Below are 71700 nucleotides of genomic sequence, written 5' to 3' on the forward strand. Positions count from 1 at the left end.
ATATATGTTACTATTTACATAACAAATTATTATCTACAAATACTAATTGTGTATGATGGATCCCACGTCCATCATATTACTTTGTAGATGTATATAAGAGTTTGTTTGAGTACAACACAAAAGAATTTGTTAATGTAAATTTGGATCAATGATATGCTATAGGAATCACCAATATGCAATTTTGGATCAATTATATATAATTAGGATCTATAATATGTAATAAGATATTGTATGCAACTAAGTATCCGCAATATATAAGTTTGGATCAATGATATGCAATTAGGATCTATAATATATAATAATATTTCATATGGAGTTAGGCACCTACCAGATGCAATTAGGATTCATGATATGCAAGTGAGGATCTGTTATATGCAATGAGCATCTATCAGGATAATGTGGTCTTTTTCCTACTACACTTGCTACCATTTGAGGAGCCCATATCTTTACATTTATTTTAGTCATATTCTCCAATTAATTTGTCAAAAAAAAAACTTTTAACCAAAATTTCTAAATTTAAACCCCTAGATACGAGTAGTTATCAAAACTCTAGAAGCAAAAAAATAGTTAATATTTTAACAAGAATAGTTAATATTTTTAAAAGAGGAGTCATTAGAGCTCGGATAACTAGCCGCTAGAGGGGCCGTTGGCATTAGAGCTTCGGTGGCCATCCTCTAATCAGGTGCTTAGATTAGCATCTAAGGAGGGAAAAAAAAAGAAAAAGAAAATCATAAGATATAGTTTTGTCTTTTATCCCAATTATTGAAACGTCAGTTTGATAATCTATCACCAATGTCATTTCACATATTAGTATCACATTTTTTATATTTTAAAATTTAAGTGGCATTTTATTGGAATTTCTCATTAAATATTTCCAATTTACACTATCTAAGTCTAATTTAAACTGGTCAGATCTTACCATAATGATAAATACAAGATTAAAAATTTATGAAGTGCTCGTCATGTGAGAAATTCCGAGACCTTTTTTTCAAAAAAAAACTTGGTCAACAGGGGGACCCGTTCATTTCGAATTTTGTGAGGTACAGGATGACTCTAATTTGATTTTTAAATCGCTAATCGCTAAAGAAGATTTAAAAAAATGATCTTAAACTGCACATATAGTCAACACCGAACGTTTGCTGAGGACCCGCTCAAGAGTTTCAAGTTTCAAGCATGAGCGTGACGCCACAGTAGCCAGTCAGCACCAAACAGATAGCAAAACAAAGTCTTGTTCTCTTTTCTTTTCCAAAAGAACCCATCTTCCTCAATCTAAAGGCATTATTTTCGGATCACAGCCCTGTTTTTGAATAACCCATCTGGAGGCTCGCCTTTGCATCTGATCCGAGAATCTCAATCCTAAGTACCCATTAAATTCTCTGTAAGTTCAAGCTTGCCTTTTTGTCTTTTTTGATAGCTTTATCTTGAATGTCTCTACTCAAACCTACAAAGTAGATAAGAAGTAAATGCACGACGAATTAGGGTTTAGTTTCATTGTCTCAACTCCGCTCTCGTTATTTTCTTTGACTTCAATCAGCTCATTGGGTGTAATGTAGTGATCTACTGGTCTATGATTTTGGTGCGGTACGTTTTGCTCAATACATTGTTCAGTTTAAGTATTTCTCACAATGTATGATTGCAAAATCGTTTAGCCTGCTTTACGGATTTGTGACATGTTCAATCTTTGCGACTGCAGAGTAAATAGCCTGAAACGATGACGAGAATTACACGTGACTTTGGTGATACAATGCAAAAGGGGGCTTTGCCTACAGTTTCAGCTGATGTGGTGTTTGCCACTTGTCGGTTTCCTAGTTACAGAATTGGAGCTAACAATCAGATCATTGAGACGAAGGATGACCCGAAAATGATATCCATGAAGGAGGTCGTTGCGCGTGAGACTGCCCAGCTTTTGGAGCAGCAGAAGCGTCTATCTGTTCGCGATCTCGCCAATAAATTTGAGAAGGGTTTGGCTGCTGCAGCTAAGTTGTCTGAAGAGGTTATTTTCCTTTCTAGCGGTTGAAATAATTTTGATGTTTCTATAATTCTTCCATATGAGGCTAACATACTGAACATTTGGTAGGTCTCTTCCCATGTGAGACATTTTGCCTCATTTTATTTTTTTATGTTTTTACTTCTTGAATAATAACTAATTATAATCTCCAAAAATAGCCTTTATTGTGGCTGATATACTTGAAAATTCAGGCTAGACTTAGAGAAGCAGCATCGTTGGAAAAACATGTTCTTTTGAAGAAGCTTAGAGATGCCCTTGAATCCTTAAAAGGACATGTGGCAGGTAGAAACAGGGATGATATAGTGGAAGCCATCGCCATGGTTAGATATGGATACCTCACCCCCGCCCCCCTCTTTTGTGAGTGCGTGTGTGTTTCATCCATTCTCTAAGCATGCCTGCTTTTAACTTCTTATGTGCCTTTATTAGGTTGAAGCTCTGGCAGTTCAGTTGACTCAAAGGGAAGGGGAATTAATTCAAGAGAAGTCAGAGGTGAAGAAACTGGCAAGTTTTCTTAAGCAGGTGATGTGTAGAAAGTGATGGAAGACTCCAATCTTTCGTCAGCATTTTGTATTTGTCATTATGGAAATGAATAGAAAGTGACCTGAACTATTGGTATACAGAGGCTTTTGTTGATTATATTTCTCATTGCCTGTGAATCATATTAGTGCGGTGAACAGAATGGACGTCCTCACCGCTTTTTAGGTCATATATCTGTCTCAATATAAATTTAATACCATGAAATGTAACACTCCTTAGACTTGCTGAAGCCTATTAATTTACGTTCCTTGGAATATAAGTTGTTGGAACTTTACATTTTACTATATATTTAGATTAGACTAATAGAAATATGTTTTTTTTTTTTTAAAAAAAAATAATTACGATTACTTTTCAGTTTGTATCTCCTATACTTGCTTTCATTAACTACTCCTTCTCCATTGCTAAGAGTCTAAATTCATTTACAGGCTTCTGAAGAGGCCAAGAAACTTGTAGATGAGGAAAGGGCTTTTGCTCGTGCTGAAATAGAGAATGCCAGGGCAGCAGTTCAGAGGGTGGAAGAGGCTCTGCAAGAACATGAGAGAATATCTCAAGTCACAGGGAAGCAGGTTAGTCCATGTTCTTGTTATTTATGGTGCTTGAATTTTTAGAGTAAGGAGATTTCAATGTTTACCATATAACACTCTCTTCTTGGAGAGCAGTTGGCTGTTAACTAACTGGTCATAGGTTCGAATTCTACTTGTGGAGATTTGATTCATTCCGAATTCTTTTCTTTTTTATGCCCCATCTCTTATTCTAGTGTTGCTTCTTTCTCTGCTTTCTTAGATGTAGCTTTTTATATGTTGTTGCTTTCTCTTTATTGCTTCGATGGAAGCACTGTGTAGGTCGAACATACTATGTTAATATCTACTCTCATGATAGGCAAATAGGAATGCCAGGCTTCTCTTTTCCATTTGCTGGATGCCACATCTTAATTGATGCTATGTTGAATTAGATGAGATTTGTTTAGTTTCTTTGGAGGTGCATTGGATCCATTAATCAAGAAGTGAAATATTGGGAGCTACTCTAGGGTTGCTTATGACTAAAATCTAGGAGCTATTGTTTTTAGGTTGGAAGATAATTCATGATTCCAATTAATTGTGGGGTTTACCTTTGGAATTCTTGTTTAATGTTATTGTAGCAGGGTTTTTATTCTGGACAGGCATTTTCAAGCTATTTCAAATGCAATGAGCTTGATTTGTCATGTAAACACTTTAAGGGAAATTTTCTCCTTTTCCTCTGTGATAAAGGTACCAAAAAAAAAAAAAAACCCAAGAGTTAAAAAAAAATATATCAATAGGATAAATCTCTTTTATCCCTCTTTGTAATGGTCTATAATTTCCTTTTTTCTTTATTTTTATGAGGAAAAAGATCCAGTATTCATCAAAGTAATGGTGTCCTGTAGAAGACTTAATTAGATCCAGAAAATGTGGATCACTTATGTTATTTTCATTCCATTATAATTTATTTCTGTTGGAACTTTAGGACCTGGAACAATTGATGAAGGAGGTTCAAGAGGCTCGAAGAATCAAAATGCTGCATCAGCCAAGCAAGGTATTAAACAGTTGTTCCTTCAATCCATTTATCATGAAGATTATTGTTATTATTTGAATATTTGAATCATAATCTCTTCTTTTTAGGTTTTACTCCTTGTTTTTTTTTTTTTTAATATTTTAAATTCTCTTAGTGGCATATGTACTCCCTTGGTTGTCTCTTTGTTCATGAAGAAGACTGTACATAATCTATGGCTCCTACATTGAGTTGGAGTACAATTCTTCCAGATAATTTTACTTTATTTTAGTAGAGAAGATAGATTTAAGAAATCCTAATGTATCATCACAGTTGAAATGGACCGTCATTGTTCCAGAATTAGGACTTCTGTCATGTACATAATCAATATTGTTCCTTTATTTTATACACAATTAATATGGTTCCTCTTTGTATGAAGTCGGATTCTCTCCTCACCCTTATTTTCTTGCCCTTCATATATAGTATTATTAACTTGATTTTTATCATGTTGTATTAAATAAATGAATGCACTGACTATTAACTTTTAGGTTATGGATATGGAGCATGAGCTTCTAGCATTGAGGGCTCAACTTTCAGAGAAGTCTAGACATTATGTGCGACTCCAAAAAGAGGTACCCTTGCAATCTTATGTCCATGTTGAAGAGATTCTTATATGAATTTTTTATGGGATTTATGTAATTGTTGAGGGCTGGAGGCTTAGTTTCTGAAGCAGTATGTTGTATTTAATCATAATCTTTCCTCTCTGGGCATAGTTATGTTTCAATCATGTGTAATGGTGGGATAATATTTATTTTGTTTTATTGGGTTGTTGATAAACTATGATTTAATACATTGTGGGATTTATAGTTTTGTAGAAAATTTCGATTCATTTTCTGTGTGTGATAATACATTTTGTGCGTTTTGACTATTGCATTAGGTGTTATATTGCCTGCATTGTTTATTTTGCCATAATCACCTTGATCTGGCTGTTTCCTTTTTCATTTAATTGTTTTAGTTATGTGTGATTTTTTTAAAATCATACTGGGAAACAAATAGTATGATGTTAACTTGCAAGTTTTCCATTCTTTCTTGAAGACTATTTGTGATCGCCGGAAGACCTCTACACAATGTGTTATGCGGTGTGGTGTATTCAACGATGAAAATTATTATTTTGGCTTCATTACTCTCATGTTGTAGTTTTTCTTCCTTCCTTTATTTTTTGCCCCACTGACTTATCCTCCATTGTACTGTCCAGCTAGGAAGGATAAAGAGGGGTGGAGAAAATGTTGCCCATTTGTATGAACTAGAAGGGACTGAAGTATTAGGTTCATATTTAGAAATTCAACCCTACTCCGAGAATGCCCCTGGTCTTTCAAAATGTTCAATTCAGTGGTACCGCATATTGTCCGAATGTGCTAAAAGGGAACTTATTTCAGGTATATCTGCCATAATTTCATATATTCTACTTTAGAAAATTGGATATTTTTTCCTGTTAATTTTTTCTTTATGTTAAGCATGTAAGGCAATTGGCTTTTGCTTGAAGCGTCCCTCTACTTCTGGTATGGCGTGGTTGGTAACCATTGGTCATATCCCAAATGAGAATTTGAGCATGCTGTTAAGAAGACTTCACCAGGAATAGAAAACACTCGGACGCAAAACTAGAATAAAATTCTTTACACCTTTCTCCATCCTCTACTTCATGCCTATACTAGCCCGAACATAATGAATGTTGGTCACCTCCCAACTTTCCTCCTGTACCATAACAGACTCTGACATCTAACAAAGACAACGATGCGCACACACTTGAAAGGCTCATGTGCTACTCTATAACTTCCCTATGCCAATAAAGTCCTGATATGAATGGCCATACAACTCTCTTATTTATGAACAACCTCTGTGCTGCACTGCACTAATGCCCTGAGACCTGAGTGACTCCCTTTGCTAGATGTGTAATTTTGCAGCATGAGTTATTATACAATCTGTCACAATTTGTTTATTCCTTTTGTAATTTTTCACTTATATGTTAGGTGATACAACTTTTTCTTTTACAGGAGCTACCAAATCAGTCTATGCCCCTGAACCTTTTGACGTTGGACATGTATTACAAGTTGATATTGTTTCAGGAAGCCAGAACATCACATTGTCAACCACTGGTCCAATTGATCCAGGTTTGTTTCCAATCTTTTACGTTTCATGCTTAATGAATTTAATCATCATCAACAGGTGTGATTTCAAATATTGATATCTTTTGTTCTATACAAAACTGATAACATAGAAATAGATCGTAGGTGTGTTTCCATTTCAGTGGAGTTTGATATAGTATTCTTATGCAGCTGCTGGTTTGGGGACCTATGTTGAGGCACTTGTGCGTAAACATGATACTGAATTCAATGTATGTCATCATTACACTTAGTTTCTTGTCTCTTCTGTAATAATCTATATGTATGCAAGCATGAAGCATAATTTATAAGCTCATTATTAACTACTTTTTTCTTCATTTGGTAGTCTTACTGTGTTAGTGTTCTAAAACCACTGTTGGATCCTAAATTGATGGCATTTTTTCAAAGCCCCTGACTTTAGAGAAGCTGTTGTTTAACAGCTCTATAGGTTATAAATGTATGATTACACATCAATTTTAATAAATATAATATTGTTATAAATCACAGTTTCTACCACTTAAGACGTAGAAGGTAACATAAAATTCTTAGGTAAGCATAAACCTGTCAATATTCCCCTTCAATAAAACAAGTCTTTAGTTGCAAATGTTGCTAAACAGGTAAAATCAGCAATAAAAACGCCAATAAATCTGTCACTAACTGATTTAAAGACACAGCTACAAGCAAAATTAAAACCTGATAAAGTGGACTAGAGATCACATAGAGAAATGAAAACGGAGATTGTTGCAAGCTTTTGATGGAAGAGAAGCGAATGAAAGCAGCAGTGCAGAACAAGAGACTAGCACAGGCAAACGAAGGCAGTGCAAGTCTAATGACAAGTTGAAGTGCAGAAAGAAAATGTTATTGGGAGATGAACGGATCTTTTTCCTTTTTGGTGGTGGTTGAGACTCAACCTATATGCACAGTTTTGGGAAGCCAGAACACAGTTCTGTCTCTAAAAGCTATGTTTTGAGAAGATTTTATAAAAATGTTGCGGCCTTCAAGGATTGTGCAGGATTAAACAATCCCACATCCTTTCGGGCGAGAATGTGATCACAATAATTTCCAATGTTGTATGGAGCGTTCATTGGATGTTGATAAGCTGTAAGCTTGTACTTTGTCAACTCCTAAGTCAAATAGACTTCGACATGACAGGAACTATTGGGATTATGAACATTATCCTTGGAGGACCCTCCTTGATAATAAGTTTTAATTGAATAGTTTTGATACAGTACTGAAATAGAGCCTCCCATACCATGGCGTGGATGTAAGAACCATTCTTGTTGCCCAAGTCTGATAATTATAATTTAGAATGACTGTGTTTTAGTTGTAGTAAAGTGTTGCTTCTAAATATACTTTCTCGTCATTTTAGTATGAAAATAAAATGAATAAGATTCCATGATTGTAAGTATAATTGTCTTGCTACTTTGCAGGTGGTTGTAACTCATATGAATGATTCACATCCTTCAAGTGAATCTATCCACGTCCTTCATGTTGGGAAAATGAGGATGAAGCTTTGTAGAGGAAAGGCAACTATTGCCAAAGAATACTATTCAAGTTCCATGCAGGTATTTCAAGTTGTAAATGCTGTCTCTAATATTGACGAGTCTATTTCTGTGCGACAACTAAAATGTAGGGGAGCAAGAATTTTATGTGCCATCATTTTTTTTTTTTGGGAAAATTTACAAAATAACACATGGATACAGGACTTGAATAGTTGGTGCAGTAAACATTGTTTTAACCTTGTTGAACAAATCTCTCTTTCCGGTGGTATGAGATCTCTTTGTCCTTAGTTAAAGCCTGTGAGGGAAGCTGACTTGATATTTCCCTTTTGGTTTAGCTATGTGGAGTTAGAGGAGGCGGGAATGCTGCAGCCCAGGCGGTATTTTGGCAAGCAAAAGAAGGGCTTTCTTTCATATTAGCATTTGAAACAGAGCGTGACAGGAATGCGGCTCTTATGCTTGCCAGGAGGTTTGCATTTGACTGCAATGTATGTCCTTCTGAACTCCAAAGCAAGTTTTTATGTTCAAACTGAGATTTGTCAAAATTTAAACATTTATCACTGGAATTTTTTAATCAAATATAAGTTGTTTGTGAACTATTCTTGTCTGACTTGTTGAAACATCAAATTTAGCCCAGTTTGTGCATGGTGTATATAAGCTGAACTCGAAAGTTTAATTAGTACACTCACAGAAAACTGTGTGGCTACCAATTTGTCCTGAAGAATGCTTGAGCTTGGATTTCCACTATATTTATTTAAACTTGTATTCAATATGTTGTACATGTACAAAGTTCTTTTCTTCTCTATTCCTATTTTCTTGGTCTGCATTGCTGAACTATAAATGGATTAATAATGGCAGATTACTCTTGCTGGGCCAAACGATAGATCTAGAGCAGCAGACGATAGATTGCCATCTTGGTCGTGATGAACTTCAGAAAATTTTTTCTCCTCTTCTGTAATTACTCAAGTTTTCCTAGCTTGTATTATAAGTGTGCATCAGCAAAACATGGCTTCTTATGATGGAACATTCATGCCTGGCTTCTTGGAGTTGGACAGAATCTCTGTGTCATTATTCTCCTTCACCAAACACCAAGGCATTTTTTTTGGGTTTGCCTTTGTGAGTGGTAGCTGACAAATTTGTAGGGCTTGCATTGTAAAATTTATGGAATCTATATTCAGTGCTTGAGATGCTAATTTACTGTATTTTGATTGATTCCTCATCAGTTACTGTCGAAACCCTCCAAAGTTGCATTTACCTTTTGTAATTTATCACAGGTTTTCTACACAACTTTGATCATAAATAATCCGCGGCAAACTATGTAAGCCATAGGAAGCCAAAACATGAGTCATAAATGATATAGTGTCTACACAATGTGTAGATTCACATGTAGTCATATTATCATTATGACTATAAATGACAAAAATAAAAAAGGCTGAGGATTGTGGTGATGAGTTGGAGCAGAACAATAAAGGAATAATGAAAGAGAAGGGGAAGGAATAAAGAAGCTGAGGTGTGATGGAGTTGGATCATTGAATGCCACACATTAGCAGGGCGATATTCTTCCGTTTTTAACACTTTCTAGATAATATTGGTCTTAAAACTTTCGGATGTTCACAGTTTCTGAGCAAGAATTTGCAGGGACAAATTGGACACTAACCTTAAAAAAACCAATAACTAATACAAATACAATGCTCAAATTTGACTTAGGCAAACTATACTCATAAAATCTTATCACTATTTATAAATTATCAGTTTCCTACAAAAAAAAAAATGTAATGATTGATGAATTAGCGTTGATATAAGAAGATGAAATTGAAGTCTCGTGGGGCATTCTTGATAATATGTTCAAGGAGCAAAGTCTCATCATCTCCAGGACCAACAACCACCTTCACTTTGTTATCATCTAAATATATAGCTGATCTTGAAAATCCAAGCTTGAAAATATTGTCAATCAATGACTCCCTGAACTGCAATATACAAAATATCAATCAAATCATGTCAGTTCATACATTATTGAGTATTGTTAAAATTACAGACACTTCATCACCAAAAATAAAAAAAAATAAGACACTTATCTTTTATTCTTAAAATTTCTGCATAAGCCACGTTATTATTAATTTAAAAACAGAGAATGAATCTTATAGGCTTCAAGTGTTGCGGAAATAATGCAAATATCTCCCCTAGATATCTCTGGTTATGTGTAGATACAAAACAGATGTCATGGGTAGTTTTATGGAAACTTAAGAATAAAAACTTTAGACAAAAAAATACTCTTTCCAATGCTTAATATTAGTGCTACTTAATTAATTTGAATATATTAAGAAAATGAGGTTAATTAGTTAAATATAACAAATATAACATAACCTTTACAAAATAATCCTATGCAACATCAATCAATCATCAATCATCATCAACTTTATGCTTAAAATTTTGTAATACCCTGGTCCCTTAGAAATGCGTAATATTGGGTTAAGAATATTTTCAAAACCATTAAAGTGGTCAATTATTACAAGAGAGAGAATGACTGAAAATTAAATAAGTAATAGTATCTATTAATTAGAATATTAATATCCTAACATTAATGCCTAAAATAATGCAGTTTAATGAAATTTCAAATGTGACCAAATATATCACCACGTGAAAGAGGAGAAGTTTCTAGTTAGATTACACAATAGCTTATAAGTTTGGGGAAAAAAATGACAGTATATCAGATAAAATAGATTAAAATATTATATTTAAAATAAAATTCAATTTCTAACAAACTCTTATATTGGGAATCGGAGACAATATATAATTGGGGGCAGTTTTGTTTAGACGGAAAAAAAAAATTTAACCTCTAGCTTATATTAATTTTTAAAACAAAATGTAACGGTAAACTTACCGTTTTAGAAACAAGAGGATCACGGTTTTGATTCTTTATGGTTAATTCGAAGGTCTTCAACGAAGGAACCTTTTTCACAAAAGACATCATTGTTTGATGAGCATTCTCCCAACACCCGGATCTTTTGTTTACTTCAACACGCACCCGCAATTCCTCTAACGTGTGAATTGAATTTAATGAATCTATTATTCCACTACATGAAATCTGCAAGAGAAAAAATGACAATAATATATAATCAGCAAAATATGTGTATAACTATTGTATTAATAATCATGTTGTAGGAAAAAAAAGACGTAGACATCCCATATGCACATATAGCGTGTCATAAAATTATATTCTTAGTTTTTTTTTTATTGAAATATAGTCCAAATTTAAGGTTTTAATAATGAATTCATTTCTTTTTCCAAGCTGACAGTTAATTAATTAATTTTATTTGAAATTCTACATCTATTGAAATAAAAATTATAAATAAACATAAAAATAAAATAAAATTGATTTAATCTAAATCATTCCATTTAATGAGTCTGTATGATATCTAAATTTACGTACCTTGTGAAGAATGGCGTCAGATACATATAGTTTTCTGGTTCGACTGACATCAAGAAGGAGCCTTTTGAAGGAATCAAGAGAGATAGTATTGGCAATATCAGGAATTAGCACAGTCGCAGATTGAAGAGAAGGAAAATTGTTCTTGTCGCCACAACAATTATAATATTCCAAAGGAAGTTTCCTGTTCCAACTCGACAACAAGAAATCTTCAAGATTTGGAGAATCTGAAACCTTAAGAGACAGGCTTGTTTCATCGGTCCCATGACAAACAAGATTCCATGTCACATGTAAGGAAACAAGTTCGGGTGCAGAAACATGAAGGTTCGTGAAGTGAGCATCAATGGTGAAAACCCTAAGAGACGAGCTTGTGATTCTGAGATTAGTTGGAAGCACCAAAACACCAGAAAGATTCAGTTCTTGCAAATTAACGCAGCAAGTCGAAACCCACTTTTCAAAACTATGGTTCAAAGCGATAGGGATATCCTTAAGCGTTAAAACCCTAAGATGCTCCAGAGAGCTATGATAATGGAGCTTCAGTTCGGGTACATTAAGGTGATTATGGTAATTATCCATATTTTCATAGTCCTTGCACTGTAAATCCAGCTCCAGAACATTCAAATACAAAGCATTTTGAAGCCATTCCTGGGGAATTTGAAGATCGTAATCATCGCTTGCAATAGTTAATTTGAAGATCTTCAAAGAAGGAACATTTTTCACGAAAGACATAATCGTATCGGCTTTCTCCCACCACTTATCTCCTTCAATACGTACGTGGAATTTGTGTAACTTACGAAATAGACTTGCATAATGTATTATTCCTCTTCCCTGTGAAATCTGCAAAAACAAATATTATTAAAATTCATCAAATTTATATAATTATTACTCCATATATATAGTTTGCATAGCTATATGAGAAAGTAAATGTACTCATATCACATGCATATAATACACACTACACAAATAACATGATATACATAGTATGATGCATTATATTATTTCTTCACAATGAAATACTTCAAAAAAATTATAGAAAATTTATTTTTTAACATTTTATTGAAATACTTATTTTAAATTTAAACTATTTATCTATTTTATTTTTTTAAATTTGCACATAATTAATCCTTATGTATATTTTTCTTTTATTTAGATAATTTAACACCCCCTCCCCGATGCGCCTGTGTATTGAGTTCTCATGCTCATGGGCCATGGCCAAACGATGAATACAAAATATGTGGACTGTGCAATTTTAATTTTATTAAACTTTTATTTTAATATTATAAAATCTAATAGGGTTAATATAATCTTTGGTCCCTCCAGTTTGCCCTCATTTTGAGTTTGGTCCCTTAAGTTTCAAACCACAAGTTTTAGTCCATCTAGAGGCAAAATGATCCAAGTTTTTATTGGATTAAAGGGACCCATATTTTAAATCAAAAGAAATTTAAGGGATATAGGGATCCATGTTTTAAATGAAAAGAAATTTAAGGGATCAAAGCTTATGATTTAAAACTTAAGGGACCAAAACTAAAATGAAGACATATTTGACGGATCAAAGTTTGTATTAACCCAATCTAAAATAAAGATAATATTCTAACCATTGTCTTTTATTAAAAAAAATTTGTCATTTGTAAATTATAAATTAAAAAATTCATATTTGAGTACATGTGTGCATAAATTTAAGTATGTACCTGGTGAAGAATGGCATCAGATAGATGTAATATTCTCGTCTGGCTAATATCAAGAAGGAGCCTTTCCAAGGAAGACTGAGAAATAAGAGGTGGTTCAGCAGGAAGTAACACAAACGCACATTTAAGAGAAGGAAACTGGATATCTCCAGAAGAACCATATCTCAAAGAATCATATGATGTGTCCAAGTTCTCCAACACAAAACTTTGAAGATTTGGAGTATCTGAAATCTTAATGAACGGATGTGATTCGACTCTGTTAAGATTAATAAGATTCCATGTCACCCGTAAGTCAACAAGTTTTGGTGCAGAAACGACATGAAGTTCCTTAAAGTCACCTTCAATGACAAAAACCCTAAGAGATGAGCTTGTGACTCTGAGTTTAGTTGGAAGAACTAAAACATCAGAAAGGTTCAGTTCTTCTAAATTCACACAGGTTGTCGAAATCCAATCTTCAAAACTGTCGTTTAAAGCGATGGGGATATCTTCAAGTCTTAAAACCCTAAGATGCTCCAAAGGGATAGAATATTGCAGACTCAGTTCAGGCCTTTCATGGTAACAATCAGAGCTTAATGGTTCCCCAGCGAACTCCAAGATCAGCTCTTGAACATTCAAAGACAAGGCTTTGTGAAACCAACCCAGCAGATGAAGGGTCACAAAATCCAATATTGGAAGATTATTCATTTTCTCTGGTAAGCATATCTGAAGCCTTCGAAACTCATGTTTGATGTTCGACTTATTATTCATACGAAACTCGAAGAACTTGTCGAGGTGTTTGATGAATCCGACGTTGTCTGGGACCTCTTCGAAATCTAGAACAGAAGGGTAAGAACACAGTGAATGAAGTCTTTTAGAGGCCATGCTTAAACGAAGAATGGATTGCGCAGAATCTACACGAGAAAGGATTTCATCAATGAAGAGATCGTCATGTAATAAATCAAAAGGACTTTCCGAGGAGGGTTGATCCATGTTTGCTTTTGGAAGGGAATTGAAAAAGGAGTTCAAATTGAACGATGAATGATTAGAGAGTTTATATAAGCCGTTTAATTAAGCTGATAATTTGATTTGTTAATGAAATAATATTATCTAGACTTCTTTTTTAAATGAATTTGAAATTTTATCTGGATGATTGCAAGATAGATTTCCAATCTCAAGTTATTTAAATAATTAAGCGGATAATTTATTTTTTAAAAAATAGTACTATTTATACGTTTTTTTAGGATAGATTAATTAATAAGTAAAGAGAATGTCCTGGAGAAACTAAAGTAATATTTATATACTGTGAAGTGCATATCTTAAAAATTGTAATTATTTAAAAGATTAAATAAAAAAATATAAATTTGAAAATACTAAACTATCTCTAACTAATCAATATATTTGGAAAAGGAAAAGAAGGAAATTTCAATTGGAATTCGAAGAAAGACAAAAATAAAAATTAACTGTTCATGTAGACAATTAGTTTCATTTCATCATGTGTTTACATGGGTATGAGTACTTATCATGATGGGTATTTGTGTAAATAAAAAGTTAGATACATATTGATATTCCTTGCTTTATGAATTCAAACTAAATAATTATCTGCTTCAAAACGATATATTTTCACGTTTCCGATAGGTAGATATCCGTTGATTATTTTCATCTAAATTTTGCGATTTTAAACATATTTTGATTTCGGGGATCAAAACTAAAAGACCTTTTTGAGGGAAAAAAATGATTTGACCAGGTTATATTAATTAATTTTGGACAAAAAAACCAATTTAATTCTAGGTTAGTGAGATGAAATTCACCAAGAAAATCTCGTAAGATAATGTATCAAATATTTATTCTTTTTACTATTTTTTTATTTTAAAGATACTTTGCAAACATTTTTATTCCAAATCATTTGAATTTTTTGGCCAACAGAAATTGTTTAGATAATATCAGTTTATCTCAGATTGCAAATTTCAAATTATTTATTTTATTCAGACCTCCTCTGACTCTACCTAATACAGGAAACCTACATCTAATTATATTATAAATTAAAAAAATAAGTCAAAACTGTAGCAAATGAGACATATTATATCTAGTTTTTACCACTTATAAGAAGCCATAATATATGACTGGCATAGATCTCAATCTTTGTAAACATCTAGGAATTAGTTATAAGTTTTTAAATTACAAGGACCAATGTAAAAATTAATGAGAGTAAATTATAAAAATTGGACCAATTAGGCAGTTTTCCCACCTATGCGTTGGACGGGTAACATGACAAATTTCATTTACCGAAAACTAACATTAAAAAGGAATTAATACAAACAAACCAAGTATACAACTTCACATTGTTAAGAAGAATAAGAGACAATAACAATCTTTACTAATCAACAAAAAAATTGGTAACAAACACTATTAATAAGGTGAGGATATCCAAAAGTTTGTTTTGAATCAATATCATTTTGGAAGTGTGAAAAAAGGAGCAATGTTACCCTTAGCCATCACAAAATGTTAATGTTCAACGTTAATTTTTTAATAGCCAGAACAAATTTGCTTCTTTTTTTACATTTTCTAGGTGATATTTATCCTAACAAAACCTTCGAATATTCACAGTTTCTATGTGAAAATTTTAGGAGTAAAATCGGACCTTAATCCAATAAATAATGATACTTTAATATCTCAAACATAGACAAACCAAATTCATCAATTCATATCAGTATTATATTCACAAAGCCACTGGCTTCTGATTACAAATAAAAAGTTCTGTAATGGTTGATTGATTGTAGTGGCTTCAATTCTGAGAAATTAAGGTTGATATAAGAAGATAAACCTTAATTTCATCGTAACAATCATAGCTTGTTATTTCCCCACGGAACTTCGAGATCAGCTCTCGGACATTCAAAGACAAGGCTTTATGAAACCAACCCAGAAGACGAACGGTCACAAAATCCAATAATGTTGGGAAATTCGTTTTCTCTGATAAGCTTATTTTAGGCCTTCGGAACTCATGCTTGATGTTCGACTTCTACCTACGAGACTCGAAGAACTTGTCGAGGTATTTGATGAAACCGACGAAGTTGTCTGGGACATCTTTAAAACTCCAGAACAGAAGCGTAAGAACACAGTGAGTGAAATCTTTTAGAGGCCATGCCCAAACGAACAATGGATTGAGCAAAACGTACACGAGATTTCATCGATGAAGAAATCGCTGCGTAGGAAATAAGGACTTTCCAAAGAGAGTTGATCCACATGCTGTTCGAAGAGAACCGAAAAAGGAGTTCTAATCGAGAGAATAGGAATTTTTTTTTTTTTTTTGGTGCAGATATATGAATGAGAAGGAAAATTTCAACTGAGAGCCTCCCCTCAGTCTCTCTCTCAAGCTAATCGCCTCCCAAAGAAAAAGAAGAAAATGTGGAGAGGGAAGAGGAATATATATATATATATATATATATATATATATATTTAAAGCAGCGGCTGAGAAAGGAATAGTGAGAGGAAAAGTAGGGTTTATAGCTAGCACAAAGCCCATCCGGGAAGTCTAAGAATAACATTTAGAAAAAAACACACATCTATGTGTGTGAGGAATTGAATTGAGAAGATAATTTTTTGAGAACATTAAGTTGGGAAAAAAATTTAATCTATAAATATGCAAATTAAAAATCAAATTAAAATATGTACCCATGATTAAAAAATCCAAATGGAACTTTGAATTTGGATTATCTGTATGACAATGTTATGTGTGGTGGGGAGGAGGATGTGAAATTTATATGTGTTTATATACATTTCCTTTTTTTGGAATATATATCAATAAGTGTCTGAAAGTCATAAACTTTGAAGAACAGCTAATATCTAAATGGAGCCAGTTAATGGAAGCTATACATTTATTTGTTGGGTTGTGTAAATTATTGAGTGCGACTCTACTTTGTGTGGACCATTACATGCACCCACCACAACGAACATTTTACTCCCACCGCCCCTATTTATTTAAAAAAACATTTGAACAAATTACATAAATAAAAAAAATTAGTTAAAATTAATTAAAAATAATAAATATAAAAAAAATTAAATTTTTTTAAAATATTCTTATTTATGAGATATAAATATTCTCCTATTAAAAACAATCTGAAACACTATAACTAAGCACTAAATATTGATACTTTTTTAACTAGGAATTTGAATCCTTATTCGTTACATTATAAATTTTTTTTTTTTTACTAGATTCAATCCTATTAGTAACTTATAAGAAGTTAGATATTATGAATCTTCGGACTTTGATTTTACGTCCCTCTCCATACGTTTTTTGTTTGGGGCCCAGTGTGCACCCATCCACCTAGTTTTCATCGTTATACATTAGATCGATGCAAGCTACAGGAAGACAGCTGCACATTGTCACGGACTTGGTCGCAATTCCAACGAACCGTGCGGCCTAGCAAACCTCTTGCCTCAAGTTGCTAGTCAGCCTACTCACGAAGGAACACAAAGGAACAAGAGACTCAAAGAAAGAACTTTGTATTGATCTCTTGAAGTGCTTACAACACTCTCACTTTCTTGAGTGTGTCAAATGAATGGGGGGGAGGGGTATTTATAGTTCTCCACCTCCTCAATGGACGGCTAAGATCTACTTGATCCAACGGTTACAATCTCGCATCTAGAATACTCTACAAAATATCTAGATATTTACAAAGGGGTTAGGTGTCTCCACAACTATCTATAGTATTCTGGAACCTTCCAAGCTTCCCCAACAAGCTCCACACATTTCTAGAGAGTTCCAGACTTACCCAAGACTTTGTTGGACACCTTTGGACAGTTCTGGGTAGCGAGCCTTTGTGTATTTTGGGCAAAACATGAGCGGTGCGTTACATTCTCCCCCACTTAATGTGGCGACGTCCTCGGCGCATCCCTCTTGTATGCCTCAATCTTCTCCTTATAGTCCCATAAAGCCAGCTCGTGTTCCCAGCTTGCTTCACTATCGGGAGATCCTTTCCATTTAACAAAGTATTCAATGTAGCTCGGATGACTCCCCCGTCTCGGTATTACTCGGTGCGCGAGGATTTCCTCAACTTCCCGTTCTGGCACCGTAGTAATTGCTGTAGGGGCTCTTCTAGACTCACCTCTACTTGGTTCATCCTTGTCTTCGTTGTATGGCTTCAGTAGGCTTACGTGAAAAACAGGATGCATCTCCAAGTGTGAAGGTAGAGTCAAGCGATAGGCTAGCTTACCGATGCGTTTCTCTATAGGAAACGGTCCTTCATAGCGCCTCACTAGCCCTTTATGAACCTTGGCGAACCTTCGGCTTTGATGAGGAAGGAGCTTCACCATGACTAAGTCACCTTCCTCAAACTCTAAGTGCCTCCTCTTAACGTCGGCCCACTTCTTCATCTTTTTCGCGGCCTTAGCTAAGTACGCCCTCGCCATGTCTGATTTTTCATGCCACCCCTTGGCAAACTTGAAAGCTGAAGGACTCGGGCCTTTGTAGCCAACAGCTAAAGTGTGCGGAGTCATCGGTTGTTGCCCCGTGGCTAACTCGAACGGACTTGACCCAGTTGATTCACTTTTCTGCAAGTTGTATGAAAACTGGGCAATGTCCAAGAGCTTAACCCAGTCCTTCTGGTTGGCACTTACGTAGTGCCTCAAGTATAATTCAAGTAAAGCGTTCACCCTCTCCGTTTGGCCATCGGTCTGCGGGTGAAAGCTTGTGGAAAAGTTAAGTTCGGACCCCATAATTTTGAAGAGCTCCATCCAAAATCTTCCTGTGAAGCGAGTGTCCCGATCGCTCACAATAGTCTTTGGTATGCCCCAATACTTCACCACGAACTTGAAGAATAACTTTGCAGCATCTTCTGCAGTGAATTTGGTTTGGACTGGTATGAACACTCCATACTTGCTAAACCGGTCCACCACCACCATAATGTTGCTGCATCCTTCTGTCTTCGGCAAACAAGTGATGAAGTCCATGGAAATACTTTCCCATGGTCTCTCGGGAATCGGAAGTGGCTCTAGTAAGCCAGAAACGGGGCGCTGTTCCACCTTGTCTTGCTGACACACAAGACAAGTCTTCACGTAGAGCTCTACATCATCTCGCATCTGGGGCCAAAAGTATGCTCGCTCAATGAGTGCCATCGTGCGTCGAACTCCAGGATGTCCAGCCCACCTTGAGTCATGGCACTCCTTAATGATCTCCTTCCTTAAGCCTTGCCATTTTGGCACGTACACTCGGTTTCCTTTGGTTATGAGCACCCCATCCTCAAGCCAAAACCGGCGTGTCTTCCCTTGACTTGCCAATTCCATCAAACTTTTGGCTTGTGGGTCTTGCTTTAGTCCCTCCTTGACTCGATCAACCAAAGGGAAACTCGGGCTAGTGATGGAGGCAAGTTCGGCCTTTCTACTCAATGCGTCGGCCACGACGTTCCCTTTTCCTGGCTTGTACTCCATCACAAAGTCGAACTCTGCTAAGAAGGCTTGCCACCTTACCTGCTTCGGTGTAAGCTTCTTCTGCTTAAGGAAGTAACTCGTGGCGACATTATCGGTTTTCACAATGAACTTGGTACCCAGCAAATAATGTCTCCACGTTCTCAGGCAATGCACCACGGCCGTCATCTCCTTCTCTTGGACTGTGTAACGCCGTTCTGCATCATTGAGCTTACGACTCTCGTAAGCCACCGGATGACCTTCTTGCATTAGGACTCCTCCTAAGGCAAAGTCCGAAGCATCCGTTTGTACCTCGTATGGTTTGGTGTGGTCAGGCAAGGCCAACACCGGTTCCTTGATCACGGCTGCTTTCAGCTCCTCAAAAGCGGCTTGACACTTATCATCCCAATCCCATACTCGGTTTTTCTTTAAAAGATCAGTGAGGGGAGCGGCTATCGCAGAGTAACCTTTGATGAATTTTCGATAATAGTTGGCCAATCCAAGGAAAGAACGAAGTTCAGGTACCTTCTTTGGCGGTTCCCATTCCTGTATAGCACGCACCTTGGACTCATCCATCCGTAGTTTGCCCCCTCCGACAATGTGCCCTAAGAAAGTTACTTCCTGTTGAGCAAAGGCACATTTCTCCTTCTTGACATACAACTCGTTCTCCCTGAGGACTTGGAAGACTTGCCTAAGATGCTTCACGTGCTCCTCCAACGTCTTGCTATAAATGACAATGTCATCCAAGTATACCACCACGAACTTGTCCAAGAACGGTTGTAGGACTCGATTCATGAGGGTGCAAAATGTTGCTGGTGCATTTGTGAGTCCGAAAGGCATCACAAGAAATTCATACGAACCATACCTCGTGACACATGTTGTCTTTGGTTCGTCTCCCTCGGCTATCCGTACTTGATAATATCCCGACCTTAGATCCAACTTGGTAAACCAACGAGCTTGGCCAAGTTGATCAAAGAGATCGGCAATAAGTGGGATTGGGTACTTGTTCTTCACCGTGATCTTGTTAAGCGCCCGGTAGTCGATGCATAACCGAAGTGACCCATCATGCTTCTTCTGGAACAATACCGGGGCTCCATAAGGTGCTTTTGATGGACGGATATATCCCATGTCCACCAACTCCTTCAATTGCCTCCTAAGTTCCTCAAGCTCCGGAGGCGCCATACGGTAAGGCACTGCCGCAGGTGGTGTGGCACCAGGCACCAACTCTATCTTGTGGTCCACCTCTCTCTTTGGTGGCAACCTCTTGGGCAACTCGGGCGGCATCATGTCCTTGAATTCTTCTAGGACATGCTCAATACACCTCGGGAGGTTTTTAGTTGGCGAGGCTACTGCTTCTTCTTCCAAAGCAACTAGATATGTGGGCTGCTTCTTCTTTATGCCTTTGGAGAGTTGCATGGCCGAAATCTGCTTCTCTCGGAGTTGGGTTTCCCGTTCTAGAGGTACTAGTCGGGTGTTACCTTCTTCCAAGATGCACATCGTGTTGGCAAAGGGGATTGGCACGGCCTTAACCTTGTCCATGAATTCCATACCCAAGACAATTGGATAGTCATCCATGGTGACAATGGAGAAGTCTACGAGGCCGTTCCAATCGCCCAAGCTTACCTTGACATCACGAGCAACTCCAAAGGTAGCCCTCGGTCCTGAATTGACTGCCTTAAGCCAACCACGTTCTCCTTGGTAGTGAATGCCCAACTTTTTAGCCTCTTCCACTCTAAGGAAGTTGTTGGAAGCTCCCGTGTCCACAAGTGCTTTGACGGTGTGTCCTCCAATCTCGGTTTCCACAAACAACCGTCCCTTCCTTCCGGACTTGGGCATCTCCACCTTTGCCTTAATTGCATTGAGGAGTTGTAGGGATCCTACTTTCTCCTCTTCTCGTTCCCGTTCCTCCCTTTCCTCGATCAATGCTGAAAGTTTAGCCTTCTTTGGGCAATCCCTTGCTTTATGTGGTCCTTCACAAAAGAAGCATTTAAGTGATGGCCTTTCCCCAGCTTTGTACTCCTTGGGACCCTTCGACTTGTCCGTGGTCTCCTTGCCTCGGTGATGCTCTCCCCCACTCTTTCCCTTGCCGCCCTTGTCTTTCAGCTTTGGCTTCTCGGGTTTCTTGAACTCAATAAGGGACTCGGCAATGGAGATAGCGGTGGTCAAGTCTTGAGCACCACGTCTCTGGATCTCAAGTTTAGCCCACTGTTGCAATCCATCCATAAAGGCAAAGAAAGCTTCTTTATCAGGATAGTCAGGGATCTCAAGCAGTACCTCGGTGAATTCCTTCACATACTCGCGAATGCTTCCCTTGTGTTGAAGACGCCTTAGCCTACCCCTGGCCTCTTCTTCAACATTGCTAGGATAAAATTGCTTCTTGAGCTCACCCTTGAATTCAGCCCAAGTGTCTATGGTGCAAGTGCCTTTCTCTATGTCCCCTTGTCTCCTCCTCCACCATACCATAGCGGTGTCCTCGAGGTAGAGACATGCCATGCTAACCTTAAGTGCATCGTCGGTAACGACGTTCGCTCGGAAGTATTGCTCCATACTCCATAGAAAATTATCTAGTTCCTTCGCATTTCTTGTCCCTTTGAAAGCCTTAGGTCGTGGAACATCTACTTTAGAGGATGTAGTCCTTACCTCGGACGTTGACGGACTTTCTTGTGCAAGAGCCTTCTTGCACAAGATGAGCTCCTCTTCGGCACTCTCCAACTTACGCGAGACCCTCGCGAGTTCTCCACGAATCGAAGAAACCTCATCCTGTGAGACTCTTCCATGGCCTTCATCCTGTCGAGACATTGGGCGAGGACTTTGTTCATGGCGGCTTGCATCTCCTCACGGAACTCGTCCATGCTTTGCCCCATCTCCTCGAACTTCTCCTCCCCGTCGACTATTGCAAGCTCCACCTTGGCTAGCCGTGTCTCAAAACCCTCCATGGTTTCCCTTGAACTAGATCTCTGGGATTTAGATTTCTTCTTGACTCCCTCGGACATATTGATAGTCTCGCTTCCGCCTTCCATCTTCCTCTATGTTCCAACGATCTTCAAACCTTGGCTCTGATACCAACTGTCACGGACTTGGTCGCAATTCCAACGAACCGTGCGGCCTAGCAAACCTCTTGCCTCAAGTTGCTAGTCAGCCTACTCACGAAGGAACACAAAGGAACAAGAGACTCAAAGAAAGAACTTTGTATTGATCTCTTGAAGTGCTTACAACACTCTCACTTTCTTGAGTGTGTCAAATGAATGGGGGGGAGGGGTATTTATAGTTCTCCACCTCCTCAATGGACGGCTAAGATCTACTTGATCCAACGGTTACAATCTCGCATCTAGAATACTCTACATAAATATCTAGATATTTACAAAGGGGTTAGGTGTCTCCACAACTATCTATAGTATTCTGGAACCTTCCAAGCTTCCCCAACAAGCTCCACACATTTCTAGAGAGTTCCAGACTTACCCAAGACTTTGTTGGACACCTTTGGACAGTTCTGGGTAGCGAGCCTTTGTGTATTTTGGGCAAAACATGAGCAGTGCGTTACAACATGCATGGTGCAACTACAGTGGAACGATGTGACAAGAAGATAAGAGATCAATAATGATGGAAAATGACACATAATGTACTAAAAATCAGACCAGTAAATCAGCTGGTCAAGGTTAATGGCTCGGGGTCAGTAATTCAAATTGGGACCCATTTGAGATCTAATTGTTGGAGATACATATAATAATTAAATAAATATTATTCCAGGCGTGTATAAATTATATTGCATGTATAACGAAATAAAGTTTACTAAAGCACAAATTTATGAAATTTTCTAATTTTTAGATCTAAGATAATATTATTTCAGGCTTAATAAGAGGGGGAAAAAATATAAAGTTCAAATGAGTCGACCTGTTTAAAACTTTTGATCTAATCAACTAAAAGGTTGATTTATGAGTTTACTAGTATATATAATAGATTTGAATTATATATATTGATTTCATATATATATATATATATATATCACTCTGGTCCTTATTATTTGTTACTTGTAGCGAGGAATTTTGATTCTTGTTATTTGTTGTTTGTACCCTTTTTAAGGTTTTATTTTGAATTCTATCCTTATTACTTATAATAAAAGTTAAGAGATAAGGAATGAGTCTCATATTTTTTTCCTCAATATTCATCTCTCTTTAATAAGTACAAAAATAAAATTTTTTATCTATTTAATGGTCTCCTTATTATATGAAAAATTATTATAGGTGACAAATAATAAGTATCAAAATGTTACATATATAATCCTCGTGTGGGTCAGAAAAAGAAAGATGCATTGAACTATATCGAAGAGTTTCACCGACCAACAGTGTCGGCCTCATCCCACGTGTTTGTGTTTTGGGATTCTGTGTTTTGCTGTGTACGGAGACCGACCTGAACGGCGTCTCACAACTTTTGGGACGTCCTTAGTCCTTGCCACTTGCATATCTCTTTTCCCTTCCTCTTTATATATTCCCTCACATGGAATTTGTCCTTTGCCCCCAAACCAATCCTCCAAATTGTTCTTCCTCACCAAGAAGCCTTGCTTTGAGTGTAATTGATTGGCTATAAATATAAGGTTTTAATATTAAAAGTAGGGGTAATATCATTATGCATCCTTATAGTTTGGTTTAATTTTAGTTTTTATCTCTATAGTTTCATAAAAATTTGATTTGAATTTAAATATCATGATTAAAACCAAAACTCGTCAAAAAAAAAATAAAGATCGTTTGTTAAATTCAAACCAAAAAAATTGCAAAACTATATGGATAAAAAATAAAATTCGATCAAAGCATAATGACTAATAAAAGTATCTTAAAAATATCTCTCTAGTTCTATTTATAGAATTAAAAGAGGAAAAAAATTTTGGTCCCATTATACAGAGAGAGAAATTTTTCATATAAATATTTAATTTTTCACCTTATTTATTATTATATTAAAAAAATGTACAATATTAAATAAAAATAGGTGTTGAAAAGTTATTAAATTAGAAAAAAAAGTTAATAAAATTTAATGTTTTTGTTGGCATTTGTCCGTGTGGGAGTTACTTAACAGAAGAGACTCTAATATTCGTTATGAATTGGTAACTGTGATTTTCCATGTATTGACCGCTTTTCCGAGGAACAACTACGATTCTTTATGACACAATTAATTAGGAGCTAACATGAGAAACAGACTATTTTAGTAATTCCAAGAAAAGTCAGGGACTTTCTCTGGATCATGCCATAGCTGGCAACATGACAATCTCACATTTCTCATTCCCTTTTCAAGTCAGAGAAACTATCAAACTAACCTCCTCTGCTTCTTCTGCTTCTTTTTCTTGTTCTTCTTCTTCTTCTGAATCTACCGGTTCACAAATCCCAAGAAAAAAACATGGGACACAGAAGATCAACCTCCTCTTTCTCTTGTCTTCTTCTTCTTGTTGTCATTGCTCTCTGCTTCTCAAGATCTGCTAAAGCTTACAAGAATTACACAGTGGGTGACTCTCTGGGCTGGTTCGACAATCTTGAGAAGCCCTCTGTTAATTACCAGAAATGGGTCTCTGGCAAACAGTTCAGCTTAGGGGATTTCCTCAGTAAGTGACTCCCATACTTCCATTTGTATTTCCCGACCCTGACTTCTTTTCTTACTGATTTTGTGTGTGTGTGTGTGTGTGTGTGTTTTAGATCAACGATTTGAACCTAGTCTATCTCAGATTGACTGCTCATTTAGGTTACTATTATCATCAGTTCCATGATTCCTCTGTTCTTGTTGTTGAGTGTTGTCTGACTCTGATGTTCTTTTCTTACTGATTGTGTCTGTGTCTTTCTGGGTACGCGTGTGTGTATAGAACGTTTATTTGAACTTAGTAGTAGTATATTAGATTGATTGCTCACATATGTTACTGCTAAGTTCTATGATTCCTCTGTTCTTGCTGTTGAGTGTTTGTGTGTGCGCGTGTGTTTTCTGATGTTATGGATGTTAGAATCGAAGTGGTTTGATCAGATGGATCTTCAAGTGAAACAGAGAGCTATTTTTCTGTTTATATATAGAAAATTGACGGAAACTTCTCATCAGTTTGCTTCTCTTGCTTTAACAATCAATTGTAATATTGTATGGTCCAATTTCTCTGTAATTTAATTTCCTTTTTGTAATTTAATGATAACCCAGAAAAAATGGCAAACTGGTATGATCGTCTCTTTTGTGGCTTCGATAGAACAGAAGAGGCAAAAACAAAAACCTCAGAATCTGATGCTCAAAGTGATCACTGCTACAACATTTTTTTAATTCACAATATTCTTTTCTTTAATTAGGTGAAAACATTCTTTATGTTATATATTCCTTTCTTCTATCAAAAGATTATATTTACTTTTATAGTTTTAATAGTTTAATATTTTAATATGTATAGAATTTAAAATAAAAAAATTATCTCTTAAATGCGAGTTTTTTTTTTTAAATAATTTTTATTTAAAAGCTATTTTAAATTCAAATCGTCCAAACTGCATATTACAGTGGTGAGCCTTGCGAGAGCACTAAAACTCTAAATTACTTAGGAAAGCCGTGAAATAATACATGCCATGCTCATTATATACTTTGTTTTTTTAACCAAATTCTATTCATGCTTTGCTACAAACAACCTTATTTTATTGTTAATTTTGTTGCATGCAGTTTTCAACACAGACAACAACCACTCTGTTATCCAAACATACAACTTCACAACGTACAAACTATGTGACTACGACGATGCACAAGACAACGACACCACCCAGTGGTCAGCCTCCGACCCGTCAGCGACGGAGCCGCATCCGGTGACGGTGGCGGTGCCGCTGGTGAAGGAAGGGATGACGTACTTCTTCTCAAGCGACTACGACGGCGAGCAGTGCAAGAACGGACAACAATTCAAGATCAACGTGAGTTATGGACAAGGATTGCCTAAGAGTCTCAGAGATTATTATTCTTCTCCTCCTTCTTCTCAGGATTCTTCTTCTCCTTCGCCTGCTAGCCCTATTTCTGGGGACCAAGATGTGACACCAGATACTATTGTTCCTGCTAACTTCGACCATCCCCGTGAGGTCGATGATGACGATGATGCTGATGAGAGAGCTGAGAAATCATCAGCTGCTGGGTCTGTCTTTTCTTGGAAAATTTATAACTTTCTGGGAAGTTCTCTTGTTTGTCTGGGAAGTGTTGTTTTGTTGTTTGATTTGATGAGCTAAGAGAGAGGTACGTGAGAGCTGCTTATATTTGTATACCTCGTTTTATTTTTTAGTTATTGTTGATCGATTTGTTTAATTTTTTTTGTTTCTTTATTTGAATGAATAGGCCTGAGTGGTTGAGTTTTTAATTTCCCCCTTTTCTCCTTAGTGAGGAGTGATTGAGTTCCTAGAAAATATATACTATTGATATTAATAAAAATATATAATAAATAATGTAACAATATGACTAATGCATTTTTTATTGACACAGATGTTGCTAATCCATATATATATGCAATGCAACTTACTTTTTCTATTTTCCACAATTTTCTTTTAGGTAATAAGTAGTCAGTAGATGACTGCACACAATTGAATTGTAATAAATGTTTTTATTGTTATAGCTTTTTATATAACAACTTTGTTATGTATTACCTACGGTACTTAATATAAAAGTTAGATTACTAATTTAAACATATTAAAAAATTATTTAAATTAGTTATTTGTCACAAATGTGTATTAATTTTTCTAAATTATTATTTTGAATCAAGTGCATTGAATTATTTGAATTATCTCTTGATAAGAACTTTTTACGATCAATAGGAATATTTTAGTAAAAAACAGAGTACAAGGTATTAATTGTTATATTAAGGACAAGAGGTGGTATTTTTTTGTTTGGTAATCAAAAAGGCTAAATCTACTCACCAAGGAAAAAAATTGCAGAAGGCAAATTGTTGGAGTATGGTGACCAAACATTAATGAAATGCATAACAACTGAAATCTATAGAATTTTGTGTACTTAAAAAAATCTACGCAAGTTCAAAGTATTCTGTATGTTCCTCAAAATTCTTATAACAAATTGTCCAATTTCGGGAGAAACCTATCTTTAATCATCCTTAATCCTCCCAATAATGCGCCTGACGGAATCAGGGAAGACATAGCCCAAAAACAAATCATAGACGGGTAATCCTCCACAGTCTAGCCATAGGATGATCTCCAATAAAATCAATAGTGGTGAATCTTCCCCAAACTGTAATTCTCAAATCCACCAAACAACCTAGAACCATCTTTCAATTCTTTAAATTAAATGAGGCCAACCAAGCTGGCTAAAACCAAGTTCCTCCCTAAATTATTGAGTGTTTGGCTTGTTTCTTTTCCAAATCCTTAATGGACCTTCACCGCTGCGTGCCCACTTCAGATTAATCAAGTAGTCAAATTGGAATATGAGCGTATCGTTCCTGGATTGAGTAAGAACCGCACCCCTTCATCCATAAGGAAGGAGATTCGATTCCCCCTTGCGGTGCTCGGAAAGGTATCTTAAATTCAGGGTGTTTAATGATTTAGGCTATAATGCAGGTTTGTCCTACACAATATTGGCATTACTTAGAAAGAGCAAATCAAGCACCGTAACCTTGACTTGGGTTGAACTCAAACCCTTGCCTAACATTTCACTATCAGAAAAAAATTGAATACGCAAGTAAAATAATTTAGTTTCGAATTTGGAATACTTATACTCCAGTATTTAATAATATAATAGCTAGATAACTAATTTAAATATTAAAAATTAGTTAAATTAGTTATTTATAATAAATATATATTATTCCTAACATACTTTTGCTAACCATTCACATTAAAATGAAAATATTTTAACATGTGCAATCACTATTAAAATTACTTTGGAAGAAAAATAAATAAATAAGGAACAAAAAGTGGATTAGAGTCATGTATTTATGATCAAATTGAGACTCCAATTAACTTTTATGTTTAGGACCAAAAGTAGTATTATTAACTTTTATGTTTAGGACCAAAGGTAGTATTATTAACTTTTATGTTTAGGACCAAAGGTAGTATTATGTCTCCAATAGGATTACATTCATATGAGAGAGATATACATGCGCTAGTTAAAAAAAGGAAGATGTGTAAGTTGCCTCTCCTTGTCGGCACTTGCAGTAACATATTTTCCAACACACAATGAGCCACAAATATCCTAGGATCATTTTAGGAGGCCAAGCTAATAGCAAATTTATAACACCCCGAATTTTGAGCATAAAAGTATAAAAACATAGCCTAAAATAGCCAAGCTACTAGACCCTGTTTTGGTATTAAAGCCAGGTTTTGGTCTTGGAACTAATGGTTTGTGGGTCCACTACACTTTCTAGCTAGAGCTAGGATGAGAAAATTAATGATGAGCTTGATGCCTGGCTAAAATACCACGCACACAGTAGATATGTGTGAATGATCTATAGATGCTAAACAATGTGGTCAGTTATAATGACCCATGTATGACTATATGAATGAATGGTCAAGAGATAAGAGAAGTTAGAAAGAATAAGAGTCAGGAAGTATCCCTTGAGAATAAAGATGAAGAGAAACAAATGAAGATGTTATAGATGACAGTTGCATCGGGAAGTGATATAAACAGATGAGTATCTTCCCAATGATACTTAGATGTTCAATAATGCTTGGGATTGGATAGTATCCCTTCATCTCCCTAAAGTATCTATGAGGAGTGTGATCGTAGCTCCCAAGCCAGTGAGGAATCCAAGAGATGGGATTCCTGCAGATAAATGCCACTGCCAAGTGATTGAATAACTTAGGTAGAGAGGCTTCCTCTAATAGGGATGTGACATGTGAAGAATGTGCCATGACAAAGATAAAGCAAAAGGAAGGTTTTAGTCATAGAGTACTTCTCTAGAAATTGATAACTAGTCCTTTGAATTAGAGTTGACACTGCTCTATCAAGAGCGAGTTGTTCTCTAAAGAAAAGAAAGAGAGATAGTTACAATAGAGTTGACATCATTATGAAGAAAGTAGAGTGTCCCTCTAAAATGGTGTAGTTGATGATGTACTAGTGCGTCCTCGAAGAATAGTAGAGTTGACACATTGTCTATAAAAGCTATATGTCCTCCAATGAAGGCAGAGAAAGTGGTTGAGTTGATGTTGTTCCAATAAAAATAATATGTCTTCCCATAAGAAAGAGTAACAGCAGTCGAAAAAAAGCACATAGAGTTAACCTTATTTCAATGAGAGAAAAATTAGCCAAGAGTAATGTAAAAATAAAATATTTTTTGAGCTAACAGAGTCTTAAAGAAAGTTAGAAGGTAAAATAGAAAATGATTCTATAAGTCCTTTCCTTGTACTATCCAAAATCAATAAAGAACAGCAAGAACAATGAGAAGACTAAGAGGATTACTAAGATATGTTAGATTGGCATAAGTAAGATTACTAAGATATGTTAGATTAGCATAAGTAAGAAAGCAAGCTAGAAGGGCCATAAAGTTGAGCTAGTGGCCTAGAGCATTAAAGTGGCATAGTGAAAAGAAGAGTGGCCTGGGAAAGCTAAGAGTTTAGAGGTAATGAAATATGCAAAGATGAATGATTTTGAAGTTGATAGAAAGGAATGAATTTCAAGGCCAAAGTTGAGTATAAAGGAGGACATTCTCCTTAATGAACCTCTCAATATATGAGTAAGGATTGACCCTTCCATTTCGAGGACAAATTTTCTTTTGAGATGGGTAGAATTATAACATCCTGAATTTTGGGCTTATAAGTGAAAAAAATAGCCTAAAATGAGCAAGCTGCTAAACCTTTTTTTTTTGTCACATTCTCATCTCTTTCGATTTGTAAATCATTAAGGACTTACCATCCTTTCTTGATACTCCTTAGTATGCATATTTTCCTGTAAGAATCACCTTAAACTCAACTTTAATTCCACATTCTAATAGCCCGGTACTTACCTAAACATGGGCTCTTTCCTGTACCGGGCTTGCTTAAAACTTTACTCAAACCTTTACTTGAACTTTGGCTTAAACCTTTTCCTAGACCTTTACTTTGAAAAATTTTGGGCTAGAAAGGATAATGATAAAAAGTATGCCCAAAATTTAGAGAAATCCTGAAAAATGAGAAAGTATTTTGAGAGATAGGTAGCCACCACTTAGGGTTAAGAGACTCCTCTTGAGAAGGAATGATTTGAGATAAGTAAGCCCAAGCTTGGGAGGGGCATAAGTCCATGCCCTAGTTTGAAAGTACAGTGGCAACCTAAGCCTCATGTGAGTGATGAGACCTCAATAGAGGTAAGACAACTTGATAAAAGATACGAGGTTATCTCAGATTCCTGAGTAAACGAAAAAAACACTAAGAGAGAAAGGGGAAGCATAAAATCTTCATTGGAGATTTTTGGCCAACCCTCCAAAGGGAGAGAAAAGTTGAAACTTTAAGAGAGAAAAGAAGAAAGAAGGGTCATGGGGGTGGAAGAAGAAGGAAGAACAAGAATCAAGCAACAATCAAGATATGTAATATGATCTTAGCTCTTGATTCTAGTGTTGCTTGTGTTTTCAAGCTTGGTTTTGAGTTCTATGGAGTTTGAAAGTATGAGAACCTTAGGAAGAGGTGTTGAATAAAGTTCATGAAGCTAGAAGAAGATGAAGTTGATGTTAAAATCATATTTAAATGCTAGAAATGAATAAGAATCAAGTGGTTTTGTGGTGAAATTGGAATAAATCCAACTTTTCCTTAACTTTATGAATATTTTAGCCAAACCCAGGGATGAAATTAGTGCTAGATTTTGATTATTTTGATGCTTTTAATATATTTAGAATGGAAAATTATGCATGATACTAGTGACAAAATAAGTTTGGAAGTATTGGAATTGAAAATAAAATTTTGTCTTAAACCCCATAGTGTTTTGGCTAAGAGGAGTTCATGGGGAAGAAGTTGGATTCTGTCTAATTTGAACTTAGAAATGGATACTACATATAAAAATATAAAGGAATAGCATGTGAAATTAATTTTAGAAAGATTGAAATTAAAGCTCAAAAGTTAATATTAAAGTTATGTTCAAGAGAGCTATGCTTTGAAAAGCTTATTGTTATGGCTCTAATGAATAAATGACAATATTGTGTTAATGTATTTAGGGTCATGAGAGGTTACAAAAGTTGATCCCACTACTTTAATGGTTGGAAACAAAAGAAAATAAGAGGAAAATATAGAGATACAAGGTAGTAAACTTGACTTTATTGTATGCTTAATGTATATGATTGTGTGTTGATGTGTTTAATGTTATTTGATGATGACATGAGACATATGTGAATGAATGATGCTTTGTTTCTAGTTGTTTTATGGCCATACATGAAAGTATGAAATATTGAACATAAGAGTATGTTAATAGCTAGCTTATGTTAGACAAGGTAAGCATGCCATGCACTTGTATTTATCTTGCATGCATATTAGTATGTTTGCTACAAAAATTCTACCAAATCTTATTTTCCCTTAACCAACTGTAATAGGATACATGAATGTGGAAGAATCATGCATGAAGAAGGGCAAAGGAAATAGAGAAGAGAGAGTGAAGAATTGTTTATGCGAGCAAGTTGTCAGTTACGCTCTTTTTATGCTAACAATATATAAACATGACAATTTATGTAATATTTGTATGTATGACACGTATGGCATGTACAATTGAGTATAAGAAATATGAGATGGGTTTATTTTTATTTTTATTTTTTTGCGATTTTCCCTTTCAATTTCCGTAAACATGTAAATTTGCTCAATTGAGTAGATCCAATGTAAACATGACACAAATTCCATTTTCTTTGATAACCTCATTGGTTGAATTTTTAAAACTAAATAATATTTAGTCAGAGAGATTAAAAATGTTTTTCAATAGTATTATTTTAATTAAAAAATGGGTTAATACAAATTTTAATCCTTTAAATTTATTGTTATTTTGGTTTTGGTCCTCAAATTTCAAATAATAGGTTTTGATTTTTTAATTTTAATTTTATTTAAAATATTGATCCTTATAATTTAATAAAAATTTGGATCATTTTGTCTATAAAAAAAATCAAGACTTATGATTTAAAACTTAAGAGACTAAAAGTAAATGGAGAACAAACTTGAGAAATTGGAAAAATCCCATATAAATACCACTTGAATTCAAAATTTTCAAATTAGTTATTCCAATTTCATAAAAGACAAATAAGGCTCCAGGTATTAAATTAGAATTTATAAATTTTGACAAATTACTTTTATACCCTTTCTCTCATTCCTTTTTTGTCTTCTTTCTCTCTTGGTGTTGTAGAAACAAAGAGAGAGAGCTCTTCTCTCTCCCTTCAAAGCCATTATAGATTTTTTTTTCTTGAGCTAAATTAGAGAGAGCTCAGCTTTGTTGCTTCTATTTCTAATTTACTTGAAGGAAGCCATGGGAACTAAACCAGTAACTGTGGGTCATCTTCTTCATAGAGAGAAAGGAAGGGAAGACATGACTAAATCTTCTTCCTCAACCATGATAGCAGCAAAGTAGCTGTGTTATGGGCATTCTATTTTCCAGACTTACTACTTGCAAATGAAATGATTTTTTCATCAATATCGCATAGACAAGCGTATCTTTCTAATCAAAGTCTTCTATTTTTTCATATCAAAGTCTCCTATTTTCAGTTGCACGTATATTGAAGGAAGTGATTTTTATTGTTTTCTTGCTCCTTTTGACTATTCGTATCATCCAAAGTCATTAGGTGATGATGGGTTTGTTGGTAAATGAGCTTTTTTTTTTTTTGTAATTGATGTATAGTGAACGGGATATGTTTTGTGACTTTAATGACAAAAAAATATTAAATGTTGGTTTAATCGTATTGTGAACTTGTTATTTGAATATATGTAATACAATTGTTGCCATAAGACTGTTGCTTTTTGGTAAATACCATTATTTTAGTGATGAATTTCATTACAAGTGTAGTAAATCATAAAAGTTATTGTTAACATGTTTATTATGATGTATTTTTGATCTATTTGTCTCCTATCCACTGATTTCTCAAAACATTTACCCATTGTTTAATTCTCCCAAGAGGCTATATTTGGTGAAAATTGACCAAGTTAAGAGTATGAAAATGGTCAAATGCATTTTTCAGATTATCAATTACATTACATGTCTAGTCAATTTGTCTAACTCAGCTTCCCAAAAAAATTACACCAAATCTGAAAATGACTGATAACGCATTATGAAAATAGTCATATACATTTCGTTAGTTGTTAATCACATTACACATTTAGTAAAATTGTTTGAAAATGGCTAGTAAGTTGCAAGATGCATTATGGAGATAGTTAATTTCATTTTACATGTTGTCAATCACATTACAAGTTTAGTAAAATCGTTTAGAAATTGCTAATAACAAGTCACAAAGCGCATTATGGAATAGTCACATTCATTTTGTAAGTTGTCAATCATATTACATGTTTAGTAAAATTATCTGAAAATGGCTAATAACAAATTGCAAAATGCGTCATGAAAATAGGCAAATTCATTTACAAGTTGTTAATCACACTACATATTTAGTAAAATTGTTTGAAAATGATTAATAACAAGTTACAAAATATATTATGGAAATGGTTGCTTTCATTTCACAAGGGATTAGTCACGTTATATGTTTAGAAATTTTGTTCAACTCAATTTTCTAAGTTTCACTTAATTTGTAAAAGGTTAATAACAAATTGCAAAACACATTATGAAAATAGTCAAATTCAATTTGAAAGTTGTCAATTATTCTGCAAAACCCGTTGATACTTTTCATTTTACTTTAGTGACAGTTTAGTCTTTTCACGGAGCTTTGCAAATTTTAGATTTCTACCTCATATCCATTTCGTCTTTTTACTTGTTTACTTGACCTATCTGTCTTTTTAAATTTCAGAAGCTATTTTTCAGTCATTTTTCCTGAGAAATTTAAGAAATAAATCGAATATATTTTTCTGGAAAAATGAGGAACTGTTTGGCGGAAAATGGTAGCTAGCTGGTGTTAACTACTATAAATTACAGAAGCCAAGAACATGCTCCTCCTAACTTGAGCACGAAGAAGGGTATAGAGCCTATAGAGAAAGAGGAACGAGAGCGAGAGAAGACATGGCGGAATCATCATCGTCAACGTCATCGTCCCCCCTGGCAGCGAAGTCGGATGCTGAGATTGAAGAGCTGCTTGATCGAATGCTAACTCGTTTGGCTCTCTGTGATGATGCCAAACTCGAACCTTTGCTTTCCAAGCTCCTTCCCCTCTGCATCTCCTCGCTATCGTCTCAATCACAAGCCGTTCGGAACAAGGTACCTTCTGAATATGTTTGTGACATTTGGTTGTAGGCCTCAGTGGAACTTCGAAATTGCATTTTTTGGTTGAGAATGATCGCTGCTCTTGGCAGTTTGCATCGCTGCTCTTGGCAGTTTGCGATATGTTTCAATCTTCTCTTTTTAGTTTTGGGAACATACAAGCGAATGGTTAGAGTTGAATTCAATCTTGTGTATTAATTGGAATATTGATAATTTGGGGATTTGTAGATTTTTCATCTTGGTTAACGGTTATCGTTATCTCAAATTTTTTCAGGAACATTTTAAAATTGCTTAGAATTTGTTAATGCATATGTAAAATGTATATGAATTTGCTTCAATGACAGTAATTTCTCAAGCTTAATTACCATGTTAGCTGTGTTTTAGTCTTTTGCTTTCTTGACTTGTTGAGGTAATGAAATAGATTGGCTTAAAAACTAACGTCCTGTAGTTGTCAATTTGTTATCTTTTCAACAGGTTCTTGAGATTTTGAGTCATGTGAACAAAAGAGTGAAACTTCAGTCCGATATTGGTTTGCCTTTGATGGAGTTATGGAAACTTTATTCGGAATCTAGTGGTACTCCAATGATAAGGAATTTTTGCATTGTGTATATAGAGATGGCATTTCAACGTGTAAATGCAAAGGTCTGTATATTTGAATTTTTAAATCTGGAGACTATTTTGTTCTAATTTTTTTATGCCACACTGTGACTTTTGATACTATTAATGCCTGTTTTATCATTTGACTGAATCTTCTAGTTTTCCACGGGAAATATATAATTTTATAGTGGATAGGCAAATTGATTGTTCTAAGCTTTATTTGAAATCCTTTTATAGATATGTTTTTCCTTGGCTATAATCACTGGCTCAAAGTTTAGCAGATCACTTTTTCTCCACATTAATGAATTCTTACTGTGGAGCCTTCTGAAAATAATCTAATACTTGTTGCATCTAAATCAGGAAAAAGAGAATTTGGCACCTGTTCTCTTAGTGAACATCTCAAAACTTCCTCTTCAACACCAGGAAATCATACTAAGAATCGTTGTTAAGGTATTGACCTTTCATATCTCCTTGACTATTCTATAATTAGTTTTCATGAAGTTCTTGTATTGATGCTTATTTAGAGTTTGCAAGCCAGCTAATGACTTTGACCATTCTATTTCTCCTTGCTTAGAGATGTCATTTTTTATTTTCTAACTTCACAGTGTACAAAAAATGATGTCATGGTACATTAGATAATGCTTATGACTACGAATTCCCATATGATTTTTTAATTTAAATGCACTTGCCACTGCATGTCCTTGTTGTTCCTTTTATTCTGGATTTCTTCAAACAATGAAACCATAACTTATCATGTCCCTCCCTTACCATTCTTTCTTCCCTTGGATTAAATCATGATGCCTTAATTCCAGGATCATGGTCCCCCCCCCCCCCCCGGGCGGTGGGCAGGTGTGTAAGGGTTTGGAGCATTGTACCTCACATAGCGACTCCACTTCTGTTGCTTATTCAAACCAATGGTTTTTGGTTTGGATACCTGCACTGAACAGAATTAATGCGAATGATTTACTTCAGATTGAAAGGCCAAAATGGCTTTTCTCCTGATATTTGTATGTGATTTCGTTGCTCTGAAACCCATAAGCACCTGTTTTTGCATTGTGTAGTAGCATAACTGTTTTGCAGTAGGTTGTTTGGTATTTTCCAGCGCTCAGTTGGTATATCCAGCTAATCTGCAGATCCTGTAGCCACTGTAGCCATTAAGTTTACTGGTTGTGGCCAGGGAAAGGAGCATAAAGTTCTCTGGCAGTAAGCTGTATGGGCTAGTGTGTGGCGTCTTGCATTAGGAAGGAATGTGAGATTGTTTAATGAGAATTTTTTTTTGTCACATCTTAATTGAGAGAGAATTACTTTGCGTGGCCTCTTTGTGGTTTTTGTATGGTCTTTCTAGGGGCTATCCCTTCTGGAATCTGGATTCACAAACCGCGGCAGATTTCTATTCCTTTTTCTCTGCAGCTTCAAAGAAATTCCTTGGCAAATTTTCTATGGAGGCATTATTGACAAATGCTTGACAACGTGGTGACAGTTTATCAAAAGAAATAAAATGATTAGTAGGATGCTAGCTGCATGACCTTACTTCTTCCCTCAAAGCAACTGCGCTTTCAACTCCTCCCTTTTCTTTTCAATAAAACTTCTTTTTCTATTACAAATTAAATAAAAAAGTCCATGCATGAAGTGCCTTATCGAGTTGTCCTAGCCAAGAGCCTTAACTGCCCTGTTGTGTGCTTGTCATGTGCTATGAGTAGCTGCCCACAGTTATATGTTAGTGGGCTCTCGCTATTCATTCTAATGGATTTCTTCTTTCCTTTAGGTAGTTGGTGAATGCCACTCAAGTCAAATTAGCGATGAAGTTGCTGCAAAGTATAGATTAGTGACTGATCCACATGACAGGGAGCTGTTTATTGAGTTTTGTACTCATACAATGTTGTACCAGCGGGTTTCTCAAAGGTTTGGAGCTACACGGATTGCTGAAACTGTTGCAATCTTATGTAAATTAAATGGTAGTTTATGATTCTTTGCAGTGGTGGATTCCCTCCTGGACTTTCAGTTGCTCAAGCCAATCGTGTTACAGGGAAACAACAGTTGCCAAGTGATAAACTTATGCTTGGAAAGGTAATTATGTAACTGGTTAAATAATATTTTGCATGATAATATCAGAAACATTTTGCTGTTGGTGTTATTATTATTCTCATATTATGTTTGGTAAGTGCATAAACGAAGTCATAGGCTTCTTATGCTTGATATTTACTACTGTGAGAAATCATAAGATGAATTTCACTTAGCTGGTCTTAATATGTGCACCAAACTGATAGTTATAATCAGCCAAGTAATTGAGCTTAACAGATATTTATATAGAATTGTATCATTTTGATTTTTTGATTTGAAATTCAAATGCCTATCGTGTTCCTGCCGTCAAAATTTTTCTTAAAAAAAGGCTCCTTCTGAGATAAAGTTTGTTTGGACTATAGTTCTTGATAGAACCAATATTTAATTCAAGTGATCTGCTACAGACTTGAAGGCTCAATATCAATAGATATTTGTGTGATGTGTTTTATAAGTTCTGGAGACAAATAACCATTTTCTTCTACATCATGACGTGGTTTGGCAGATTTGAAAAGACTTATAGTATTTTTATCCAGATTGATGTTCAACCATCTGACATACAGGCTTTTCTAGCTCATTAGCTGTTATAGGGTTTCAGGAAAGGTGCATGCCTTATCATTGTCAGTTTGCTGCTTTTGCAAGATAACCTTTGGCTTTGTTGCAGGAAAGCATAGTATTCATGTTTGAAGTTTGGTGTTCTGCTGATGGTTTTGTTTTGTTTTGTTTTGTCTTCTTCCTTTTTTTTTTTTTTTTTTTGCGGATTGCGATCTCAGATTTGCAATGACCTCAACCTGCTTTGTTGTATTTTTAATTTAAATAGCGTTTTGTGCTTTTCTTAGGGTCCTTTTGGATAACAGTTTGTTCTTGCTTTTTCTGACTCCTTTCTTCCTTAATTTTTTTCTTTGTGAAAGAAAAACAGAGATACTGCGAGTGGTAATATTTTTTGTTGCTTTCTCTTTGTGCAGTTGGGTATTTTGAATGTCATCCAAGCTATGGAGCTGGCCTCTGAGCTTGTTTACCCCTTATATATTGCTGCCTCTGTTGATTGGTATCTTGTTGTTCTTGTGTTATGTGAATCGCATTTTTGCTTTACCTGACTTTTCTTACTGATTTATATCTTTTGGGTGATTTGTTTGTGGACTATCATGCGTTGTTTGATTGATTAACTCAAGTGAAGAGTCTGTTATTAAGAGAGGCGAGGAGCTTTTGAAGAAGAAGGCCAGTGGTGTTAATTTAGACGATCAAAATCTGATCAACAGGCTGTTTTTACTATTTAATGGTATGCTTGCAAACTTTTGGTAATGTAGGCATATAGGCACATTTTGCCATAAAAAATGTGTAAGGGTTTTATTAATCTATTTGAATCCGCATGGCTCTTAAAGATTAAATTGACTTGCGAAAGCACTCTGCTTGAGATTCTCCTTGAATTTAGGGAGGTTATTCCTATTGTTTATTTTATATCTTAAATATTACTTTATTTCTTCAATGTAACTATTGCTCAATTGTGACTTTTTGTATGCATTTTGTATATTTGAGTTGTGCCCAATTGGCACTTTTTCATCTGTTGCTATTTTAAAACGATAATGTTCTCTGTCTTCTATTCTGGCATACGATCAATTCAAGATATTTTTTTTTTTTTAAATCTAAAACCAATGTTTAAACATGAACATTCTTTAGTACCTTGGATGTACTTAAATAAGGACATCAGTGTGCTGGACCTTGGAGATTTTAAGTATTAAATATGTTATATATTTTGGATTATGCCACTAAAAGGTATATTTACTAAGTTGCTAAGCGTTGATCTAAATTTCATTTTGATGTTCATATAATTACCCTAAACGATAACCCAGCAACTCCTTTAACACTTCATTTCATGCCACATCATTTATATTGTTAGTTGACAGATCACTTAAATTAATATGACTTGTTCTTGCTCCTTTGGTTTTTGCTCTTCTATATCAGAGAGCAAATTCTGTGCATATATGTTTTTTCTTTATTCTCTTTTCTTTTCACAATTGAGCATCAGTATATATTTGACTTGAATGTAGGTACGGTTGCAGTAGAAAATGTTGATCCAGAATCAAGAGTCAATCCTGGGAGCCCCGTACTTAGAGCAAAATTAATGTCCATCTTCTGTCGGTCTATTACAGCAGCTAACAGTTTTCCATCCACCTTGCAATGCATTTTTGGCGGCATTTATGGTACCAGAATGTCCCTATTATTTGGAAATGCTGTCCTTATATTATGATATTCTTGTGTACCTATGATACTAAGGACCATTCTTTTACTAGGATTAAAAGGAAAAACAATGTGGCTGAATTTATATATCTATCTCGATCTCACTCTAGCAACGTAACATTGAAACTCATGGTTACATCTCTTCATCCAAAATGTTTTCAGATATTGTATATAGGGATAGATGGAATTCATAGTCTGGGTGCTTGCACATGAAGATACCTTTTTTTTCCTTTGTTCCGATAGAAGAAGAAAGTATTAGGAAAAAGAAGAATATGGATAGGAAATGTTGGTGAGCAGTCCTGTTTTCATTTCCTTATTTCCTCTCCTCTGAGTATTCTGTCTTGAATCGCCCATTTGGAATTCTCAAACTCCTTAAAAATTTAAAACGACTCTTTGGAAATTTTGGGAAGTGATAATCATGAGAACTAACACAAATGACATTTCGCAGTGTTGGGGACCAAACATAGCTTTATCTTCTAATTTCTGTATTGTGTGTATATAAATGGTACTTCAAACTGGACACTATTTATACTTACGTTGGATACTGGTGGCTTCTTTGTGAAATGTTTGGTGTATTTGGTAAGAGTTGGGTGTGTTTGGGATTTAGAATAGTTTCTCCTTTTTTGGTACAGAGGTTTTAAATGGGCAAAGGAGCGTAACACTCACATGACAAATGACATGCCATATGGGGCTTTTAGCCTTCTTGGAATTCTTTATAGAAAGACACGGTCTTCACAACCTATGAAAAATGCAGGTTGCTATAGGGGGCTTTTGGCTTCCTTGGAATTCTTCATAATCTTTAATATCTGACAAAAAGAAACTGCCTCATTCCGAAGAAATTTATTATCTTTGTTCACATAAATTTTGATTTCAAAATAGACACACAAATACATATGCACTGGCTACACTCAATCTTTGTGGGATATATGCCGATTTCTTCACTTTTACCTCCTACTATTGATTTTCCGTTTTGCCCCTCATTTTGTAATGTCATTGTCATGATCCTATCTGGTTTCATTTTGATTATGAAATATGGTGTGAATGGTAAAAATAATTCCCGACCACTTGATCATTGAGGCTTTATGTCAAGGATTATTTTTGTTCCATAGCATAAGTTGTTAAATGAAAGCCCATTAATTGTTCAATAATCTCTAACACAACCACACTCTTGAATGTAATAGGCAGTGGAACCACATCAAGGTTGAAGCAGCTTGGGATGGAATTTACTGTATGGGTATTCAAGCATGTGAGTGAATTATTATTTGGCTTTCATCTGTTGTCTAAGATTTACCTTTTTGAACAAAGTATTTTCCTTAGGCTAAAATCTGGATCTGTTCCAGTTGAAGATGCTACTCGATGTTTACAAAGTGAAGACTGGTTTTGTATATTTGTATTCTGGTTCTATATATTTACTCTAGCTTTTGAGGTATTTACTATTTTTCACGCTGATAAAATAGTTGAGAGATTAGAAAGTACAAATTGAACAAAGAGAGGATAAACTGGTTTTATGTAACCAAAAAAAGTACAAATGTGGATTATGACGTATCCAAAAGTAAAACAAATAAATTAGTGACCCAAGAGTAAACCAAATTCTTTGGATCGCAGCAAATGAAATCCCCATGAGCCAAAATTCATGCAGGGGGCAGATAGAAACTGTACAATTTACATCCCATATGTTTTATTTTGATGAAACTGGAAAATTGGATAGGGAAGCGGAAAAAAAGATGTATATTTTTTATTCATCTAGGTGGATACATGTACAATATTTAAATTCGAGTAGACTGATATTTACCCTATTCTCATCAAATTTCTAATTTGAATAACTAAGTATTTATCAAATATTCTATCACTCCCCCTCAAGCTGGAGCGCATAAATCACATGTGCGAAGTTTGTTAAGGCGATGAATTTGGTAGCCATTCACACGTTGAATTTTCTCCCTTATAAATTGACATTTGACTTTGTCATGTATGGTTCTCTCATTACGGACTAGATTGGAAATGATACACATTACTACATGGTCCTCGGAAACCAATTGTGTACGATTGATGCTTTAGCCACATAAAGCTCACATGTTGCTAAAGCCATAGTTCAGCTTCTGTACTAAACCTCACAACTACTTGTTTCAAGAGTCTACTTTACGACCAACAAAGACACAATACCCTGAAGGGGACTGTCTATAAACAAGAGAACCTGCATAGTATATATCACTATAACCGATCACCTAGTTAGGTTTAAGTATATGTCTAGTCAGTTGAGGGTTGGAGTGGGTTGCAATCCTAATGAGACATTATTGGGAGGAATTATAGCTGGAGAAAGTGCGATTGGAAGGATTCACAGAGTCTTTGAGATCATGCAAAATTTTAGAGAGGGCAGACGGAAAGAAAAAATAGGAAGTATATATTGTATTCATGTACATATAGGTGGTGACAGTTTCTTACATTCAAATTAAGAAGCGAGAAGTGTTGATTGGGGTAAAAAAAGAAATTGTATTCATGCACATATAATAAAGTTTTGATTAAAAAAAAAATTTTAATAACTAAATTATTATGTAGCACTTATTCTAACAGATGCAGGCAAGTTGTATTGTAAAAGGCTTATGCAAATGATGGCTTATAAAATGCTACTTATATTATCATGTCTTGCCATATCCAATGCACCAAAATGGGCTTTAAAGCTCCTAGTCGTTTCAAATAGACTCATGATATTTGTTTATTTTCAAATTGCTATTTAGTGATCACGTGTTTATGCAAACTGTGAGAAAGGAATAATCATATTTACTGGTTTTAATTGTTTTTAGGGTTCATACTTTGGAAGGTACATTCTGATAATTTACTGTTCTAAACTAAAATTTTCTGGGTCTAGTTCTTGATCAATTCTAATTTCTGGAAGTGCAGGCAAAAATTGATCAGCTTAGGTTAATCGGTCCTGTTATTCTCAATGGAATTTTGAAGTCTCTTGACAGCTATTCAAGTTTAGATGCAGGTCTATTTTAGACAATGATATTGTTTCCTGTATTATTTGAATAGGATCACCTTATTTCATATTTAATTTTATATGTAAACTCAGATGCTATTGCTCGGGACGTCAAAACGTATGCATTCCAGGCAATAGGGTTGCTTGCACGGCGCTTGCCTCATCTTTTCAGGTCTATAAATTTTACGTGGTTGTAATTTTGCCTGCTTATCACAATTCTTTCTCCTTGTAGATTTAGATCATTCCTAAATAGTTCTTAAAATTTAATATTCTCTCCAACCTGAAGACTTTCGTGGTTCTGAGTTGGAATTGATGCAAGAATATGTGATAGATATGTATGTCTCGTAAGATTCCTTTTATTGACGTTTACTTTATTTGTTTAGAGATTCTGAGACAAATGAAATCAGACTTGCACAGAGACTTGAGAGGTCTCATGTGCTAATATTTTCTTCTATTGTTTCCTTTTGGTATTTGTTGCTCTGAGAGAATCTACCATCTTTCTGGTGTATACCCCTCGTTTTTTCCCTCTAAATTAGTCTCTTCAGAAGTTAAAATGCATCCTTTGATTATTTTAGAGTTCTCTTAACTATAAACTAAGTCCTGTGTGTTAAATTATTACTAATTGAGCTATTTCGCATCCTTATAGGGAAAAGATTGACATGGCTGTTCGTCTTTTCCATGCATTGAAAGTGGAATCTCAATCCCTTCGATTTGTTATTCAAGAAGCAACAGTTTCTCTTGCTGCAGCTTACAAAGTATGTACTTTTCTCTTAAATCTGTGTGAATATGTTGTTAATTTATGCCTTTTTCCCAAAGGGAAATATCCTTTTGAAACTTTAATGCTTCCTGCATCTTCAGTAATCCTATTTTTTTTTTTTTTATCCATCTGAAAGTCTAAATAGTTTGATGCTGGCCCAACATATTTCTAATAAAATTTAAGACTGTTTACCTTGCAAGTTACCTCAACTAAACTATTCCTTAAGAGTATATAGGATTGCCTTGGTGGATCTTGTACAATATTTAATGTTTTCAGTATTTCCGTTTCATACTTAGCATAGGTACTTATTCTTCACTTTGAGAGTTTGCCCAGTTCGCTTCCCTCATGTTCATTCTGCTTGAATGTTTTTGTCTTTTGTGTCAGGGGGCCCCATTAACGGTGTTACAAGATTTGGAGGCACTTCTGCTGAAAAATTCTCAAGTGGTATGCCTTTCAACTTGCTGGCTGTGTTCCTTCCTATGGGCTCTGTCCATATTAGTTTATGGGCTAGTTGTATTTCTTATCTTTTAGATCAGAAATAGATGAAAGGGAATTTAGTTAAGCAGTGAATCGGTAGTTAGTTAGGTTAGTAAATGTGTATTAGGGATTATGGTGTATAAAAGGGCGCAAAGGGGTTCTTGTAATCAGCTTTTGGAATAATAGACTTGAGTCTCTCTTTGTTTCTGTCTTCCTCTCTCTCTCTCTCTCTCTCTATCTCTCACCCGCTCTTTCCTCTCTTTCCTATCTTTTCTATACATCAATATGCCTGCAGAGGCTCGGGAACTTCTTCTTGTTTAAATTTTGAGGCTTTGGCAGTAATGAGGGGAAAATGCTATGGCACTATGCTTTGCATGTTCTTTGGTGTCTTTGTCTGGGACTTGGAATCAAATGCTCTATTTTATTTTGGAAAGAAGCTTTCCTTGTTTCTTGTGTCCGTCTTACTTTGTTGCTGGTAATGACAGGAGGAAAGTGAAGTGCGATATTGCTCTATTAGATGGGCCACATCATTGTTTGACTTTCAGCATTGTCCAAGTCGTTTTATATGCATACTTGCAGTGGCAGATGCGAAACTGGATATTAGGTTTTGCACCTGAATTTGCTTCTTCTTTTTTTTTTTCAAAAGATCTTTCCTATTTTGTCTAGGTCAGGTTCATGTAATCAATCACTTGTAGCTCCATTGCACTTGAATTGATTTTCTTTTCTGGTTTATTACAGAGAAATTGCCCTTGAAGGTCTTCGTCTTCTTAAAGATGACGGTCAAATTTCTGGCATTCAGCACCCAAAACTTGGATCTATGCTCGATTATATTATTAAACAACAGCCAAAGTTGCTAGGGTCTGGCCAAATGAGAGAACAGAGTCTTCTTTTTCCTTCAAGTTCATATGTGGCCATGATTAAATTTTTGTTGAAGTGCTTTGAGTTGGAGTTGGATCAAAATAATACTTTATCATCCGAGTTTCTGTCCTCAGTAGAGAAATTCTGTTTACTGCTGGAACATTCTATGGCAAATGAAGGGTCTGTTGAGTTGCATGTCAATGCTTCCAAGGCGTTGCTTATTATTGGATCACATATGCCAGAGGTCCGTTGTTTGAGTTTCTTGATTGTTTTATTGCTTGTTTTCCTGCTCTCACATTTGTTGTTTATAGATGGTAGCATCACATTATGCACAAAAAGTTTCGTGGATTAAGCAACTACTGAGTCACGTGGATTCAGACACTCGTGAAGCCATTGCTCGTTTACTTGGAATTGTGTCTTCTGCCCTTCCTTTGCCTGCATCATCTGATGTTATTTCTGAATTGACTTCCGCAATCGGTAGTACACATAAGTCAAGGTTTGAATATCAAATCTTCAAATTTTTTGTTTCTTTTCTGAAGCTATCCTGTATGATAATATTATTTTGTTCTATGGTCAGGTTCGAGACTCAGCATGGCGCATTATGTGCAATAGGATATGTAACTGCAGATTGTTTGTCTAGAACACCATCAGTAAGCTTCTTCAACTTAATGTCTTGTAGCATATAAATGTACAGAGAACACATCACAACTTGAGGGCGGGATCAGTTGATGCGCATACAAATATTGACATCATTGATAGAATGGGGGGTTTTTAATCCAGTGATAAGCATTAAAGCTTTGATTAATTTGCCTTACACTGTCATCTGATCTAGAGCATGTTTGGACTACACTTCAAAAGCACTTTCACTCTTCCAGAAAATGTGAGAAGTTAAACACAAATGTGGCATGCAAGCATGCTGTGATATGGCTGTTTGAGATTATTATAAAAGTATTCTGTCCAAATTGGTAGTAGTGTTGGTCCTTGTTGCCATATTGTCCTGCATTAAAAATTTATGTTTCAGCAGAAGATATGGTGGGCCTGTATTTTGTCTGCACTTCAAGCCCGAACGGCTATCGAAGGGACGTAATAAAAATTGTAAAATTATCCATAGCTGCTCACTTAAGAGAGTAAATATTTTAGCTGAACTGAATCTTGATAAGAACACTAAATCTTTAAACAGCAAATGATTTATCAGATATCAGTAAATATTGCAAAGTATGTTAGATTAAGTCAGACTGGAGAATTTTTCTGAGCTTATGTTTTCTTTTTCTGGTTTCATATCCATTGCATTTTTCTTTTCTGTGGAAGTTAATCAGACTGGAGAATTTTTCTGAGTTTGTGTTTTCTTTTTCTGATTTCATACCCGTTGCATTTTTCTTTTCTGAGTTACTTGTCTTCTGTTTCTTGACTCTTTTTCCCCTTTTCCCCAACCTAGATATGAAAGGACTATCTTCTTGGTATGTTAGCTAGTCCAAATAATATCAAATGCATCTATTCTGCGTTCTTGAGTAATTGCCTATTCTTCAATTTACTTGTTTGGTTGAAACATAAATTTCTGTTCATATTTCCTCGTATCTAACAATCATACACACATATATTTTGGCAGATTTCTGAAATTTCGTTCCAGAACACGCTTAGATGTCTTGTTGATGTGGTTAATTCTGAAACTTCTACACTGGCTGCCGTTGCAATGCAAGCACTGGGTCATATTGGACTGCGTGTTTCATTGCCTCCACTTGTTAATGATTCTAGTTCAGGTATAGTTTTCATATGATGGATTCTTGTTCAGGTATAGATTTTATGTGATGACTACTTTGTTCTATCTGTTAACCGTTGATCTATTATGGGAATGTATGATTAATCTGCAGATAACATTCTGACAATTGTGCGTGATAAATTGAGCAAGCTTCTTGCGGGAGATGACATTAAAGCAATTCAGAAGATTCTTATATCTATCGGACATATGTGTGTGAAAGAAACATCATCTAATCAACTTGATGTGGCACTCAATCTGATTTTCAGTGTCTGTCGATCCAAGGTATTTCATCAGAGTTCCTGACTAAACAAATGATCTTTTTCTTCCTAGGAAACTGCCAAAGCGGCTTTGCTACTTTTGTGGTGTCTAAAGGCACTTTGGCACTAGAAGCTGTTCTTAGAATTACAGCACACTTCCTTTCCAGAAAGATTGATATCTTTTTCTACTTTCATCACCTACCATAAGAAATCTTGCAGTCTTCTTCATCCAATTGTATAACCTAGTAGGAATTGTACAATGAGAGATAGTAAAGGGGGATAGTTGACCGGGATAGTTGAAATAAAGTTATTTGCCCACCAGGAAAAGAATAAATCCCTTTCTAATTTTCAAGCATTTTGCAAAACGACGTTCTGGGAAGACAAAACTGATCAGGCAGCCCTTAAAGGAATGCCTAAATTAATGAAGGAAATTGTAAATTCCTTCAACCATCTCATCTGATTCTTCCACATTTCTCTCCACAATGTTTAACTCCAGCCAGCCCTGACTTAAGAAGGGTAATGGAGAGTATAGTGCAGCCTCAGACTTGTAACGTAGCGAATTCTTAAAATTTTCCTTCTCCTTAGGAAGGAAAATAGAATTATCATCAGCAAACACCTAATGATAAACCTCTAAACTATCCATCCCAGCCAACAAATCTTGCACTATTCCTCTCTTTAAACCCCCTAGTGGACACAGTGGTTGTGAAACCTCCTTGAAAAGCAAGAGGGATTGTTAAGGAACTAGGAGTCTTTCTCTGTTTTCCTTTAATGAAGAGAAGCTTTTTGGTTTCCCGGACTTATCCCTTTGGAAAGTTACTTATCGTCAATAGCTTTGAAATTTGTGTTAGATCTTGATGTTAAGCTCTTCTTCAGATATTATGATGACGGAAGGTGCAATGGTTGAACTATGGTGTGTAGTGTATTTTAAATATCTTCAAGTCAACGTATCAATAAAGGCAAACAGGAATAGAGGAATAACATCTCCTTGCCTAAGTTTTTGTCCGTAACTAAGGTTCACTATAATAACTACAAAGAAAGAAACAGAAGACATGCAACCCCCTAAACAATTTCTCTGTCTTTCCCTTTAGCTCTTCTATGTTCTGACAAAAGATCTATAAAAAAAAAAAAAAAAGGCTCAATTAAATATGCCATCATAGCAACGTCTCTAATCTAACTGCTCTGCCTTTATCTGCAACTCCATTATGAGGCTCTTACTCTTACTATTAGTCATTGCTCTTCCCGAGGCAATTTAACCATAGCCTTTATTGCTGACAGTAGGTCTTCTAGCTCATTTGTTAAGCCTTTCCAAAGTATCTAATTTAATATTTCTCACATGTGCTTTTGTATTTCAATCAAATTGCAGCATCAAAAGTGTCACATTTTTGTAACTAAACTTTCAGGTTGAGGACATACTTTTTGCTGCTGGGGAGGCTCTATCATTTTTGTGGGGCAGTGTTCCTGTCAATGCTGATATAATTCTAAAAACTAACTATTCTTCACTATCTATGGCTTCAAACTTTCTCATGAGAGATTTGGATTCTTCCAAGTTAAAGCAGTTTCCTTCTGAACAAAGTGAAGGTGTTGAAGGTTTTCATGCTGCCACAAGAGATGCAATTACCAAGAAGCTCTTTGATGATCTTTTATACAGTAGCAGGAAAGAAGAGCGATGTGCTGGAACTGTGTGGCTTTTATCACTTACGATGTATTGTGGGCATCATTCTACTATTCAGCAGAAGCTTCCAGAAATTCAGGTTTTGCATTAAGAACTGAAAATTCAGGCTTCATTGTTTTTGTATGCTTTTTTATTTGGGGATCGTATGTTTGTGTCAACTAGAGTGTTTTTAAATATTTTAGGTGCTATCCTTTTCCTTCTAGGACGTTAACTTTTAACATTAGAACGTGTGTATGTGTGTGTACCTATTGGCTATTCTGGATCAATTATATAAAATGAGAGCAATCATTCTCAACTTTCTTCAATTATTAATAAAATAATTAGAATTCATTCTTTTGAAAACTAAAATCGCTAATGTATAGATTTTTTATTCCAACAAATGTCTATCTACTTGGGGGTGTCTTTATTATTGAGTTTGGAACATTTTTTATTCATGAGATTTAGAAGATTGGGCAGGAGCTTTTTTTTTTTTTTGGGGGGGGGGGTTTAGGAAGATGTACAGTTAAAGATGTTATTTGGTATATATGGTTGGAACTGAATGGTCATATTTTCTAGTTTTCTTCAACTGAACAATCCTTTACAGATGCTTTGTTAGTGGAATCTTTTGGAGCTTTGTTCATGGTTTCTCCAAGGGAACAATTGTTGACTGATATACATAGGAGTAGATGTCCTATTTTGCATGTTGTTATTGTGAATTGTGATGTGATACTTTTCATGATTAATGTGATGGGCCATTCCTCCCCGTGAAATCAGGAATTTTCTTGTACCATATCCTTGCTGTAGCTGCATAGAGCAACCTGGAATGTCAATTTAGCTATTATCATGTGAATGCAGGAGGCTTTCTCTCACCTACTTGGTGAGCAAAATGAACTCACCCAAGAACTGGCCTCTCAAGGCATGAGTATTGTGTATGAGCTTGGTGATGCGTCTATGAAAAAAAATTTAGTGAATGCCCTTGTGAATACTTTGACTGGCTCAGGGAGGCGGAAGAGAGCCATCAAGGTGAGTTGTTAATTCCTTTCAGATTTCTTTCCTCTTTCTTTCATTTATGTTTGTATTTATACTTGGATCCTTGGAGTTTTATTTGCAGCTTGTAGAAGACACAGAAGTATTTCAAGAGGGAGCTCTTGGTGAAAGCATTGGTGGAGGGAAACTGAACACCTACAAAGAATTGTGTGGCTTAGCAAATGAAATGGGTCAACCAGACTTAATTTATAAGTTCATGGATTTAGCTAATTATCAATCTTCCCTAAATTCTAAGAGAGGTGCTGCTTTCGGCTTCTCTAAGATAGCAAAACAAGCAGGGGATGCCCTGAAGCCACATTTACGTTTATTGATTCCAAGGCTCATACGCTACCAATATGATCCTGAAAAAAATGTGCAGGTATCCTCACGCAAATGATTGTCCCCCCCCCCCCCCAAAAAAAAAAATAAAATTACTGCTGTTACAGGCCTTTTGTCCTTCTCTTTTCCTTTTCTACAGTTAACACACCTTCACTTTCCCTAGAAGGGCACCAAATGAAACAACGGAAATATGTTTATCCATTCTTCCCATGGTTATTATTAACTTTGGAATTCATGACATTTGTTATCTTTCTGTTTAGGATGCTATGGCACATATATGGAAATCACTTGTGGCAGACTCAAAGAAAACCATTGATGAAAACTTGAATCTCATCATGGATGATTTACTCAATCAATGTGGATCTAGGCTTTGGCGCTCACGTGAGGCATCATGCCTTGCCCTTGCAGATATCATCCAAGGACGAAAATTTCATGAGGTCATTGAGATTATTTCCAAATTTTTTTTATCTAGTATAAGAAACTTGAAATTTATGTGTTAATTCTTTTATTAGTTTTAAAGCCCTTAAGTAAAACAGTTGCATGCAAATCACTTTGAAGCATCTTCAAATGGAAAGGGGTTGTATTCAGTATAACATGCAAATGAACGAACTATCTAAACTTCAGTCAGCTAGGTGGGATGACTTGCGAGCGCTATTGTTGATATGTTTTTGAACATTAGACATCAGATTTAGAGGATATTTACCTGCTGTGTCATGTTGAATATATGGTTGGAGAGCAGCAGGAAAATGTTTAAGCAGAAAGAACAAGGGAAATTTAATTAGGAAAAGGGGGAAATTCTTTGCATGTCCTCTCGTGTGGAAGCCTACCTTGTCAGGCCAATAGAAAAATTGTGTGCGCAGATATTGGATATGAGTAATTAGCATCATACTGTTCGGGTAATATTATGAGATTTGATCTGAAATATACTTGATCAAGGGAATTTTATGTTCTAAATCATAACGGAATGATGGAACACAAGAATTGACTCGTTATAATTTCTAATATGCTACGGTAGAAACTATTTCTGCTTTTAATTATTATTTAGTTGGTGTAATCTGAGATGTGCATCTTTTGAGTGGTTCAGAAGTTTAAGCTTTATAGGAACTATTTGCGAGTAATATCCTATTACTACATTTTTATTAGATAACTTCCTAAATGCACACACTTGCATGCTTACAGTCAGAAGAAAATATAATGCTGGAACAATGGAGAGATAAAAGGAAGAAAACCAGTTTGACTATAGTAAACCTGAGAGGGGCATATCTTTCATCTTTTTCTGCAGGTTGGAATATATCTAAAAAGATTATGGTCTGCAGCATTTCGTGCCATGGATGACATAAAGGAGACTGTTAGAATTTCTGGTGAAAAATTATGCCGTGCTGTAACTACATTAACAACAAGGCTTTGTGATGTTTCTCTAACTGATATGTCAGATGCTCGCCAAGCCATGGATATTGTTTTACCTTTTCTTCTTGCAGAAGGCATATTAAGTAAAGTTGATAGTGTTCGGAAGGCATCAATTGCACTTGTAATGAAGCTCACAAAGGTGTGGAATTCTCAGCTGCATCACTTTTTGAACATGTTTGCATATTTTTTATGCACGCATAAGGGGATTATACATGTCAGCTTGTTTTTATTTTATTTTATTTTTTATTCTTTGTTGAATAGAAAAGCTCTTCTGATTGTTTGTCTCTGACTCTTTGCATCTTATTTATTAATATCTTCAGCCTTGCGCTTCCTAGTAATTCAGATCAATTAATGGTATTAAAAAAAATGAATTTGATTTTGTTAAGTAGAGGGAAAAGAATAAAAATGATAGCCTGCAGGGTTTTAGAGTCCTGAAAGCTCTTAAACCTGACTGGCAATATGCATGAGAGTGTGGTCTTCTGGATATTCTCTGTCTGATCCTCAATTCACAAGATTGGTTGTGGTTGTCCAGTGTCCGCAGTCTTTCTCATCTGGTCATCAATATTGCTCTATCATAATTTCCAGTTGTCTTAAATGTGTATAACTGTATTTTAGTATCCTCTTGGGTGTGTCTTTTCTTTTCTACATGACCACATCATGAAATTTGTTAGCTTCCTCTTGACTTTTTTCCTCAAGGTGATTGTGTTGGATTAATGAACTTACTGTGGATCTTGCCAGTGTATTGGCACCTTTGCTAATATGTTCTTCTGTTGTTGGAATGAACCCATTTGTTTTATCATTTTTTGTTATTGTCTCTCTTCAGCATGCTGGAACTGCAATTCGTCCACATTTGTCTGCATTAGTGTGCTGCATGCTTGAAAGTTTATCGAGCCTAGAAGACCAAAGACTCAATTATTTCGAGGTATGGTGGAATAATATGTCCACATCTTATATTTGAAGCTCACTTGCTACCTTCTTTTTTAATCATATGATTATGTATCTTCACTTTTCCAGCGTCATGCGGAAAATGTGGGAATAGAGACAGAGAAGCTTGAAACTTTGAGAATTTCCGCCGCCAAAGGCTCTCCTATGTGGGAGACTTTAGATTCATGTATAAAAGTTGCTGATGCAGAATCTCTGGGTGCTTTGATTCCAGCACTTTCTCATTTAGTGAGATCTGGAGTTGGCCTTAATACTAGGTTTGTTTCTACAGCAACTACTCATTTACCCCTTTCTTTCTTGCTGAAAAGAATCCACTTGAGAATTTTGATATCAATGATCTTCATCTCATCTCATAATTTTCACGCAAGCTGGTGGAGCTATCTGATGTGCTATAGAGCTTTCAGTATTTTGGGATCACCTGTTTTCTCCAGAATTTCTGGCTAGAATTTTCTGTCTTTAGATCTTCCCTCCAGGATTTGTTTTCCTCCTGTTTTAATAACTTGCTGCTTTAACTTGTATGTCCATGTGTGCAAGTATAAAATTTTTCTAATAATTTGTGATGCTTTCTATACCAATGCAGGGTTGGTGTGGCCAACTTTATCACACTATTGCTTGAAAGGATCGGTGCTGACATCAAGCCATATGCTAACATGCTTGTAAGATTGTTGTTTCCTGTTGTTAAGGAGGAAAAAAGTACTGCTGGAAAACGTGCCTTCGCTAGTGCCTGTGCAAAAGTGTTAAACTACATAGCAACCTCTCAAGCGCAAAAGCTAATTGAAGACACTGCAGCTCTGCATGCTGATGACAAAAATTCTCAAATTGCATGTGCGTTTCTCTTGAAGAGCTACTCATCCAATGCATTAGATGTTGTTCGTGGATACCTTGCAGTCATTATTCCAGTTGTTTTTGTTTCAAGGTTTGAATTGCTAATCTATATTTTTCTTCCTTATCTTCTGATAGAAACGTAAAACGGAATTTATTGAAGAGCGAAGAAGAGAAATTCAAAGTTAAGGACAAAAGGTTTTCCCAAAATAATTAAAAAATTAGGGACTCATTAGCTCAAAATAATTTTGCAACCTCATGAGTCCGCAAGAAAAACCTGCTTGAAAACAACACGTTGCAAAGGGGCCAGAAAACGGGTGGGAAGAAAATTTCCTCAAAACACAAATGTTTCATTCTAGTTAAAGACACAAACGAGCCAAGGAAGCAAATGCGGAAGAATTTTGTGCTTCATTCTGTAGTCGAAACCAGTGTACTTAATGGTTAAAAAGCTTGTAGATTAGGCGGACACTCAACCTCTTGAAAAATGTCAAACAACCTATAGGAAATATGCCTAGCCACTTCACAATACAAAAACAGATTATTATTATTAGAGTAAAATATATCAACCTCCCCTCTTTTTAACCTAAATTACAAAGATTTTTTTTTTTTTTTGGAAATTTATATGGACTTCTCTTAAAATCAAAATATATATTGCACAAACCTCCTTTCTAGTTTTAAGATTCAACTCCTATTCACCCATTTGTTAGTTGACCATTAAATCATAGGATTGACCTATTATTTTGACCAAATTGCCCCTTCTTGATACAAATATTGCTTAATAATTATCATTTAATGACATATCATACATCCTTATTTAAAATTAAAAATTAATTTTAATAAATATTTTAATATTTTTTGTTATACTATTGAATTGTTTACCATGTTATAAATTTTATAAATACAAATTTTTATTTTACAATAAAATACTTGTGATGTAATTTTTTAAATACTACTTCCAGTCCTTAATATAAAACCTTGTTTGACTTTTATTTTGGTCTTAAATATGAAACCCCAATCCACTTTGTCTTTTATATTTATGCATTTTTTCTCAATGTAGTCCTTTTAACAATGATAGTTCTAACTAATACACTTGATTAGCAAGGATATTTTAGAAAAGATAACACCTATTTATTACAAATAACTAATTTAACTTCTTTCCTTAATGTTCTCAAATTAGTCAACTAACTCTTATAATTAGGACGGGAGGTAGTATATATTAGTAAAAAATATTTTGGAACTGTATATATGTATGTTCAATACAATTATAAAGTTATATCTTAATTTATTAAATTTAGTAAAATATTAAATAGATTATTAATAAATATTAATATTAAAAGATAAACTACGTATTTAATATAATGAGGGGTAATGTAGGAAACAAGGTTTATTCTAATATTTTTTAATTAAAAATATATGTAAAGAATCTTTTCAGAATATTCCTTAACGCTGTTAATGGTTTGGACTAAAATGTATATTATCAAAATAGAGGGAAGTTCCATGTAATTAAGGCAAAACTAAAAAGTGGTTAGAGTATTTCACTCTTATTATTATTATGACGACGACGACGACGATGATGGTGTGAATCTTAACTTATATCACTGGTAAATGGAAATGTTTAACTTCATGCAGGTTTGAAGATGACAAACATGTTTCAAACCTTTTTGAAGAAATATGGGAAGAATATACCAGTGGAGAGCGAGTCACCCTCCAATTATACTTGGGAGAAATTGTCTCGCTTATTTGTGAATGTATTTCATCATCATCATGGGCAAGTAAAAGAAAGGTTAGTCTTTCCTTTCTCTTCTACTAATGTCTTTATAATTGATTTCATCTCATTGTATTTAGCATTTTTGTGTGGATGTTTGCTGATTTTCTATTGCCATACGTGCAGTCTGCACAGGCTATTTGTAGGCTTAGTGAAGTTTTGGGTGAATCACTTTCTTCTCACCATGAAGTTCTGCTTAACTCTCTCATGAAGGAAATTCCTGGTCGCTTATGGGAGGTAAGAAGATGAATAAGTGCCATCAAGTAAAAATAATGCCACTTTGTTTGTTTGTTCTAGTATGACAGCTGGAAAGATGTTAGAATGTTGGCAAAATAGCTTGAGTTTGATGTTCTAGTTCTCTGACTACAACATAAACATGGCAGGGAAAGGATGTCTTGTTGCTGGCATTGGGTGCTCTGTCTGCATCCTGCCATAAAGCGATTTCTGCAGCAGGTCCCTCCTCTTCTGCTGCCATTCTGAATGTAGTTTCATCTGCATGCAGTAGAAAGGGAAAGAAATACCGTGAAGCAGCTTTCTCCGCTCTTGAACAGGTTAGCAATACATAATGCTTGCTAAGAATATTCGTATAAAAGCTGTCTTCTTTAGGGCCTATTTGGTTTAGTCAATGATTTCCTTTCCATCGCTCAAAAATTGAAGTACATAATATCCATTACACTCTTGCTATTATTACTCAACTTCGACTGTCTCTTTGATTTTTATTTCATTTTTTATTATTCAGAGTTATAAAAGATTTTCTTAGTACGCACACTGTTTTCATTTTATTCCTTTGTTCATTCTATTTAATTCTATGTGCTAATGAGGATTTAGGATGACATTGTGTAGCAGATCTATCGCCACCCTCAGTCCTTAATGAATAGCAGTTTAACATTCCCATTTCTGTCTGTTGCAGAACATACCAATTATGTGCGTTTGTGCAATATCTTCATAATAATTGTCAAAAGTTTGTCAATTTTGGAATGCACAGATAGTAGCCCTATTTTTTCATTTGTAGTCAGTAATTTGGGAATTTTTGTGTGATATCTACATCCATACAAATGCCAGAATGAAGTGACAATTAACGGAATAAAACTCGCAATTGTCAAACAATAGGCAATAATATTTCAACTTAAAAACCACATGTTAAAAGATGAAAAGGAAAACAAAACTCCATTTCTGAACTCAATATCAACAGGGCCACAGTATTTTAACCTTTTTTTTAATATGGACATATCCAAATTCCAAAGTATGATACGACAGCAAATCCTTTCCTGATAATATCTTATCAATATTCTGAGAATCTAGTTGAAGAGAGATGAGCATCAGTGAGAGTAATGAAAAGAACTGGATTACTGGAGAGGCGAAAGTTTATGAAAGTCAATGGCTCCATCCTGCACAAGTTTCTTGATCTTGAAAATTAGGTCAATAAGACAGATAATTTTGGTCTCCCTTGACTGATTTTTTTGGGGCCAAATCTTGACTGATAATTCGCCTACTGTCTGTTTAATTCATGATAACTGGAATCCTGAACTATTTTCCTTGTTTGTTTTTCAGGTCATAAAGGCCTTTGGCAATTCAGAATTTTTTAATATGGTTCTTCCTTTGTTATTTGATTTATGCAATCCAGACCTCAACAAGTCCGCGCCAACACCTGTGACCAGCGATGCTCCTGAAGCGGGTCATAACCAGTTCTAGATCCTTGTTTATGTATTGCAAATTGTGCTTGTCTTATATAATTGAATATCATGTAAAGCCATAAATTAAACTTTTAATGCAACTGGAAATTTTATAACGTGGCAGCGGAATTTATGAAATCAGTATTTTTGAAACTTGATCTTAATAAACCAAGTCTTTCTGTTTAATATAGCACGAACCACTATAAATAGACATTTATTTAATATTCATTACCAGCTTCTACTGGCTAAGACGTGGATGTGCACATTTCCACATGCTCACATATCCACAAGTATTTTGAGTGATTTGCTTTTTTGGCAGATCGGGACGTTGCTGAAAGTACTTTTGTTCCACACAACAAAGTTGTAGACTGTTTGACGTCCTGCATCCATGTGGCAAATGTAAATGATATTCTTGAACAACAAAAGCGCTTAATACACATGTTCTCCGCATTCCTCTCACCAGGGCATCAATGGAACGGTATTCTTTTTTTCATTTTGTATTTCATTGCCATGTGTTTACTATCTTTATTAAATAAGTCTATGTTGTGCAGTCAAAACTGCAGCCTTTTTATCTATCAAAGAACTATGCTCAAGACTCCAAAATGCCATGAAGGATGACACTCCCGAGCTTGCCCGTGTAACTGCCTTCGTTCAGGGGGTAATTTGGGTTTATTTATGATTTAGATTAGATTCTGGGGACTTATATTGAATAATGATTTGAAATCAACTCTACTTTTCAGATGTTCGATACTATATCTCCAAAAATACTTGAGTGCATAAACACAATAAAGATCGCACAGGTATGCCACGATCTTGTTCGCTTGAATAGTATTCATCAACACATTATCATCTCATTCCGCAACCAAGAGGAAAAAACGTGTTTCTGATAATTAATTGCGGAATTTTAAGTGGACCAAGCCTTAGGAATGGTCAGCATCTTCTAGGTTGTGCTCAAGTAGAAGTCTTTTTTCTTCTTGAGTGCAGAGTGTAGAACAAAAAAGGTCCTTTCATGTTGATCAAATAATTATGTATTAAATGGGAAAGAATATTGGCAGGTGAAGAAAAGTCTTTTGGATTTACTTTTAGGAAAATAATGTTTAAGACAAATTTAACAGAACTAAAATATAAAGACTAGATTCATTTTATTTTTAAGATTCGGATCCTCCAAAGTTAGAAGTTTCTAAAATGCTTTTAAAATAAGATTCAAAAGAAAGAGCTGTTTGAAGGACAAGCAATGGGTTCCTTATTGTTAACTTTAAAATATTTGACGATCCATATTGTTATACAGTTATAACCTTAGAATAACCTTAGAATATCAGAAGATCCATATTGTTATACCGTTATAGTGGTAACATGTTTATGCCCAGGCTTAACCCTTGGTAATTTTTCCAATGCTCTTATTCATCATCCATTTGACATTTCATTTCTCTCTCTTTTCATTCAACTAGGTTCATATTTCTGCCTCAGAATGTCTCTTGGACATGCTCAAACTTTTCATGGACCAGCCACAGCTTAGTGCCATCAATGAAGGATTTGAGGGTGAACTTCGTCATCTCCATGAGACTGAGAAGAATGGGGAGGCAAAGTCACTATTAAAAAAGTGTGTCGACATTGTTGAAGCCAGGAAACATTAATGTCACAGAAAAACTCTTGACGTTCGTGAAGTTCTGAGAGGATGAAATATTTAACTGATGTCGTTTGGAGGTAGATAAAATAGAGTAGGAAATGTTTATTTTCTTTCCCAGCTGCATGTATCATCAGTAGATTTATTTGTACAAAAATTTTTTTACGTTGTTGGCTAAAAGTTGGGAAATTTGTAACCTAGTCATGAATATTATGATTTCATTCGAAGTTAAAAATAGGGGGGAAATCATCCTATTTTGTACCAGTAAACAATTTTATGAGAAAAAAGATGTCATTGATTTTCCTTTGATTTTTAAAGAAATTTTATGAAAAATGAGCTGCAAAATTATTTTGAAAAGTGAAGTTCATTTTTGTTCAATGCTTGATCAGGGTGCTTGCCATGGACCGACACGGAGGAATGTTTTTTTCCAAAAACAAAGGAGAGGCGGGTACTAGAGGCCACTCATGTTACTAGGCTGGAAGTTACTGGCAGGTACTAATGGTTTATGACAAGGAAGAGCTAATAAGAGTTGGTTTAGTTAATAAGAAGTTGGTTCATAATTAATAAGGTTGTTTGAATTTTGCTACTGATGTGAGGGTTTTGTTGGTATACAATCTGTTAGTACTTATATAAGGACTTTCTGAATTTGGACGCATGTTTTGGCCCTAGCTAGTATCTAACTCGCCTAAACTTGGAATATTAATGTCATTGGAAAAATACTTGCAAGTGCTGATAAGATTACTTGCTTGAAAGCAATGAATGTACCAAAATGTTGATTTGAAGTATTGACAAAATATTTCAAGAATGTTAGTGAATTCTAGGGGTGTACATAAGATGGGACTAGGTCCCCGTCTTCTCTAAAAAACTGCAATTGTCTTTTTAACTTGCAAAAATTATTTTCCCAAAAACCTAAATTATAAGCAGAGAAATCATGCATTTGATAATAAAAAAAATCACTGGAATAAAAAACAGGCACTAACATTAACAATTTAATAAGTGAATTTTTAAAAAGTAAATAAATAAATATTCCGTTCCGATCAATATAGTGTCCGTCCCAAAAAAAATTTTATCTTGTCCCAAATGGACAAGGACCAGAACAGAATAAGTTGAATATCTTTGCTTAACTCATTTTTTCAACCAAAAAAAATAAATTTTGATTTTATGCCTTGTTAGCCCCGCCGAGGGATGATCCAATCTAAAATTAAATAAATCTTTGATTTAAACCCAAAGTTAAAAGCAAATGGTTCACAAAGATATGAGTGTGTTTGGATTATCTTTGATGACTCCAAAAGTATTTGGGAATTTGTGAAACTGACTTTCAGATTTTAGTTGGAACAAATGGTGTCTTTGGATTGGTAATAGCAAAACTAACTTTTATTTTACTTGATTTTTACAAACATAAGTTAGGATAAAATCACTTAATGTAATGTAATTTATGTTTAGATTGATTTTTATAAAAGTCAATTTGACAAATTGAAACTTGTTTAGATGGATAATGAAGAAGTAAATTTAGATATAAAATGATCAAAAAGGACATGAGTTTTATAATACACTATCTCTAATTCTTAATATAAGAATCAGTTAACTAATATTGGAAAACTAATGAAGTTAAATAAATTACTTTAAAGTATTTATATTTATCATTTTTCTTCAAATTAATTTGTTTGACTTATAAACTCATATGTAATCTAATGATACACAGAAGTATTTCAGAAATATCATGTAATATATAATATAATTAAGTAGTTTATTTATCTTTCTTAATCTATTCAAATTAATCTTTTAGAGTCTTATATTAAGAAGTGAAGGTAATATATGATATGTATGCAAGTTGATAAATTTTAGAAAAATAATAAACTAAATTAATTAAATTTATTGGATAATTTTTTTCATCTTAGAAAAAAAAATAAAATTATTAGGTCAAAATAGGAACTATTTAAATATCCTGACATTTCATCTTCATCTTTATTTCCTCTCTCTCCACATTACAAACACCAAAAGCTCAAATTCCCAGCGTTTCACTGCAATGAACTTTTCCTCCAAAACGGACGTCTGCTAATTGGTTGTTTGGTGTGACTTTATGATTTGCCTTAAAAGTTAGGGAAAATTACAATTAGACCTCATCCAAGGAAATTAAATATAGAAGTCCCATTAAAATCATAAAATTATTCTGAAGTCCTAAAAGACTTTTTTGCAATAAATTTTATTTATTTAACTACTGAATTGCCTTTTTTTTTTAAAGTTTGTATTGACAACTGAAAGTACAGTCATTGATAACTAAGGTGTAAGAATTAACAACACATTTTCTCAGCACATCACAAAATGTAATGTATAAGTTGTTAATATCTGCCGTAATAGTTGTCAATCTTTACATCTTAAGTTGTCAACTACTACTCTTTTAGTTGTCAATACAAACTTAAAAAAAAAGAAGATAATTTGGTAATTAAACAAATAAAATTTATTATAATCCCTTGAGATTTCAGAATAATTTTATGATTTTAAGAGATTTTTTTGTATTTAATTTCCTTAGGTGGAACAATTGTAATTTTCTGTAAAAGCTAGTTGCAGAAGAGCGGTGAAATTTTGAGCTTTTGTATGTGCCAATGTGGAGAGAAAAAGTAAATAAGGATGAAAAGAAAGATAACAATATTTAAGTGGGTTATATCTTAATCTAATAATTTGATTTTTCAATAATAATTTAATTATTTTTCATTTTTTTTTAAATTTATCAAATTATATACATATGATAGGCTGTCTCAAGTCTTTAGTATAAAACCAAGCGAATTAATTTAAAGAGATTAAAAATACTAAATAAATTATTTAATTGTTTTATATATTATATGATCTTTCTAAAATATTTATAGATATTACTAGATTACAAATCAATTTATAAGTAAGATAAATTAATTTGGAGGAAAATAATATCCTTCAATCATTTTACATTTAAACTTATTTTTTCATTACTTATTCAAATAAGTTTAACTTATTTAAATATAAATAATATTACACTAATTAATTTTACCTTAACTCACATTTGGAAAAGTTGGATAAAATAAAATTAATTTTGGGAGCGCATTCTATACTCATCATAATGATGAACTTGGAGTGCTCGTCGCAATTTGAATTATCCAGATCAATTTTTTATAGTTGAGATTGAATTTAATTTTTTTTATATATTTCAATTAACTTTTTGTTTTAATAGATACAGAATTTAAAATAAATATAATATCATAACTAACGTATCTTTAAAAAATAAATTTATCATTAAAAAAATTATATATTAAAAATTTTAAATATGGACCATCTATATTAGATTTTGAATAATTTGGATTGTATTATAGTGATGAGAACATGCAACGATGAGCACACCCAATAATTTTTACCACCATTGATTCAAAGAGGTAGATGATTTCGACTAATTTCTAGATCTTTTTTGAGGACGTAACATTTTCACCTTATCTCTAATACTTAATATAAGAACTAGATGAATTTGATGAAATTAAAGAAGTTTATTAGATTAATTATTTATAATAAATAAGTATTATTTTTCTTAAAATATTTTTACTAATCAAATACTACCTCCGGTCTTTATTATAAGACCCTTGACTTTTTGTTTGGTCCTAATTATAAGAACCCAATCTATTTTTTCTCCCATATTTATGTATTTTTGTCCAAGATAATCCTTCTAATAATGATAGTTCTAGCCTATATACTTAATTAGCAAGGATATTTTAGGAATGACAATACTTATTTATTATAAATAACTAACTTAACTTACTTCTTTAATTTCCTCAAATAAGTTAATTGGGTCTTATAATTAGGACCGGAGGTAGTATATTAGTTAGAAATATTATTGTGATAAAGATTATTTAAAAAAAAAAAAAAGATAAACGAGCGCTTATGCTTACGATCAAATTTACTTTACAATCAAAGCATCCTCATCGTCCCTCTTTCTTCATAGCCAGCACCACCTTTGGTTCAGACGCAGTTGTATCTACATCAGCAGCATTGAGCCCGTCAACTATGGACGAAGCGGAATTTCGACGGGTTCTCCAACTCTTTCCAGTGGTCCGTTCTCGCGATTACTGTGTACGTATCTCTCCATGTTTAGGGTTTAATCTTTCATGCGTCCAGCTTGACATTATCTGTATTAGGCGGCGATCTCACTTCGATGATGGTGAAAGCTCGATTGAGACCCGTATTGTGATATGCGTGGTCAGCGTATTGTGTCTTTGTTATACAGTGGTATCCATTTGCTTCTAGTTTGGTTAAGGGTGCTTGCTTAGCCCGCTTGTTCCCAAAAGAATTGTGCTGCATACAGTGGGAATATCAGATAGGATAAGAAAATTCACATTATTGTCTTTTCCCTTTTGTATCATTTGGGTATCCATTGGTGAAGGCTGATGATAACACAGGGGATTTAGGGTTAAAATGACAATATTTACTGCGGAGTTCAATCGGTTCTTTCCACCATTCTACTACTTCCTCGATGGGTATTGAACCAGAAAACATGATAGAATAGGAAGAAGATAGAGGGAAGGAAGACGGAGAGAGGGTGAGGTCAGAAGGAAAACTCAATTCGCATTTCGCACGACTCAAACAGAGACTAATGCCTCAGCTTATGACATGCCAGCCAAGGGTTAAGCCATATGGAAATTACAAGGATAACCCTCATACAAAAGATATGCCATATCATTCCCAGTCCTAACTTCCCAGGCCTTGTGCCTCACACGCGGAGATAGATATTAGCATCGTTTGATATGGTGAGAGAACATTAATCAAATCCTTTACTTCAGTCATGCTCTGAATACAAAAATTCCTTGAAAGGTTTCAAGTTGGAGATCTGGAGAAGGGTCTCAAACTCCAAACATGAACTGAGAGTTGCTGAGAAAGGGTCGATAGGCGTAACACATTTGTGTATATAATTTATTCAATTTTGAATAATTATCCAAGTTAGATGTTGATCAAGGTCAGATAAGTTTTATTAGTAATACTTTTATGTTCTTCGGCCGTATAGCTTATGAAATTTGAACGTTTTGCTCGTGTATAATCACCCTCACTCATCATGATTCTGAGTAAATCATTTGTACATTAATTATATTGGTTCTACTATTTGATAGAAAAATTAAAAATTGTGTCAGCGCAACCCAAAGGAGCTAATGATTTGGAATGCTAGGATATTTTTTTTGGGAATTGGTCAGTTAGTCCTGTATAGCCATGCTTTTTGGCTGAGCCCGAGCTTTCTGGGCCTATATTTAATTGAGTAATAAATGTTTGCCAATTCAGAGGCAAATTATTTTTCTTTTGGTGCTTTTATTGCACTACTCTGAAAGATTTGTACCCTGACTCTGATAATCATATTCAATGGGAGCTTTATACAGTCTACTAGTCCTGTTCAAATTTGTATTGTTTTTATGTTTTTGGGTGGGTGCTTAACCTTTCCGTAGATTATCGAGTCAACTAAGCTTCCTGAATCCAAAGGGCATCGGATTTCTTCAGATGTATTTGGTAGTTGAATGTTTGGGGTGAATTTATCAATGATGCCTTTTGTTTAATGTTCATATTTCATTGTACTTAGTTTGAATGCTTTCCTTCTTGCAATTAGAAGTGGTTTTATTGCTGTTCAAGTTTTTGGATTTCATTAACATAATGTAAAGCAATCTTGTACAAGCTATGACAATCAAACTATACGCCTTTTCCTGGACATTGCATGGAGTTGGGAAAATGATCCGCACAGTTCAAGCCTTGTGAACAGTAGGACTTTCTATAGAGTTTAATACAACTAAATACCCGAACATTAATATATTTGGCATAATTATTTGACTAAATTATTGCCTTATTTTAATTATGCTTTCATTCACCTCGTCAACAATTGTAAAACTTCAGGCAGAATCAGGATCCAGACAATCAACTTCTAGATCTGCACAGGATGAGGTCGTTGTACTGACACTACTGTTTACATTGTTTTGTCTCTCTCTGTATGTTTCTATGTATATATAATGCAGTCTAACTAATTTGTCGTAATAGCTGAAGGAATGGCAAGATGCATGGGATGGTGGTGAGAGGGAGCTTGAGATTAAAGGAAATGAGCGTGGTGGTATGTCACTCACTTCATTCTTAGTCTGTTCAAGTTTACTATTTCTAATTCATTTTAATTAGCTTTATTTCTCAAGGAAGCATATCAAAGTTCACGAGTGACTTGGCATTACTAGATTATAAAAATTGTCTATTTTGTTTCTGTGAAGAAAGAAGTTTTATAAGAAACAGAAGAGAGGGAAGCTGGAGGTTAACTGGAAAGCAATAAACCATAATGTCTTGAAATTACGGCAACTTTGCCATCCTTGAGCATATCTGTAAGACAGATATTCCCATGGAACAGCTATTGACATAGCGTTACGGGCAACCTATAACTGTGACCCTCCCCTTTAGGACATGTTAAAGGAAAGGAACATCCCAAAAGTTCAGGTATTCTGAACCAGCTAATGACAGCCTAGAGCTGAAACGTTGGACACACTCACTAAACTTTGGCATCCTTATTCTTACCAAGACCGTTGAAATGTATAATTAGAAAGCGAGCCAACATTTACTATTATACTTGAGGAAGCAACCCAGAATAAGTCATATCATAGGAAAATAGCTGTGAGTAAATGCAAAAATTAATGGGGAATTATTTCTGAACTATATTTGCATGTAAAGGCAAAGAATAAGAGCTTTGTGAGGTTTGCAGATTTGCAATGTCTTCTTTGTGTCAATATTGTTGAGTACTGTTTTGAAAAGGAAGGACAGCCTTAGATGGGGTCCAAATACTCTATTTGAAGATGCTGGTTGTAATGCTGTCCCTTTTTCTTTGTCATTTAAACTAGCATCTTATAAGATATCCGGATTTGTGTTTTTCAACTTGTGCTGTCATGGTTCATTGAACTTAGAACTTAACTCATGTTGTGTTGATGTGAATTCATGTCAACAGATGAATTTTGGAGCAAGCTAAAGTCCGTTGCTGAGAGGAAGGTAAACTTCACTTCACCTGTAATGGAATTTTGAATTTGATTGGGCATCTGAATGACATTTTTTAAGTTCCATAAAAGGGGACATGTATCGCCATGTTTGTCGGAAATATCGTAGTTTGTTCCGTGACACCCTTGTTTAAGTCTTACCTCTGATTTTAAACTTAATAAAAGAATCACTATAATCTCAAATGTCTGGATCTGATCATATCAATATTTGGAAACTTGTATATTCTCTTTCACAATCAATACCCCACCTCCTGAAACAACAACCCAAAAAAAAGAGGGGGGGGACCCTTAATGCGACCCATTTTGAAATTGAGAGAATTGAAAATTGGCAGAAAAGGATGGGCAAAGAAGCATGAGATACATGCGTTTTGCTTGTCATGATGAACTAGACTTCAATGCAGTTTCTCGTATCTTTGCTATTTGGTTCCCCCGTTAAAACATGACAAGTGTATGGTTTAATTAGGAAACTATGTAATTGTATGCAAAAGTCCTACACTTGTTATATTATTATTAAGAGCCATGGACTTGCTGTTGAAGAATTGAGAGCAAAGATACAAGGAACTACATATAAAATTTTTCCTTTCACAATTTCATTTGTTGATGCTAACCCAGATTCTGTCTTACCCACATGAAATAAACTAACTTCTGAGGCCTTGTCTCGTCTTTTTTCCTTCGGCAATACATATTGGCCATTGTAGTCATTCGAATATTCAGTAGTTTAACAAATGTTGTCGGTAAATGTAGCATACTAGTGAAAACAACATGAAGAAAGAGAGTTTACTTTTGTTCTTTGATTTTAATGTTTCAACAGGTGGGTGCAGAAGAAGCAGAGAGATTTTGCAAGGCTTTCCAGAAAGTCCATAGGAAACTGGTATGTACTTTAGTCAAATCATTTGTGCTAGTGATTCTATAGAAACTGATTCACCAGAATTGTGGAGATTTGTTTGGGGAAAGTAGTTTACTGAAAAGGGTTTTGAATCAAAGGGGAAAGGGAAAAAAAATGTAAATAATTTAGGCTACTGATTTACTAGATAGGGTTACCTGTAGAGGATTTTGATCAATAAAAGACTGATCATAGTGTCAATACTATATTAGTCAGGATATGAGTTATCCAAGGGCTGCTAATTAATAGGAATCCCGCTAATATAGGATGCTTAAATCTCGCATAATTTAGTATGACTAGACAGTGAAGCACTCAAGCTTCTCAACTCAAGCTTTCATGAAAAATTTTATTTGTTTGTTTATTCATTGTTGTTTGTCACACCCAGGTCTATGAAGAATTGACTGAAGATGCTGCACGAAAGTTTATGAGCTTGTAGAGTTTGGAAACGAAAACGACAAACCATGTTTTATTGTGGTTGAACCATCATTTGCCAAGGATTGTAACTTCATCATGGTACTAAATCCCAACCAGCCAACGAGTAACTTGGTGAACTAGTTCTCTAGCTGATCCTATCAAGAGTTTTGGATAGGTCGATTGGGTTAGGTTTTATATTTTTTCTTCCTTCACAGAGCCTTAAACAATGTCATTGAGTTTAAGAAAAAAGTAATAGTCTATTAAACTTGTGCTTTAGTAATTTTGTTACTGTGAGTTATATATGAATATTCCATTTACTTGTGGATTTTTTTTTTTTTGGGGGTAAATATTGCTTGTTTAGGGTTTTACAGGATACAGATATGTTACAAGTGGTTTTATTGGAATGTTTCGTTAATCGAATTGGCATCTGTTAATGATCTCATTGGAGAGTTCCCTTGTGTGAAAAGGGATTTTGAGTGTCCAGAATCTAGCATATAGAGTAGATATTGATTATCAAGTAGTTATATGAAAAATGCAAAAAAGCAAACGTAGTATTGTATTCAATGCCTCTTTTTCTGACAAGCAATAGTTCACTCCTATTTTAAGAGAAAAATATAAGTAATTTACCAAAATAATTTGTCTATTTATTTTCTAACAAGAAACCATGTATTAACTACTAACACTAAACTATTAAAATATTTTATCTGGCTGCTATCATATGGTACCTTTAATTTAATCACTTTACCAGAATCAAAGAAAGTAGGGGAAATCATTAATTTTATTTAAAAATAAAATAAATTTTTTTATTGTATCCATATTTAAGTAAAAAAATTTCATATTTATATTATATCACCTTTCATGATTGATAACTTTAAATATGAGTGATACTGAAAAAACCGAATACCTGAGAGTAACTTATAATCAGAATCATCTATTTATTCTGAAAAAATGTCTTGGAGAACTGGAAAATTGAAAGGAGGCATGGTATATCGATCCTCTTGGTAGATCAATGAGGTAAATGATACGCAGCCAATTTAAGGAATTCGACTACTAAAAACAAGTTTCCACAATTAATCGATTTACACACAAAAATTATACCTCCTCCACTTCCTAATATAAGAGCTACTTGGGGATTTAACTTAGTCATCGATATAAGATCTTAATTCATTTTGTCTTCAAAATTTAGTATTAAATATGATATCTCAATTTATTTTGTCTCCAAAATTTATAATGTACTCTCAAAAGTATTCTTATTAATTGTACATTAATTGTACATGTTAAGAAATTTTCATTCAAGGATAGTCATAATTAAAAAGACACTTTGGGGGGGGGGAAACTTTAGAAAATCAATTCATATCTATGACAAATAATTAACTTAACTAATTTTTTTGATTCATACAAATTATTGAAGTAATTCTTATACTAAGAGCCACAGTTAGTATTAAAAATGAAAATTATGGGAGTTCCAGGCCAAAGGATATTGACTTGACATTACAAAGGATTTGCATTACCCTCATTTCTTACAGGGGTAAAAGCAGTACTGCTCAACCTTCCCCCACCATAATAAGGCTTAACATTACAATACAAAGCAGTTTAAAGAAACTAGTGTTAATAAGTACCGGCTGACCAAACTTGGTGACCAATAATCGTGGATTTTTGGGATGTTTGGATAAAAACAAAACTATAATTTTAAAAATATTTTTACTATTTACGAAGTAAATATGTAGAGGAATTTGTCTTGATTTGTGAAAAAATACTTCTGAGAAATACTTTTGAGGTTACCCAAACACCCCTTTTCTCGATGTTAAACGTTAATATCCACATTAACAAAAAATGCTGACGTGGTGCCTAAAACGTCCTAGCTGGAAATTGAGCAAAGGAGAAGCTGAGCAGGAGCGTCTGACCTCTTTTTTTGATTTTTTTTTTTTTTTTTTAAAAAGACGTCTCACCCTGAGCTCACTTCTCTCACCTGACGACTCCCTTGTCATCTTCTTCAAACTTCTGTATCTCTTTTCAAGTTCTCCTTCCCCTTTGAATCCAGTGTCATCTTCCGTCACGCACAAACTATTAGAGACGCGGGGCCGGACAACGGAATAGGGGAGTCTAGTAATGGAGGATCGGCGAGGACGGCAATATCTTGCGGCGGAGCCATTAACTGAAATCTTGAACCTAACGGCGGCTTTGGTGGAATCTTAGTGGCTTCTTGCGGTGGAGCTTTCATCTTGAAGAGGAAGGATGAGAGAAACTGAAGAGGCATTTTCTTCCAAGAAAAAAACAATTTGGATTGGTTTGAAATTGATGTGAGAAATAATATTTTCTTCTAATCTGTTTTTACTGGATTTGTTGCTTGCCCGTAGTTTGAAATTGTTGCTGCCCGCTTGCTCGGTTTGTCTATCATAATGATTCCTCCTCATGGTTCTGGACTTTTAATTTGTTTCCCGCTCGTCGTCCCCATATTAATTATGTTTCCCCTTCCATTTTTTACCTCTGATTGTTCGTACGGGGAAGAAGACGGCAATGGAGGAGGAAGGTTGAAGAATTAGGTAAAGCTGCATACAAAACTCTTATACTAACATTTTGAAGTTTTCTGGACTGCATCACTCTTGAATTATTTTTTTCAGTTACATCTAATATCCTAAAAAATATTTTGGTGGTACCTTAAATTATTAAATATAAAATTATACTAAAAAATACTTTAGTGTTAAATACACATAAAAAAGTAAATACTTTAGCGCTAAATACACATAAAAAAAAGTCCTTCAAAATGTGAATGTATCATAAAATATTTTAAAATACTATATGCACATCATAAAATATTTCAGGATGTTAACCAAAAAAATTGATCCACAGGTAAATAAAAATTTAATTCATAAATCGTATACTACCTCTAATTCTTAATATAAAAACTAGATAACTACTTAAAATAAATTTAAAAAAAATTAGTTAACTCGGTTATTGTTTGTAAAAAGTACATATTGATTTTCTTAAATTATCATTATTTAATTATGTACGTTGGAATTATGTTGGAGTGAAAATATTTTACAATCAATAAGAGTATTTTTAAGAATACATTATAAACTTAAGAGATAAAATGAATTTGAATATTATATTTAGGATCGTTAACTAGTTCTTATATTTAAGATGAGAGGTAGTATACTCTAACAAAACAGCATTACTAAAATAGAGTATTGCGTAATGTTTTTTAAAATCTTTTTTAAAATTTAATAAAAAGAAGAAAATAAAATAAAATGCGGAGGAACAGTAAAATGTCTTTTGAAACGATAATATTATTCGGTTCGGCTGTCTCTACGTATGGATTGACATGGTGGGCCCCTATCACCAGTTGTCTGTACATGCTGTCGTGTGGGATTCCGCTTCCTCTCTGCTTTCCGTTATGCGCGGCATCTTGGGGGTCGAGGTGCGTGTTCCGGGGCATGATCGCCGTCTGTCCTTTTCCCCAAGATATGGAGTCGTTAACACTTAACATCAAATCCAATCAAGTTAGCTACTGCCTCCAATCTTATTTGTAAAAGCTTAGTTATAAATTATAAATAAGATTTTATAAGGGAAAATGACACTAAAATACTACTTGAATTCTAAAAAGATAAATAAGACACCTGAATAAACAAAATGACAAAAAAGGCATCAGGTACCAATCTAGAATTTTGATTTTTGGCCTAAAGACTGAATTACCCTTATTGTGTTTGAAAACTGAGGAGATAGAGAAAGGTAGAAATCGCCTCCTCCCAGTGAAAGCAATTCCTCCCACTCGGCGAAAGAGAAACTGCCCCCACTTGGCGAAACCAATCCATCTACTCGGTGAAACTAATCCCTCCCCTCAGTGAAACCGAATCCCTCTACTCGATGAAACCAATCCCTCCACTCCACGAAACCGAACCCCCTCCAGTTGACGAAACTAAATCCTTCGCATCACCATTCTGTAGAGATTGTTGATTTGGTGGGTTTTGGTTGTGGGAAAGAGGATTTGTAGTGAAAGAGGGAGTGAACCTGTGGGAAAGACGAAGCGGAAATCAGAAAACAATAGCAAGCAATTACGTAATGTAACTGCTGTCATATGCCTGCTGGTTTTTGGTAAATCCCATTACGTGAATGGTAAATTTCATTATACATGTAGTTAATTATGAATTTTACAAAATACATATTGTGATTTACAACTTTTGTAGTGAAAGTAACTACTTTGTTAATGGGTTTTGCAACCTGCTTTCAGGAGATAAACAACTTGTTTGTAAAAACTAATAAAATTTCACGTTAAATTTGACAAAACGTATAGTGGGATTTACAACTTCCGTAGTAAAAATGACCACTTATTGAATGGGTTTTGTAACTTGTTTTCAAGGGATGGGTAGCTTGTTTCTAAAAACTAATAAAATTTCCTACTAAATTTGACAAAACACATAGTGAGATTTACAACTTTCGTAGTGAAAATGATCACTTCTTCAATGAGTTTTGTAACATGTTTTCAAGGGATTGGCAACTTGTTTCTAAAAACCAATAAAATTCCATGCTGAATTTTACAAAACATAGAATGATATTTACAACTTTTGTAATGAAAATTACCACTTCTTAAATGAGTTTTGCAATCTCTTTTCAGGGGATTGGCAACTTGTTTCTAAAAACCAATAAAATTCCATGCTGAATTTTACAAAACATAGAGTGATATTTACAACTTTTGTAGTGAAAATTATCACTTCTTAAATAAGTTTTGCAATCTCTTTTCAGGGGATGAGTAACTTGTTTCTAAAAATCAATAAAATTTGACGCTGAATTTTACAAAACACACAGTGATATTTACAACTTTTATAGTAAAAATGACCACTTCTTAAATGGCTTTTGCAACCAGTTAATTCAATGTGACTACAAAAGTTGTCACTTTTATTAGTTTTTACAAACAAGTTGTTTATCTCCTGAAAACAGGTTGCAAAACCCATTAACAAAGTAGTCACTTTCACTACAAAAGTTGTAAATCACAATATGTATTTTGTAAAATTCATAATTAACTACATGTATAGTGAAATTTACTATTCACATAATGGGATTTACCAAAAACCAGCAGGCATATGACAGCAGTTACATTAATTGCTTGCCATTGTTTTCTGATTTCCGCTTCGGTTCACTCCCTCTCTCACTACAAATCCTCTTTCCCACAACCAAAATCAACAATCTCTACAGAATGGTGATGCGAAGGAGTAAGATAATAGCATTTCCAACATTCTTCTTTCGTTCTTCCCGCATTTCATCAGCGTCGGTCTTCCTCTCTCCTTTCTCTCACTGCGTCGGTCTTCCTCTCTCCTTTCTCTCACTTTCAGCGTCGGTCTTCCCGCATTTCATCAGGGCATTTTGGTCTTTTGGCCGAAAATATGAATTCCAGATTGGTACCCAGTGCCCTATTTGTCATTTTGCTTATTCAGGTGCCTTATTTGTCTTTTTAGAATTCAAGTGGTATTTTATTGTCATTTTCCCATCTTATAATCACAATAAGAGGTAATAATGTAGAAATTAAAAAAAATTATTAAATTACTTTATTATAACATATATAATATCTTTAAAATATTTATGTATATTACTACTCCGTACTTAGTATAAGAGTTAATGGGTTAATTTGAATAAATTAAAAAAATTAGTTAAGTTAGTTATTTATAATAGATAGGTATTGTCTTTCCTAAAATATTCTTATTA

General features: G+C 34.6%; 4 protein-coding genes across 11 annotated transcripts; all 4 read left to right on the plus strand.

The window, feature by feature from the left end:
- Positions 1 to 1196: 1196 nt before the first annotated feature.
- Positions 1197 to 8977, plus strand: LOC114754052 (stomatal closure-related actin-binding protein 1). Of its 3 annotated transcripts, none has more exons than XM_028942789.1 (13): positions 1197 to 1378; positions 1694 to 1993; positions 2167 to 2328; positions 2435 to 2527; positions 2971 to 3111; positions 4028 to 4096; positions 4600 to 4683; positions 5307 to 5487; positions 6103 to 6219; positions 6385 to 6443; positions 7641 to 7775; positions 8048 to 8197; positions 8568 to 8977. In XM_028942789.1, exons 2-13 carry the CDS (start codon positions 1712 to 1714, stop codon positions 8631 to 8633), a joined length of 1539 nt encoding a protein of 512 aa, XP_028798622.1. In that variant the 5' UTR covers positions 1197 to 1378; positions 1694 to 1711; the 3' UTR covers positions 8634 to 8977. The 3 variants fall into 3 exon arrangements, with proteins under 3 accessions (XP_028798622.1, XP_028798633.1, XP_028798629.1); XM_028942800.1 differs by having other exon boundaries at positions 1198 to 1378; positions 2200 to 2328; XM_028942796.1 differs by lacking the exon at positions 1197 to 1378 and adding an exon at positions 1487 to 1581.
- Positions 8978 to 10028: 1051 nt separating this feature from the next.
- LOC114754067 (uclacyanin-3) lies at positions 10029 to 26419 on the plus strand. 2 transcript variants are annotated; one of them, XM_028942815.1, is made up of 3 exons: positions 10029 to 10039; positions 24489 to 24786; positions 25860 to 26419. In XM_028942815.1, exons 2-3 carry the CDS (start codon positions 24585 to 24587, stop codon positions 26405 to 26407), a joined length of 750 nt encoding a protein of 249 aa, XP_028798648.1. In that variant the 5' UTR covers positions 10029 to 10039; positions 24489 to 24584; the 3' UTR covers positions 26408 to 26419. The 2 variants fall into 2 exon arrangements, with proteins under 2 accessions (XP_028798648.1, XP_028798642.1); XM_028942809.1 differs by lacking the exon at positions 10029 to 10039 and having other exon boundaries at positions 24412 to 24786.
- A 7800-nt stretch (positions 26420 to 34219) lies between these two features.
- LOC114754042 (proteasome adapter and scaffold protein ECM29) lies at positions 34220 to 58050 on the plus strand. Its single transcript, XM_028942780.1, has 35 exons — positions 34220 to 34469; positions 34947 to 35114; positions 35430 to 35519; positions 36835 to 36971; positions 37046 to 37136; positions 38093 to 38175; positions 38300 to 38406; positions 39176 to 39328; positions 40547 to 40611; positions 42261 to 42348; positions 42433 to 42511; positions 42986 to 43094; positions 43481 to 43540; positions 44059 to 44177; positions 44312 to 44675; positions 44743 to 44927; positions 45009 to 45081; positions 46038 to 46188; positions 46300 to 46469; positions 47845 to 48195; positions 48951 to 49118; positions 49207 to 49500; positions 49721 to 49897; positions 50743 to 51006; positions 51691 to 51789; positions 51882 to 52066; positions 52390 to 52725; positions 54261 to 54414; positions 54523 to 54633; positions 54780 to 54947; positions 55948 to 56071; positions 56389 to 56547; positions 56621 to 56727; positions 56810 to 56869; positions 57518 to 58050. The coding sequence occupies exons 1-35, from the start codon at positions 34275 to 34277 to the stop codon at positions 57701 to 57703; spliced, it is 5430 nt and encodes a 1809-aa protein (XP_028798613.1). The 5' UTR covers positions 34220 to 34274; the 3' UTR covers positions 57704 to 58050.
- Positions 58051 to 61645: 3595 nt separating this feature from the next.
- On the plus strand, positions 61646 to 66419 carry LOC114754080 (uncharacterized). 5 transcript variants are annotated; one of them, XM_028942835.1, is made up of 6 exons: positions 61646 to 61782; positions 63580 to 63630; positions 63727 to 63790; positions 64661 to 64701; positions 65518 to 65577; positions 65975 to 66419. In XM_028942835.1, the coding sequence occupies exons 1-6, from the start codon at positions 61717 to 61719 to the stop codon at positions 66023 to 66025; spliced, it is 333 nt and encodes a 110-aa protein (XP_028798668.1). In that variant the 5' UTR covers positions 61646 to 61716; the 3' UTR covers positions 66026 to 66419. The 5 variants fall into 5 exon arrangements, with proteins under 5 accessions (XP_028798668.1, XP_028798656.1, XP_028798669.1 ...); XM_028942823.1 differs by having other exon boundaries at positions 61647 to 61782; positions 63721 to 63790; XM_028942836.1 differs by having other exon boundaries at positions 61647 to 61782; positions 63580 to 63627.
- Positions 66420 to 71700: the final 5281 nt, after the last annotated feature.

Source organism: Neltuma alba, unplaced genomic scaffold, assembly GCF_004799145.2.
Source record: "Neltuma alba isolate B1F8T4 unplaced genomic scaffold, ASM479914v2 tig00001215_pilon, whole genome shotgun sequence".
In the NCBI taxonomy this organism is placed as follows: domain Eukaryota; kingdom Viridiplantae; phylum Streptophyta; class Magnoliopsida; order Fabales; family Fabaceae; genus Neltuma; species Neltuma alba.

Coding starts and splice junctions, on each gene's coding strand:
- LOC114754052 (XM_028942789.1), top strand. CDS start 1,712: ATGACGAGAATTACACGTGACTTTGGTGATACAATGCAAAAGGGGGCT. Junction 4,097..4,599: donor TGCTGCATCAGCCAAGCAAG/GTATTAAACAGT, acceptor ATTAACTTTTAG/GTTATGGATATGGAGCATGA. Junction 5,488..6,102: donor TAAAAGGGAACTTATTTCAG/GTATATCTGCCA, acceptor TTTCTTTTACAG/GAGCTACCAAATCAGTCTAT.
- LOC114754067 (XM_028942815.1), top strand. CDS start 24,585: ATGGGACACAGAAGATCAACCTCCTCTTTCTCTTGTCTTCTTCTTCTT. Junction 24,787..25,859: donor CAGCTTAGGGGATTTCCTCA/GTAAGTGACTCC, acceptor TGTTGCATGCAG/TTTTCAACACAGACAACAAC.
- LOC114754042 (XM_028942780.1), top strand. CDS start 34,275: ATGGCGGAATCATCATCGTCAACGTCATCGTCCCCCCTGGCAGCGAAG. Junction 40,612..42,260: donor CTGTATGGGTATTCAAGCAT/GTGAGTGAATTA, acceptor CTGGAAGTGCAG/GCAAAAATTGATCAGCTTAG. Junction 43,095..43,480: donor CTCTTGCTGCAGCTTACAAA/GTATGTACTTTT, acceptor CTTTTGTGTCAG/GGGGCCCCATTAACGGTGTT.
- LOC114754080 (XM_028942823.1), top strand. CDS start 61,717: ATGGACGAAGCGGAATTTCGACGGGTTCTCCAACTCTTTCCAGTGGTC. Junction 63,791..64,660: donor TAAAGGAAATGAGCGTGGTG/GTATGTCACTCA, acceptor TCATGTCAACAG/ATGAATTTTGGAGCAAGCTA. Junction 64,702..65,517: donor AGTCCGTTGCTGAGAGGAAG/GTAAACTTCACT, acceptor ATGTTTCAACAG/GTGGGTGCAGAAGAAGCAGA.